This window comes from Sceloporus occidentalis, unplaced genomic scaffold (genome assembly GCF_023333645.1).
Source record: "Sceloporus occidentalis isolate IW3139 unplaced genomic scaffold, rSceOcc1.0.p SCAF_302, whole genome shotgun sequence".
Taxonomy (NCBI): Eukaryota; Metazoa; Chordata; class Lepidosauria; order Squamata; family Phrynosomatidae; genus Sceloporus; species Sceloporus occidentalis.
This window is the reverse complement of record NW_028317282.1, coordinates 207,266-276,839: the sequence shown is the minus strand read 5'-3', so window position 1 is coordinate 276,839 and position 69,574 is coordinate 207,266. Positions and strand designations below refer to the sequence as shown.

At 47.1% G+C, this 69,574-nt stretch overlaps 5 protein-coding genes and 1 pseudogene across 7 annotated transcripts in view; 3 read left to right on the top strand and 3 right to left on the bottom strand.

Moving 5' to 3' along the window:
- Positions 1 to 14,332: 14,332 nt before the first annotated feature.
- On the top strand, positions 14,333 to 18,763 carry LOC149275017 (dual specificity tyrosine-phosphorylation-regulated kinase 1B-like). The gene is made up of 10 exons (XM_089504984.1): positions 14,333 to 14,407; positions 14,504 to 14,623; positions 15,055 to 15,243; positions 15,589 to 15,736; positions 15,823 to 16,109; positions 16,484 to 16,630; positions 16,867 to 17,007; positions 17,273 to 17,576; positions 17,829 to 17,932; positions 18,251 to 18,763. Exons 1-10 carry the CDS (start codon positions 14,345 to 14,347, stop codon positions 18,761 to 18,763), a joined length of 2,016 nt encoding a protein of 671 aa, XP_089361110.1. The 5' UTR covers positions 14,333 to 14,344.
- An 8,390-nt stretch (positions 18,764 to 27,153) lies between these two features.
- Positions 27,154 to 29,836, bottom strand: LOC149275016 (rRNA 2'-O-methyltransferase fibrillarin-like). Of its 3 annotated transcripts, none has more exons than XM_089504988.1 (9): positions 29,827 to 29,836; positions 28,793 to 28,991; positions 28,591 to 28,688; positions 28,393 to 28,487; positions 28,143 to 28,313; positions 27,879 to 28,011; positions 27,488 to 27,600; positions 27,262 to 27,407; positions 27,154 to 27,178 (listed from the first exon to the last, which is right to left on the bottom strand). In XM_089504988.1, the coding sequence occupies exons 1-9, from the start codon at positions 29,834 to 29,836 to the stop codon at positions 27,154 to 27,156; spliced, it is 990 nt and encodes a 329-aa protein (XP_089361114.1). The 3 variants fall into 3 exon arrangements, with proteins under 3 accessions (XP_089361114.1, XP_089361113.1, XP_089361115.1); XM_089504987.1 differs by having other exon boundaries at positions 28,591 to 28,698; positions 28,797 to 28,991; XM_089504989.1 differs by having other exon boundaries at positions 28,591 to 28,662; positions 28,806 to 28,991.
- A 1,777-nt stretch (positions 29,837 to 31,613) lies between these two features.
- LOC149275015 (cytochrome c oxidase subunit FA4-like) lies at positions 31,614 to 33,243 on the bottom strand. The gene is made up of 4 exons (XM_089504993.1): positions 33,202 to 33,243; positions 31,967 to 32,055; positions 31,826 to 31,886; positions 31,614 to 31,670 (listed from the first exon to the last, which is right to left on the bottom strand). Exons 1-4 carry the CDS (start codon positions 33,241 to 33,243, stop codon positions 31,614 to 31,616), a joined length of 249 nt encoding a protein of 82 aa, XP_089361119.1.
- Positions 33,244 to 37,326: 4,083 nt separating this feature from the next.
- On the bottom strand, positions 37,327 to 44,394 carry LOC149275014 (lipolysis-stimulated lipoprotein receptor-like; annotated as a pseudogene).
- Positions 44,395 to 45,711: 1,317 nt separating this feature from the next.
- LOC149275013 (protein FAM187B-like) lies at positions 45,712 to 58,798 on the top strand. The gene is made up of 3 exons (XM_089504969.1): positions 45,712 to 46,532; positions 46,689 to 47,008; positions 58,641 to 58,798. The coding sequence occupies exons 1-3, from the start codon at positions 45,712 to 45,714 to the stop codon at positions 58,796 to 58,798; spliced, it is 1,299 nt and encodes a 432-aa protein (XP_089361095.1).
- A 6,663-nt stretch (positions 58,799 to 65,461) lies between these two features.
- The window catches only part of LOC149275012 (myelin-associated glycoprotein-like), a 7,272-nt gene continuing 3,159 nt past the window's right edge, over positions 65,462 to 69,574 (top strand). Inside the window, exons 1-6 of the mRNA XM_089504985.1 lie at positions 65,462 to 65,810; positions 65,932 to 66,228; positions 66,737 to 66,994; positions 67,407 to 67,667; positions 68,063 to 68,350; positions 68,455 to 68,551. Of these exons, the coding sequence (XP_089361111.1) occupies positions 65,471 to 65,810; positions 65,932 to 66,228; positions 66,737 to 66,994; positions 67,407 to 67,667; positions 68,063 to 68,350; positions 68,455 to 68,551 (1,541 nt within the window). The 5' untranslated portion in view covers positions 65,462 to 65,470. The remainder of the gene's footprint in view (positions 65,811 to 65,931; positions 66,229 to 66,736; positions 66,995 to 67,406; positions 67,668 to 68,062; positions 68,351 to 68,454; positions 68,552 to 69,574) is intronic.

Genomic DNA, 69,574 nt, shown 5'->3' with positions numbered 1-69,574 from the left:
TGGTCTGAGTTCCTCCGTTTGTCTTTCACGCTTCCCTTGTGTGGTCTATAAAGAGGTGGGACATCTGCGTTAAAGCAATAAAACCTGAAACGTTCTAATAGTAACCATCGAGGAGCCTTCATATCTTCTCGAAACTTTCACCGAACCTTCTTAATCAGTTGTCTGTCTCGTCTTATATTCAGGAGCCATATGCCGATCCCATGGATGTTTAATACCCTCACTGTATTACCCTCTACCACTTCTGCTGGGAGGCTGTTCCACTTATCTACCACCCTCTCAGTAAAGTAAAACTTCCCTCCATTCCATCTCAGCCTCTGACCCTCTAGTGTTAGATCCTGGCCTCTTGTTGGGACATTTCTCCTCCTTTGTTACAGATGTGACCAGTTGTTCACTTATTCTCCTGTACCACTCTTATAACTACATGTATGTTGCTCTATGGCTGAAAGGGCCATTATCTGCCTTAAAGGACCCGAGAAATCACTTTATGGCTGCTGGGCTGTAATTAATAACTGATAACAGTGCTCAGCCCTGCTTTTCTCAGTGATGCTGCTTGCGGTGCGACAGCAGAAAACCTTCTCCAGAGATGATGGGCGTGGTTTCTCCTACAGTTTAGTGGGGCGGGGACGGAAGGGGGCGCTGACCAATGACGCAGGGCCGAGTCCCCGAGCAGAGGCGGGCACGCGCTGGCGGCTCAGCGGGGCTCTGCGCCTGCGCACTCACGTGATTTCTCTTCAGCGGCTGTTGCGTCGGTTTGTTTTCGCAGCCATTTTGTGTTGCATTACTGGGAAAAAAAAATCAGTGCCGGAGCCGTGGTGCGCGGCAGAGGAGCCGAGCTGGCATAGCACCGAACCCGCTGGCGCTGACAGCTGCCCTGGGCTGCCTTCCCCGGCCTGGCCGCAAGGTACGGGAACCCGGCAGAGCTGCCGGGAAGGGAAGCCTGTGTGCCGCCGGTTGGGGTCTGCACGACCTCGGCCTCCACTGCAGATCTTTGCATGATGTGTGTCCGCCCGAGGAGAAGTAGCCGCTGCGCCTAAGGTAAGGAGCGGGGCGAGGTGGCGGGGGGATGCCGGGGAGGGTGTGTGGTGCAGCGGCCGCGCTGTCAGGAGAGGCCGGGGATCCGGGCGCGGCCTGCGGGAGGATGCGGAGCTGCAGGAGGCTTCCTCTCTCCTTCCCGTCCTTCTCGCTGGAATGGACGCGGGTAGCATTGGCCTGACAGAGGCAGTGGATATCGGGACATGCCGGGTGAGGTGTGGATGGATGCTGAAGGAGTGAAAACCTTCTGATCCGCCATAAATAAGAGATAATGTATGAATATGTGTTTCTCCCAGCCCTGCCTGTGTGCGGAGCCCTGCGCAGACCCCGGGGACAGGGCACCCCATGTACGGGTTAATGTCACCTCTGTGCCTGCACGTGATGGACGCTGTCAGGGCAGATAATGTGCGGAGTGACACCAGGGGGGTAACTGCGGATCCACATGCCTCTCGCTCCTCTGATGCCCCCGTATGTGAAGCCCAACTGCCCTGCTTGGGGTGATTGTGTCACAGGGGTATTCGTCCGGCCCCTGGGCTGAGGAGGCGCTCTGGATGGGGGTAACGGTGCAGAACGAGCTGCAGCTTCCTAAATAGATTGTTTCCTACGGTGCTTCAGGTTGTCAAGGTGTATCCGAGCGGCCGGGCCCCCTGTACCCAATGTGTGGGGGGCGTCAGTCATGGTTTTGTCAGACACTTTGAATGTAGGGACTGCTAGATGTGCTGCGGGAGTTGTTGGGGCTTTGTGACAAGAAAAAGAGAATAATAGTAAAGATGAGGTTTGTTTGGTTTGTGCGCGTCTGTTTTCATTCATTAAACTTGGGAGCTGTCCGCATGTTCAGGGTGCTGGGGGACGGCCCCCCCCTGGGTGTGCAGAGCCTGCGCTGTTTAAAAAGCTTTTGCAGTATTTTTAATTTTAATTAAAATAAAAACTTTATTAACAAATAAACGGTCACCCGTGTGCGACGCTCTGCTTTGCCGTTTGACATGCTCTGTGTTTTCCGGCATGTTTTCTGTCACTGAAATTCCTGCTGAGGTGTGTTTATAAATCAAGGTGCAAATTCTGAGCGGTGATATCGCCACGGCAACCGGTGGCACGTTCCCGCAGATTGGACCATTCCGTACCGTTTCGGTGAAGGAAAATTACTAAGAGTTTCCGCGCTCCCTTCACGGGACGCTCCTCGCTGACTCTCACGCTCCGGAGATGTCTCTTTGGCTGTATGATCTTATTATTATTAATTTATTATTATACAGCGGGGGCTGTATACATTATTATTTATTATTCTTTTTTATTATTATACAGCGGGGGGGGGGGGTTGGATACATGTCTCCTTTAGTGAGTTCCATCTCCTAGGATCGCTTCTGAGCTGAGCACTCGGTGAGGTGAGGGCAGGTTACTGGGAGTTGTAGGGGGGGGGGTATTTAACTTGGAATGGAATGGGGTAGAAAGTTCTGGTGCTTGGGAATCGTCCGGCATGTTTCCGGTGGCTCCCTCGGGGACGAAGGCCGGCCGCCCATGTGTTGAGGTAACCTCGTGTCGTGTCATGCTGGGGGGGGGTGATTTGGAGCGTCAGCGTTTATACTTTGTTTATATGGAATACAGTCCTTGTCGGACTCCCGAGTGGTGACGGGGGTGGAATTGGGATGTTAAAGGACGCTCTGGATCTGGGAATTGGTTCCAGGCTTTTGGTTGAACGCAGAGTCCCGGCTTTGCGAGGCGGATGGGCCTCGTTTCTCGGCTGCTGGCCGACATGTAGCGAGCGGTTTGTAGGACGCGACCGGAGAGTGGATGCGGCCGCCGTTACTTTGTAACTTTTAGTTTTTTTTTTTCTGTGAATGATCAAAACAAATGAATCCGGGTTCTTGTTTTTATAAACTATGTAAAGTGCGGGAATTGAAGGGCGATCAGGCAGGCCGGGTACCGGGGACTCCATCAAACTTCCGTAACAGACCTCTTACCCTGAAAGGCCCAGCGTCGCCCCGGACCATCTGGTGTGCCGGTACTCAACAAACGTCTGGTTAGTCACGGCTCCCGGCGCACCAGCTTTCTGCCCCCTCTGCCCAGCTTTCTGCCCCCTCTGCCCAGCTTTCTGCCCCCTCTGCCCAGCTTTCTGCCCCCTCTGCCCAGCTTTCTGCCCCCTCTGCCCAGCTTTCTGCCCCCTCTGCCCAGCTTTCTGCCCAGTCTTGTACTCTCCGTGTAGTAAGTAGGTCAGCGGTTCCATCAGATCGCTTTCTCCAACATGTTCTTCTTGCTCCTCACACTGATCTCATGATCAAGACACCCAAAATATGTTTCATTCAGCAGAGGAGTCCTTATCTACAGACCGCTATGGCAAGTGGAGGGGCTTTGAAGCATAGGTTTGTTTGTTTTTTTTGTTATTTTTATTTATTTTATTGTGGTCTGATAATTTTAAGGATGACCCTTCTGTTACGGGTCTAAAGAAAGCCGTTTGGGGGTCTGTTCTTTCATGATTTTTTAAAAAATTAATTATTATTATTGTCGGCGGATGCTGGCGTGGCACTGACGGCTTAAGTGATTGGTTCTTGTATTTTTGACGCACCTGGCTGCAGTAAAGTGAGTTTAATGGTTATTAATACAGGGCCCGGGGCCTGTTCGGAGATGTTATCTCTGTAGAGGAACCGCAAATGATCTCTGCTGTTGTCCTCGGTTTTGGGAGTTTCCAGCAAACATGGAGACATGTCCTGGGGGGGTTTGTTCTGCGGGGATCATGCTGCTGACTTCAGGTGAAGCTGCAGCTCCCACAAGACCATCAACCAAAACCGGAAGGGATCTGGTTATGGCGAGATCTTCGTGGCCAGCGTCTTCACCGCCATCAGTGCTCACCCTGCATGCGTATTATTGAATGATGCGTTAATATACCGCCCCTCGCTTGCTTTCCCTGTAAAGTTTACTGCTGTCGCTGAGATGGATCACTGTAACCGTGTTGGGTTTTTTACGCATCGGTAGTTAGAGTTGGTCTTGGTGGACGTGTTTTGAAACGGGCAGAAAGTTGCAGGTATAAGTGCGCCGATTACTTTCTGTCCGGTTTCATTAAAGTCTCGAGGAGAGGAGCTCCCCGGTAATCCCAGTAAAAGCGCGGAGTCGGCAGGAACGGACCTGGCCCCCTCTTACAGCACCCACCTCGGGAGGTCGGGTCGTTAATAAAAAGAGAAGCGGGATGGGCTTCGCTAACTAATGATCTGGCCCTTTAACTCCTAGGGTAGTGCGGCTCGATGCAGTGCTGCACACCGGGGGTTAACCTGATCTGGTTGCAGCAGATCTTGCAGCGAGCTGCAGTGCACACGCTCAGAAGCAGAGGACGTCTGATGCGAACGCGCTTTGAACATGTGTGTTTCGGATGGCAGAGCGCTGGCGGAGCGTTTTGGCCGCCTGCTTGCGGGGTGCATGTGATCGGCGTGGATATTGGTTACAGATCGGGGTTGGTAACTGCACTGCGTTATTTATATCTGCATGTTCCTGGAAGGAGCATTGGCTTTGAAAAGAGGGGTATTTTTGGAGCGCCTCTACTGCTCCGGCTTCTCTCTTTGTTTGGGCATAATCATTCACTGCATCATATATAACCTAGCAACATGCATCACCGCTGAGGGGCTCCTGCGATTGGCTGGAAGTAGCATTTGTGCTAGCCAATAGGGAGCCTGTTGCCATAGCAGAGTAAATGTTAGAGGTTAGTCTGCAGAGGCATGCACGGGAACATTTCTGCCCTTCTGCTCGGTGCTGGGGGAATCTGTGGTTCTTACAAAAGGCTGATTGATAACACTTAAAGCAGCAGGGAGAAGAATGTAATAAGTGTGATGTGGCATACAGTGATAAGGAGTATCATCGTAGGAACCCCCCCCCCCCCGCGTAATCTAATTATAGACCAGAGCCCTGTATCTTCATGAGTGCTACCCTGCTGCATGCGCACACAGCGCCCGTGTCTTTCCTGATGCCCCCGTTAACGGCTATGATTGGGGGGCATTAGACATAAACGCAGGGGGCTGGGCCATAGGGAGAAGTTAAATGCTAAATGTGGAGCAGTCAGCAACAACAATCTGTTGGTTTCCATGGTGACTGCTCCACATTCAGAACTTTGCCCCTGAAATCCTATTAACTCCTTCAAGTGCTATATGGCCTCCAGCATTTCCTAGTAACGTATCAGACTTTTATAGAGGGTCCGGTGACATTTAGTTAATTGCGGCTTCTTATAATACTTGCAGTTCCGTGTAAGGGCATCTATGCTTTAATTACCACTAAGAAAGGGCCTCCGCTCATTATCCTCCTTTAGTGGGTAATATCGATCCTGGGATTAGAGGGCTGTTCCAGAGTTGTTGTTTTTTTTTTTTTTTTTTTTTTTTTAAACATTTTTCTTTTTATGCACTCGGGGTATTTAGCGACATTAGGCTGACATTCCCTGATCACGCTTTGGGTGTTTCCTAAAGTCACGGAGACAGCCAAAGCCTTGTGTAGTGAAAATCCAAGCTTTATTGAAATCGCAAAATAACGCCCCCCCCCCCCCCCCGGAAATTTGAGTGCTTATGGGGGGGGGGTATTGGTGACGGGTCCCCCTCACTTTTCAGTAGGCCTGGGCTCTGCTCCTTAACCCCGGTGTTGAGCCGGCAGCAGGCTTTCGGTGTGACTACCTGTGTGCCGCTCCATTGTTTCAATGATGTGCTTCGTCCTAGAGTCACAAAGCAGGAGACCTGCCAAAATAAATCAATTTGTCAATCAATACTCCTTATACTCACTCCCAGCCTCCCGATGATCCCGAGTGATGCTGCATGGGGCCCGGGGGATTTCCTGAAATGAAGAAGAAACCGGATCTCGGGAGGGCCCCCGATAAAAGTATTTATTATTTCTATGTGACGCCTCGTTTCGTGTTTCCGAGTGCAGCGAAAAGTACGTTTCTGCCGTTCTTGTTACTTTTGTCACGTTGTGGGTGTGGAAGGGAGCTACGCACAAATACTTTTCTCAATCTTCCCGCTTTTTTACTTTATTTGATGTTGATTTTACGTATTTTTAGGTCCAGGATAATGCGGCCTTTCGCCAAAATGTCACCGGCTTTGAATAGACATATAAATAATCGGATTGAGGGAAAGGAGCTCGGGGGTCATGTCTCGATGGGCTTAAGGGAAGCTCGTATAAACAGAAGCAGCGTAAGGCATGTTGCGGTCTCTCGCGATATTGATTATATGATCACAAGGGCAATGATCTAGTTTATGCCCCAGTCTGAGGGCTTTTGGAGACTCACTGAGTTTGGTATGTTTCTGCACAAGTGCTTCATAAGCGCTACTGCGATAAGCTTAAAAACTTGTGTTGTCACTATAGCAGCCAGTGCACTGGCGCAATCTCCATGAATATTATGTTGGTTGCTATGGTGATACGGCCATGCTTCAAACTTTGAACAAGAATCGTTTTATGCGTGACCGCACATAACGGGATACCGGAGTGGTGGAGAGTTTAACCTACATCATCTGCCAATAAGTTTCAGGGAAAGATACTGGGGCGAGTGAGTGACCCCCAGCGCCATGCCTATAGAGCACATAGCATCACCCTGTCCTAAAGCCACCCATGCCCTACATTCATCACCCTTCAGGGGGGAACTTTGCCAACCCTGCCACACCTTGCATGGCCGTCAGCAGCTGTTATGGGCACCGAAGGTGAACCTGCCGTTCTGTAGAAAGCTGCCATCATTCGCTAGGATTTTATGTTCCGTGTCGCAGGCCGCGCTCTCTTTACCACCCCATGGGTTGCATGTCAGACCCTTTAGGTAGATGGCACTAGTGGGGTTAGACTGGGTGCCCGTGGCCCTGTTCACTACCCACATTTCACTTACCCCGCTTTCTTGAGGTTATTTGTGTTTTGTTTTTCTTTTAGCTGTGCAGCTTTAGCTGTCAGTTGGGGGGGGGGGGGGTAGAAGAGACAAGAGGGTGTCAGAGCCTTTAAGAAGGTGACAGGGGATATGGCAGCTGCCATTAAAACTACACTGACAGGACTGAGCCGGGGCCGCAGTGCCATTGGCCGGCTTTGCCGTGTGGCCCCTGCTGGGGAAGGCGCTGCTTGTTGTGCCCGAGCCCCAGCCCGCTCCCGCCTCGCTCGCTGCTGCTTTATCAGCTGGTCCCTTTTTTTCTGCCTTCAGAGAGCACGGAGTCCCTGCCAAAACAGCCAATCAGAGCTTCGCCTACCACTCACCAGCCAATGAGAAGCGCACCCCTTTCGTTCCCGCTGTGCGAGCCAGCCAATCAGCGCAGTGTTGCTAAGGCGTTGGTGCAGCTTGGGGCAGTGCTGGCGCTTCCCTCCCCCACACTCCTTCCCGCCCGCAGTTGGACACGTCCGCTGAGTGCCTCAGAGACGGGCGGGTGACTCAGCAGAATCAAACATGTCTCTGTCAGTTAGAACAAAACCCTCCTCCTCCTCACCGCCCACACAGCCCGGCTCGGTTAGCAGAACGGCGAAGGAAGCTTCAGGCTGGCCAGGGTCTCAAACATACTGTTAGTATGGAAGCCGCCCTAGCCGCTGACAGGACGGGGCACCATTAAAAGGGGCGTCCCGTGCTAAATGAGGGCATTGAGAATGGCCATCTTGTGCCTCACAAACACCACGGGAGCCGTCTATGTGTACAAGCTCACCGATAGATAAAGCTGTAAGTGTCTACCATGTTTCAGCAGTGACAGGGGCTGAGGAGAGAGGAGAAAAACACCAACAATCCGTCATAGGGTGGTGGGGTTTTTTTCCCCGCCCGTTTTGAAACGGAAGCGGCGGCTGTGGCGGGAGCGCGCGCAGCGGAAGCGCGCCCCCTTCTGACAGATTGCTTACGTTACTATAAATGGTTTGGAGCTGTGGGAGGTGGCATCTCACAGGCGGCGCTGGGGGGGGAGGTAGAGGGAACGACGCTCGCGGGCCCCGCGTTTCTATAAAATAACCGGCTGCGCTGTCTCGGGGCACTTGCTGATGCGGGGGGTGGCAGTTACTGGGCGGGTCGTCGGAAGTTGCATTTTCTGTGTGTGACGTGCAGGTTGGGCCTTCCCGCCTCCCCCCTCCTTGTGGGCTGCAGTGGTACGTCCCAGGGTGTGGAGCCTCCGAGCTGGGAGAGCCCGGAGTTTGGAGCAGGGGGACTGTGCGAATAGGAGAGCGGATACCGAGGCCGACCCGGGACTGATACCCTGCTCACGGCGAGAGAACCGACAAGCGAGTTGGGTAGCCTCTGGCCCCTGAACGGCCCAGAGCCGACCGCCGCTAGAGACAAGTCCGGGATCTGCTCCGTAACTCCGGGCCTTGAGCGGCCGGCCCTGGTCTCGCACCTAGTCGCCTTCTCCCTGGCAGCCGTGTGCCTGCTCTGACACCGCTGTGACCTTCCATGACCCGCCTTCACCCTGTTCGCCCCGGGACACTGGAGGTGCGGGCCGGGCTGCGGCGCACACACTTGATTCGGTACCTGGTGTATGCGCTCCCGGCAGGTAGCATGCGGCCCCAGAGATAAGGCCGACCCGGACTCTTGCACGGACTGCAGTCGGGACAGATCGGACTGAGGATTTACCGTCTGTATAACGCGGTGCACGGGCCCCGGATTTGCTTTTATACTTTATTAGAAGGCGTGGACTTTTTTATTATTTTTTTCCTCGTACCTGCGGCCCACCGTCCGCCGCAGTGACCGGAGATCATGGATGTGTGAGGAGCTCTCGGCTCGTGACTATTTTACGTTATTTGGCCCTCCAGCTGCCCACCCGGACACTCGTGGATCAGTTGTTGGATATCGATGGTGATCACATCCAGTTCTGAAGAGGCTCCCCCTCAGAGAATGCTCTCGGCATTACAGACGGAATGGATCAATAAGGATCCCGTGTGTTACTTGCCTCCTTCCCACTGCAACAAGAAGCCTTCCAGAAGTTGGTATCCCTCCCTAATCTACCCATACCTGGCATCAGGTTCCCCTCCCACCCGATCAGCCGGTCGCTGGGGTCTCTTAAGACCAGACCGAGGACTGATAAAGGCAGACTAGGCGGGCCGAATGGGGCCGATCTGCCGGTGGGTTCTATGTTTTGTATGTTGAAAAAGGTGCCCGGCGCAGTAACAGTCGGCGCGCTCCAACGGTTTGTCGCGTTTCGGCTCATAACGGGCGAGCGCCTTCACATCAGATCCTAAAAGTTCATTGACTCCTTAAAAGTTCTGAGTCGTATCAAGACGTCTCCAGCTGTCACAACTCGACCGTTACAGGACTATAACCCAATTATCAGTCCTCCGGGGTACTTTTTCCTCCTCCCCGTCCTGTAACCCAGCGTTGTGACTCTGGAGTCGTTGCCGCAGGAGTGTCACCTGCTGCCGTCGGCTGTCAGAACTGACGGCAAGCAGAGCGTGTGTGTTGGTGTTATGCTAAACGTGGCGTCTGGTGAAGAAGTCTCACTTTTATCCCGCGTTTTCTTTATAAACCCATAATTACTGCGGTTGTGAATGAAGTCCCCGGGAAGTCCGGCTCGTGGCACTTCGCGGGACCTTTGGTTGAACGTCCTTGTGCGATTATTTAATGTCATTTTTATTGTGAAACAATAGTTTGACCCCGATTTGGTTCTTTAACCCGTACTGTATAGAGGCAGTCCCTGGTTATAAGCTGGCGACTTGTAGCCGATACTTCGGGTGATGTCTGTCGCGTTAATGTGACGCGTGGAGGCGGATGGTTTTTTGGCCATTGCTTGGACCGGTGACATCGCAAGGAGGTTGGGGTTATTAAATACCGTATTCACCCCCCTTGACTTTTTTACCCCTGTTATTGGCAAGCTTTCCGCACGTTGGGTAGTCGGGTAGTGACGGAGGGTAATACAGTGCGGGGATTAAACACGCATGGGATAGACATACGGCTCCTGAATCTAAGACGAGACCAACGACTCATTAAGGTTCGAGTCTTTACAGCAGGGGAAACGGGGGCCGGATAGGGCCGATCTGCCGGCCGGGTTCTTTGCACGTGTTGGTCGTGGGGAGCGTGCCTCCTGTGTGGCCCTGTATTAATGTCTTTCCCTAGGGCTTTATTTTATATATATTTTTTATTATATTTAGGACTCTTGGCTTTAATCTACTGTTATGAAAAAAAAAATTGAGCTGGACTAAAATAATTTTTTTAAGTTTCTCTTGGCGCCTGCGTTTAAACTTCTACTTCCTGCTCTCTCAGTAACGTACGTTGGATATACGTGAGAATATAATGTGCCGCGCGTCCCCCTGCGTAATTTGGGATACTCGGCAGAGCGGAGTCTCTGGTGTCGGATCAGAGCGCGGCGGAAGCGGCCGGCTTGTGTCTGCCTATTTTATTCGGCTATTCATAGTACGGGGTCTCTTATTTCGTGGAGACCTTAAACGACCCCGCGGTGTCGCCAGGCGGTTACGGGCCGCTTGGCAGGGAGCCTGCGATCCGTCACCAGGAGGGGCGCCGTTCCCTTACCTTACGCTCGCCAGTCGCGCTAAAACTTTTAGACTCTCTACTTTTGGCTCCTGTGGCTTTAACCGTCGCCTAAATTCCTGCGCTTGCGCAATGCTTCGTCTTCCACCCTTTAGGTGCCTGTAACGGGTTGTCGAGCTTCCTCTTTGACGTGTGTCAGCCGTGTACGATGACCTACACGTGCAACTTGCCGGTTAAGCCATTTCCAACCATTTAACCCCCCCCCCCCCCCGTGCCAAGCCTTTAACTTTGTGTTTGGTGGCTGGCCGATGATATTGCGTGAAACTTAAGAAGTTTCTCTGGTCTTCCGTGTAATAAGCGTGTTTTGTATACACTTTGTGGATTTTGTGCTTGTCGAACAACCGGGTTAAAAAAAAAAACAAACCCGGTTTCCTTGACTTTGTTAAACGTTCATGCGCGGGCGGCGAGCCTTGCGTGTTTTGTGCCTCTCTCAGTAAGTTTGACATATGGTACGGGGCGATTCAACGTCCCCTCCGGATCAGAAGCTACAAAACTTCATCATGGAGGTCTAAACATGTTCGGACCCCTGGAGTAATTGGGGTCTTCGCTGCCCCCTCTCCATGTCGTGGCGCCTGTTCATATGAGATGAATAGAATGTGTTTAGTGCTTCCCTCGTTGGTGTTTTGGAAGGTGGCGCCTTAGATATCTGTCAAGGGTCCTATAAAGTAAGAGCGCGGTGGGCCGGCGCGCTCTCTAGCCGTGTTTTTCTCTGTCGTACGTTGGGTTTAACGTCTGCGGAATAAACTCTGTGTAGTAGTGTGCTCGCGTGTTCTTTGCGTGTGCACTCTGCCTTGTACACCCGACACTTTACTTGAAGACGAGGGGGTATTTTTAGTTCAGTGGTCTATAAATACCCCGCGAGCCGCTGCTTGGATCCCATGCGCTCGCTCCTCGGCTGCCTTCTTTGGCATCGAATTCTCAGCAGTCGTACACCAATCATCTCTGTTCAATGGCCGCCGGCGTTACACGCGTGTGCGTGATGTATACATATCCTATATCTCAGAATCATTACGCCTATCAAAGCAAACAAAACCTTTTCTGAGGATTTAGTGTTGACTTTGCCGAAGTCGGGCTGAAGCTGTTCCTTGAAAGTCCGGATGCGTTTCCCGGAACGTGGATGCCGGCGGCGAGGTCTGTAGAACTTTTTTTTTTTTTTTTTTTAAGCTTTATCAGTAAATGACGTTGTGCGGCAGCCCAGGACAGGCTGCGATTCCCCCGACACGGTGTTTAATGATTCCGAGTCTCGTAGCAGCTATGAATATCTCTAGAGTTTGCTCGTTGAGGTTCCTGTCTACCGGGGGAGGATAGTCTGCCGGAGAGGGCACCGCTCTCTGGCTTACGTTCCATGAAAACACTACAACGGCCCACCCTGTCCTGTTTGGTGTCTGATCACGGACACTGTGACTGTTCAGGAGCCAGAGCTGCTCTCTATGTTAAGGTGCCTCATCAAGAGGGTGGTTGATAAGTGGAACAGCCTCCCAGCAGAAGTGGTAGGGGGTAATACATGGGATAGACATACGGCTCCTGAATCTAAGACGAGACCGACGACTGATTTAAGGTTTGAATCGTTACAATGGACAGACTGGGGGGGGCGATCTGCCGATAACTGCTAGGTTTCTAGAGAGACCTCATTAAATAAACCTGTAATGTAAATATATATTCCCTCCATTCTAAGCTTCCTTGACTTGCCAACAAGCATCTTAGGAGCAGCCATATTGATTTTAGGAAAGACCACAACTCCATATTATGTCTAATGGGACTCCGCTGTGGCCCTTTGTGGCTCTCTGTAGTGTTATGCTGTCCGTGACGCCCCTTCATCTGTTTTGGTCTACGGTAGAGGTAGGAGGCTTCAGCCATATTTACTTAGGGCGTTCTGCCAGTATGAGGCCTCCTCGTCACGGCTGCTGCCCGCGGTGTGTTGTTCGCGGCCCGTGTCGTGGATATGCGTCAGATTAATAGCTTTCTTTGCGCTCGGAAGACTTTTTAGCCGTTAAACCTTTTTCGGTAACGTTTTGCAGCCGTATCTATCTTTAACTCTTTGGTCTGCTCTCCGTATCCGTACCTCATCCCTAAACGGAGGAAGCGAATGTAACGGGAGCTCCGAGGAGCGCCGGGTGATGTCTGGTGGCTTCACACCTGTACGCGGAGAGGTGTGATGCGCTCCGACCGGGCCGCGCTTCCCTGTTTCGAGTTGGTTTGCCTGGGAGGAGTCGCCGGGTTTCCCTGCCAACCAGAAATCGGCTGCCGGCAGCTGTGTTTAGTCAGCTGTGTGCATGCTGGTATTCCGGGCTGCTGCTGAGGCAGCACAGCTGACTTCGTTATTTATAGACCCGGGCGGGAGGCTAACCCGGCCCATAGTTACTGGTCTGTGATTGGATACCTGTACATCAAGCTCGGCCAATTAGCTGAAGAAAACGGGAACTTAAGAATAGAGACCAGAATGAATTTGCCCCTCCAACCCCCCAAAGAAAGCTGTTATCCCCATGTCAGGATATCAAGGCCGTTTAAAGGGCATTAAAACCCCAAAACGCGTTCCCAGACACTAGTTTGTTTCTGGTTGAGATGTTTTTGTCTGCTTGTTGGACCCGCTGAAAGGGTTAATTTGAACGTGCTGAGTTCGGTATCATCCGACCAATTAAATCCCTTAAATCTCTCATCCTGAGCGTCCGGGTGGCCGTTGGCGCGTATGTTCTGTGGTTGGTTGCCCTCCCTGGTGTTCTGGATAACACAATGCCCAAAGCTACGTGTCTCTCTGCCTGTGCCCCCCAAACACCCCCCCCCCCGCGCGCGTCGTGACATCATCCTAGGGGTGCAAATGCCGACGTCCCCCTGGCCTTTAGTGAATAGGCCTCTGTATAGCGACGAGCTACCCCGGGCCTTTTGGGCCATCATGGCAGAACGGATCGCGTTTGGCCACTTGGCTCCTTTACTGCTTTCACCAACATTGCGGTTTGACGCTAGAGCGAAGCTGCGTTTGGCCGGTGCCTGCAGTGTACACGGCCCTTGTGGCCAGCCCTTGCCTGCACGGATGCTGCTGTTCCTGCCGCAGCACTCCTGCTCCGATTGGCCGGGCATCTGTCTAACGTCTCGCCGCTCCTTCTCCTATCGCAGAGTCTTCGGACTGCATGCGCTCGCTTGTTACCTTGGTAACCGGTAGAAGCTTTGCAGGCAGAGTATCGCTCGCAGCCTCTGCTGGCTCGTATCCGCCGAGCTTCCCCCAAACGCCGATCGCCAGATCCCCCCGAAAACAAGCGGGGTCGGCTCCCTGTAACCCCGGCCTTATAAAAGCTGGGCAGAAGCTGAAGCTGCCTGGGTGGCCGATCCTGTCACTAGCGGGCCAGTATGTGTGTATAATACTATGATCCATCCCTGTAGGTGATGCGGGGGCGCTGTGGGAGCGGGGGTCCGGTTTTGGTAATCATGGACGGTGCTCTTTATTTTCTTTTGTAAGTTTTCGTGGTCCCTGCAGACTGCTGGGCTCCGAGGCCGTCTATGATGAAAACATCACGGGCCGGGCTGCGTAAATCCCTGCCGTCGGGAGCAGCGAGTGCCGCGTTCTTCCATCACCCCATCTGCATTGGGATCTTTGTAAAACAAGCATTACTTGATGCTGATTTCTTGATTCAACATAAACTGATCTCTTAGGGGCCACTGTGGCCCCTCCTGGTTATAAATTGATGCCCCATCATATATATATTTGGGAGTTTTTGTGTATTGGGGGTGGGGGGATTATCGGCTTGAACCCGAAGTGATGAAGGGTCCCGCTAACGCGTTTGTTCTGTCGCAGGTGGCAGCAGCACAGGATGCAAGCCGCCCTCCTCCTCCTCTCTCTGTCTGGCTGCCCCCTTCGCCTTCGTCCCCACTGAGGCAAGCATGTCGAGCCAGCACAGCCACGCCCCCTTCTCCAGCCTCCAATCAATGGCGGACCATCAGCAGGTAAGTTACGTCGCGGTAAAACGCGGGGGGATGGGGGGGGGGGAACGAGGCTGCTGTTTACCTGCCGCTGATGGCACCCGATCCTTTTTCTCTCAGGTCCTGCCAGACATGACCATCTTACAGAGGCGGATCCCATTAACCTTCCGAGATCCGGCGGCCGCACCCCTACGGAAGCTGTCGGTGGATTTAATAAAGACTTACAAGCACATAAATGAGGTCAGTGACGCTGGAAGGGACCGCGGCGTGTGTTACTGATGGCAAATCCAGAGTTATGAGACTTTTATGAACGGATCCTTAATGTTCTTAAATAAAAGTTAGAAAAACTTCTGTTAAGATGCCAATAAAATGCCGTCTGCTCTCCCGCGTGCCTCGCGGATCTCCTCGTGGAGCATTCATGGCTCCGTGTGCATGGACTACGACCCGGGCTGCTGTCACCGCGCGGGACCAAGCGTCTCGTTCAGACTATTCCAAGGTCTCAAAGGGCTGTCGTCAGCGAGACTCGGGAATAGAGCGAGCGATGAAAGGATAATTGTTGGTTATGGTTGAAGTTAAGGCAATGTTACACCTTTTTGTGCCGTTTGGTAAATCTAAATGTCGTTGCAGAAAAAGTTCAGTTTTTTTATTTATTTGTTTCATGCGATCCTCAGGTGTATTACGCTAAGAAGAAGCGGCGAGCCCAACAAGTGCCCCCCGAGGATTCCAGCACAAAGAAAGAGAGGAAAGTGTTTAACGACGGATTCGACGACGATAACTACGATTACATCGTGAAGAACGGCGAGAAGTGGATGGACCGATACGAAATCGATTCTCTGATCGGGAAAGGCTCCTTCGGCCAGGTCGGTGTTTATACAAAGAAATAAGACGATTGGGGACGCAATTCTCCAGTATGGCAGCCATTGCTAGCTAGTCGTGGGGGAGGGGGTTATTGTTTGGGTTATTACTCGGTTGCTGGTTGGGGGGGCTCTGCAAGCATACACCGCACTCCGAACACAGTTTCCCGGGATCAGTCGCGTTTTGATGTCCGTGAGAAGATCTTGGGGCCAGACCGGGATCTTGGCTGTTCCCGCGTTGGCTTGTGGGTTAAAGCGGGGGTCACGCCTCGAAGCCGCGTCATTTGATGCCGTTTCCGGTCTGCTCTCTTAATCGCATGCGCGGTTTTCTCTTGTGTCTCGGCTCTTCAGGTGGTTAAGGCCTACGACCATCACGACCAGGAATGGGTAGCTATCAAAATCATCAAGAATAAGAAAGCCTTTCTGAACCAGGCCCAGATCGAGCTGCGCCTCCTCGAGCTTATGAACAAACATGACACGGAAATGAAGTATTACATAGGTACGCGCCGACAGCCTCGATCACTTATTGCCGGGAGAGATCTGCGTGATCGTCGGCTGAAAGTCTGTTTTCTTTTCTTGTTTCAGTTCATCTAAAACGGCATTTTATGTTCCGGAACCATCTGTGTCTGGTGTTTGAGCTTCTGTCCTACAACTTATACGACCTTCTGCGGAACACGAACTTCCGCGGCGTCTCCCTAAACCTGACGCGCAAGTTCGCCCAGCAGCTCTGTACGGCGTTGCTCTTCTTGGCGACTCCCGAGCTCAGCATCATTCACTGCGACCTGAAACCAGAGAATATCCTCCTTTGTAACCCCAAGCGAAGTGCCATCAAAATCGTGGACTTTGGTAGCTCCTGCCAGCTCGGGCAAAGGGTACGTCTCATCTCCGGAGCTCTTACCCTGATTGGGAGCGAACGCCGCCTCCCCGGATCTTCCTCCTACACATCGGTTTTGGGGTTTTCTCCCAAAATTAGCTGTAAAGCCTCCTAGCGTTTATAACTTTTCTAACCGTGTAACGTAAGGGTCTCCGCGGGGGGATACTCGCTAGATTTGGCGTGGAGGTTTGGTTCTTGCGTACAGCGTTAGGATGCGGGGAGCGACCGGCGGTCCGGCAGGTTCTGGGCCCCCAGGATCTTGCGGTTTGATTGCGTGCTTTTCTTGTGAGAATGCTAAAGTTTTTTTTTTCTTTTTTTTTTTTTTTTTGTTGTTTTCCGTTTAAGTAACCCAAAAATTGTATTATTTTAAAGATCTACCAGTATATTCAGAGCCGTTTTTATCGTTCGCCCGAAGTTTTGCTGGGGATGCCCTACGACTTGGCGATAGACATGTGGTCTTTAGGGTGTATTTTGGTGGAAATGCACACGGGAGAGCCTTTATTCAGTGGATCCAACGAGGTAAGCAGTTCAGACGTCGATGTATTTAATTGTTTGATGTTCCGTTCGTTTACCTGACTGGCCGAGCTAAACGTAGCCCAAAGAGACCTCTCGACCGGCCCTTCTCCCGGTGCGAGTTCTGTCGCCCCTTTCTGGTGACGCCTGCGCGGAATCGGCGGCCGTAGATTATTGCGCGTGGCCGCCGGCCTGAGGTGTGTGGTAACGCTGTGAGTGATGTCTCCTCGGGTTCGCTTCAGGTGGATCAAATGAACAAGATAGTGGAGGTCCTCGGGACGCCCCCCGGCCACATGCTGGACCAGGCCCCGAAAGCACGGAAATACTTCGACAAGCTTCCCGAAGGGACGTGGACTGTAAAGAAAAACAAGGATATCAAAAAGGTAACGGCGTCCCCCCAAACGTATCGCTCAGGGGAAGAGTATCCACAAGTTGGTGGTCTTCACTTTCATGTCCTCACCCGGGTACAGACGGCCAGGTTTGAAGCAGATTAGGACCCCGTATGGCTTGGAGGGTGTTGGCAGGCTCGCTCTGCCCGGGCGTGGAGGGGCCTTGGTTGTTTAGTAAATAGGTTCCCCTCGCAGCGAAATACCGGGATCCGTGACCAGTAACCAAAGTGCTTCTGCCTTTTTATTTCTCCGTCTTCAGGAATACAAGGTACCCGGGACTCGCAGACTTCACGAAGTCCTGGGCGTGGAAACGGGGGGCCCCGGAGGCCGCAGGGCCGGGGAGCAGGGCCACTCGCCATCCGATTATCTGAAGTTCAAGGATTTAATTCTGAGGATGTTGGATTATGACCCCAAAACTAGAATTACCCCTTTCTACGCTCTCCAGCACAACTTCTTCAAGAAAACAACAGACGAAGGGACTAATACTAGTAACAGTAACTCTACAAGCCCTGCGATGGACCACAGTCACTCGACCAGTACAACCAGTTCCGTGTCCAGCTCAGGTGGGTCTCCGTCTCGTCGCGTGGGACCCTGGGCCGTTTGGACGGTATAAATACGGCTTCTAGCGCTAGCCTTTTAGTCTTTAATGAATTGGAAATACTCTTGGGGTGCCCCCTAAATCTTACGGGGCTCGAGTGAAGGTTTGACATTGAATGTCGCGGCTGCAGTTTCCCCGGAGCGTCGCTGCGATGGGAAAGCCGTATTTTTATGTTAGGCGTCGTTTGCTGATTCTGTTTCCTTGCTTTTTACTGCAGGAGGATCAAGCGGCTCTTCTAACGACAACCGTAATTATCGGTACAGCAACAGATATTATAACAGCGCGGTCGCGCACACGGACTACGAGATGCAGAGTCCGCAGGTATGTATGACGGCGACTCGACTTCGTGCTCTGAGTTGGTAACTTGTCCCCCCAACTCAAAAAGCCCTGTTTGCAGCACTTGGGCAGTTACTCCCCACAAGTGATATAATGGGGGAGGGGGTTCTGTAGTATGCTTTATCGTCCCGTCTTGACCCGGTGCCCCCGTGTGGGGCAGAAAACATGGCCGTGTCGGTATAGACCTGGTCATCGCTTGATGTCATCGCTTGATGTCATCGCATCGATAGGCGGGTTTGGGATGCGGGCGAATCGTTTTCTGCTCGGGTCGGTGACTCTGTTGCGTTCTCCAATCCTTCGCAGGTTCCTTCTCAACAGCAGATAAGACTGTGGGCCGGTGGAGACGTTCCCATCACAAACAGCGATGCCTACCCTCAGATCTTACCTCACAAGCCTACTCCCAGTCAGCCGCAGCATTTCCACGGAAACGAGCCGCACCACCCTCACCCGCTGTATCATCACGTCAACCGGCCCCACTACCACCGGCAACACATCACCTCCTCCTCTCCGCAAATCCCCGAGTCCATGGAGCTCAGCTTGGGACACCGACACCCCCAGTCTTCCTCTTCATTGCACCCTCATCACTCTAGCTTAGACTGCACTCCGTTTGGCTCCTCAAACTTACACTTAGGGGTTTCCGCTTTTCGGACTAGAACAGTCAGTGGACACAACGACTCGGGTGGGCCGCTGAATTACCCCTACCCTAGCAACTCATCCAGCATGGTTGGACCACCTCACATCCGGAACAGGACGGAAACGGAGGAGAGTGCTATGTTAGGCGTTTGTGTCCCTCAGAGTACGGCAGCGAGCTCTTGATGATTCTTTCATGTAAGATTAAAGCCATACCAATAATAGAAATACTGAATTCGGAGAGGAGGGCTGGCAGGCGGCAGGGTGGGTTGTGGAAAAAAAAAAAAAAAAAAAAAAGGGGTGAGCTGGCTTTTATCACAACCATCAAAAAAAAAAAAATGTCAAGGTGTAGCTGTTAATGTGAAATGTTTATTTATTAAAAAAAAATCACTACGAGAGGAGTGTGAAGTGTGTGTTGACCATGAGAAGCAGTTTTAACAGACTTCAATCGGACTGCTTTTTTTTTTTTTAATTTTAATTTCTATTTTTTTTTCTTGTTTTTTTTTTTTTAAATTGCTTTTTTTTTTTTTGACACACTGGTAGAAGTTTAACCTGTGCAAAGACTTCAAGACATTTCCAATGCTTCCATTTCTATCATAAGCTCCTCTTCAGAAGAAGCGGGGATAATCCAGACTTACTTTGCACGTCGGTGAACTCGTTTACAGGCCAAACGTCACTCTGCAAACACTGTCTGTGCCAGTTGCCCTTTCGCTGCCATCTTACCATTCATACAGGTCCCTGGGTTGCCCCCGCGCCTCCCCCCACTTTATTACCAACCTTTTGCTAGGGTGCAAGTAACGCACTTCACTGGAATATCCTTGGCTGCTAACTCCACTCTCTCAACTGGAATTGCTGCTAAAACTCTAACAGTTTGCTTTATAAAACCTAAAGGTTTCCCGTGTATTTTATTTATGACTTCATACTCGGTCGGTTTTAGCTGTGTCAGGAAAGATTTTTAGGAGCCGTTTTCCTTTTTTTTTTTATTTTTTTATTTTACAGTCTAATGCTGCAGAAATTCAGTGTAATCTTTTTCCTCCTGCCCTGTTTTTAGTGAACCCCCAAATCCACTTTTTATTTTGTTCTCCCCCGTGTACTGATTTCTGGTTTCAACACTACAATTTTCCCTTTTTGTCTTTTTTTCTTTTCTCCCTTTGTCTTTTTTCTTTTCCCTTTGTCGTTTTTCTCTCTTCCCTTTGTCGTTTTTCTCTTCCCTTTGTCGTTTTTCTCTTTTCCCTTTGTCGTTTTTCTTTCCTTCCTTTGTCGTTTTTCTCTCTTCCCTTTGTCGTTTTTCTCTCTTCCCTTTGTCGTTTTTCTCTTTCCTTTTGTCGTTTTTCTCTTCTCCCTTTGTTGTTTTTCTCCTCGTTTTGTCGTTTTTCTTTTTCCCCCCTGTCATTTTTCTCTTTTCCCCTTTTTTTTTTTTTTTGTTTTTTTTCCCTTTTAAAATTTATTAACAGAATCCTCCCTGGCCTCTTAAGTTCAATGTGACCAGTAACGGCGCACCTCCATGACTTCATGTAAAATGCTAAGCCCTTGCTTCAGTATTAAAACCAGTCGCTTACAGCGCTAGGTGCTGTAGCGGTAGAGGTTTTTTTTTTTTTTTTTTTTTCTTTCCCCCAAGGCTTTAAAAAAAAAAAAAAAAAATGTAAAGACAAAACCTGTCCTTTTTTTCATATATCTGTGGATAGTAACGTACTGTTTTTATTTTTTTAATTTTTTTTTTTATTTATTGTACCAAAGATGGTATTGAGGCATCACTTTAAAAAAAAAAGAGAGAAAAAAAAAAAAGAAAAAAATATCAGACATGTACAATGATTGTCTTTTTAAATGTTTCCTTTTTTCTGTTCTTATGTGTTTAATTGGGCTTAAAATTCTGAATCATGTGTAGTTGCTGTTGGACTCCAAAGCCTTTCACATCCATGTTTGTTTCGAGTATTGTGGGTGTTTTGGAGGATCCTAAAAAAAAAAATAAAGTCATAGAACCGCTCCAGACGAGAAAAGAGGTCAGTCTGATTGTGTGTGGAAACTTCGGAAGCATCTTACACGGAGTAAAGCGTTACCCCCCCCACCCCCCCCACCCCACGTTATACGATGTTCTCGCAGCCCTCCAAAAAAACTAAACAAAAAAAAAAAAAGCAAATAGGTCGCTGTGATGAACGCATCTTTTTGGGTTTTTTTCCCCCATTTTTGGTGGGTGTAATTATGAAGAAATTCAGATCACGCATTGACATTTCCGAATCGATGTATGCCAAACCTCTAGGAATTGTGTACTGTCCGGCATGCTTGTTATCCATACATTTAGTATGCTGTTTATTTTATTTTGTGTTTTTTTTGTTTTTTTTCTGCTTTTGTATATCAGAGTTTTATTAATGTTTATGCACACTTACGCTAGTAAAGACGATTTTCTTAAAGCCTCTAATTTTAACATTTTTATAGCGGTGTGATATATTTATTATATATTACATTATATAATGTATAGGTTTTTGGGGGAGGAGGGGGGGACAGGCCTGGAATAAAATGGTGCAGCGTTAACAGGGTAAATGCTAATTTGTTTAGAGGTTTCTAAATCTAAAGACTTTTTTGTTTTGTTTTCTCACCTTTTTGTGTAACTTGCCGAAGCGATTAACCTCTTCCTTTTAGAACTATAAATACATTTTTTTTAATTTTTTTTATTTTTTTTTTTTTGCTGTTTCTATGAAATTTCCATGAAAAGTATGAGATCGTTATTTTATTTTTCTTCTTCTCGCCTATCTACTTCTGTGTCTTTCGAGTCCCTACTGTTTATAAAGTACAGAGCAGGTTTGTACGGCACAAGCGATCAATAAATGAAGGCGATAACTTTGGATCTTGTGCATTTGCAACTAAAATTTATTCCGGCTGTGTCGGGAAGGGGGTTATTTTATTTATTTATTTTTTAAATCATTTTTATTGGAAATTGTGCTTTATATGGGGGGGGGGTTGTATCTGGATTCTTAATGCTTGCTATTAACTCTTCGTTGCACTCGGGTGAATTAATGGCTTGTATGTTGTAAAGTCGGCTTCCGGCGAGATGGCAAAGCGGTCCCGGCAAATCTTTGTTGCAGCTGAAGGGTGTAAATTTATTAGAATTCAGGCTAAGGCTCTAAAGGAACGTAAACCTATGTCTGTAATTGTGGTTCACGCGGAATCCTCCTGGATCTGATTACTATTTTAGCAGATTTACCCCCCCCCCCCGTACGTGATTCGGATCCACCCAAGTGCTCCGGATCCCGTCTTTGATGGGGGGTCCACTAGGGTTAAATATACCAAAAGTTGCCAGTTTAACCGATTTGAAAAATAGTAAAATTTTCCATCTTTATTATTATTAGTTGCTGAAATCAATTGTTTTTCATACGTTTTGAATGTTTTACATGTGGGGGGCATTTTACTAAACGACTTCAAACATTTTGTTGTGTATTAAGAGCCGACCTCAGCGCTTTATCTCTGTAGACACTTAAATGCTTTTAGGTTTGAGCTCCACCAGTTTACTTTGGACATGTCTTCTGTACTTGTTGCTCTAGTTTGTCCGTCATAATACATTATCTGGTTGCTGATGTTTGATAGAAACCTAGAATCTTCCGGCTGATCAGACCCCGTCTGCCCATTTTCCCTGCTGTAAAGACTCATGAATGAGAGTAGCGCGATTGAATGAAGAGTAGTGGGGGTTGTGTAGTGCGTTACTTGCTACTTGGGGTTCTATTCAAAGGCCGAGGTGTAGAGTTGACAGTCGACCAGCTCCTTGCCTTGACATTGGACCGCAGTCTGCCGGCTCTCAGCGAGTCCAAGGTGAGCCTCAGCGGGGCGACCACCGGCTCCGCTGAGTCGATATTCGCCTCGGCAGCGGTCAAGTTGAATCTTCTACGCCAAGCTGGAGACTCGATACCCACCTCAAAGTTCTGGGACTGTCGGGTTCCTGTTGGATGTAGCTGACGGCGGTTTGGAGATGCTGACGGCGGTTCTATCTGTAACTCGAGTTACGGCTGTCTTCATGCAGAGACCCGTATGACTTAACACATCCGATGAGAGCGACTTCATCGATATCTGTGACAATAGCGGCTGTTGGAGCTACAAATCTATTGCGATCGAGCTTCTTGTCTGCTTTAGTTTTGTCTGAACGGGGGGACTGTCAAGAAGTTATCGAGGCTCTTGTGTCCGTTGGTCTAATTCCTAGCTGGCCATTAATTTTTTTTAGTCTGTAAATAAGAGCTTTTTTTACCTTGAAATATTGGGGGTATTTTTTTTACCTGAGCAGGGACCCTGCCTGCCGAGACCCGTTCAGAACCAATCGGCTTCGCTGGAAGTACAGGAGAACCTGAGAGTGCCGGTCTTCTGGTGCGTTGTAAAGATGGCGGCTCGTCGAGGTCCGTTGCCAGAATTGGAAGCCCCAAGGTAAGCGAAAGAGGCATCCAAGTAATGTTCTCCGCTGTGGACCGTGGTAACCGGGATCCATCCCAAGGGGGTCAGGTTTAAGTCTCTACTAACGAGAATAGGCAGAGGGGTGGTTGGCAACGTCAATCACTTCTGTATTTCTCTGGTGGTTCCTCACGTGTTCTTTGATCTCATACATGTACGCGTGTTAACCACCTCGTCACGGGAAGTGCTGAGATTAGAGACGCTCTGGGTTTTATTTACTAACGCAGCAGAGATGCGGTTCAACCTGTCTAACTACACCAGGAAGCGTGAAGAACCAATCACAGTGACCTCTTCCTGCCACTAGCGGCCCTGCATAATGCATGTGAAATATCAGTCCGTACTCATGCATTATACAGGGCCGGCTCTACCCTGCTGGAAGGAGACGCTCGCTGGGTTGGCCCTTCACGATACTTAATAAATGTGGGGAGTTGGAACCGCCATCTCCTGCTTAAGTAAATAAACCCAGTGGTGGAATTTCAAATAAATGTATAGATCAAAAGCAAAGGGTAGGCTTTGGAGTTCACATTTCTTATTGTTGTGTTTCTTGACCAATGTACTCCTGCAAAGAACTTTAACCGTTCATGCCGCCAGCCCCCACCGAACCCGGCCGTGGGCGTCTGAACACCGTTCCAACCTGGGGCTCCCATCCCACTCCTCATTTGCCCATAGGCATTGTGCAGGAATGTACCATTCACTGGAGCCATAAACATTAATTTAACCCCCAGTTATCGAAGCTGATATTTTTCCAATAAATGATTTCACCAAATATACTTTTTTTTTTTTCTTCTGATTGGCTATTTAGATTTTTTTTTTAAATATTTAGTTGTAAAAAGCCTTCTTTCCATGTCTCGGCCAGACGGTGCATTCAGGTTGTGCTCCGTGGATAATGTAGGGGATGTAGCGATTGAGAGGACCGTCCCAAGGCTGGTCCTCCAATCGCTGAGAAGACCGTTGGGTTTTTATGGATAAAGTGACTGGTGCAAACATTAAAAAGTGGTCTTCTTACCATAGAAACCAGTGAAATGGACCAATCGGCAGCCGCTCCCCTCAGGTTCCTACGGGAAGCCCAAACAATGTGCTTCAATCCCTTACCTGCGATGGTCTGCAGACACCGGGTTACGGAACGCTCTCCTATGGCGCCATCTACTGGTCATTGGGCGCTAAGCAGCCACAGTTATTCCTCAACCTACTGTCTACTCCCCACCCCATGAAAGCTAATTTACCCCCCTCATTTATTAACTGCCCCCGAACTGTTACTGCAATCGTGCAAGGTTTGACTCTACAAGGTGTGTGTGTGGCACGCGTGTGAGTGGGGGGTCCATTCCCTGGAAGTTGACTTGAAACCACATTTTAAACGAGCACTTGTGTTGTATGTTTATGGCGTGTTACTTGTGTAGAATAGACCTCGGAGAGATGTTAAGAAATGTATGTTGCGCTGGGAAACCCTGTTAAAGCGCTCGGTTGACCATTTCACAGAGAGAAATATAAGCGCAGTTTCCTACACTTTAAGGCAGGGGTGTCCAAGTTTTTTCTGCAGTGGGCCACTTCATCAGAATTGTATACGTGCGCGGGCCGCGCTCATTTTTCACTGTGAGAAAATATAGCCTTTAATAAAATATACAGATTAAAATAAAGTTAATGACACAAAACCTTTACTTTCACCCTCACTGATTTCTGGGCCTAGAAAGTTTTTTGACAAACTCAGGATTCTGGATAAATAAAAATGAAATAGAACTATTTATTCTAGGGATGCACCGAAATGAAAATTCAGGGTGCACTTAGCTGAAAATGACCCCCCCACACACCTTTAATAAAAAAAAAAATACCACACTTAATAAAAGTAGGTTACACACCAAAATTGTGCAAAAAATATAATGATATATATAAATAACAGCAATCGCAGGCATACCCAGATTCCAGCATGTACTGGTTGGCTAGGCATGATAGGAGTGTGATTACTGTCAACAATCATATATAAATTAATATTGTTATTGTATTTTTTTGTACAATTTTGGTGTTAACCACACTTATTAAAAGTAAGTAACGCACCAGACTTGGACAAAAAAATTAAACAATATGACTTGGCATGATAGGCTACCCAGGCAACCAGTAAACGCCGGAACCTGGGCATGATGGGACTGTGATTGCTGCTAGGAGTGTGATTGCTATCATGCCAAGTCAGCCAGTACACGCTGGTACAGGGTGGTTGTGATGTGCAGATCCCATACTGCTGGCAGCATCCATACGCAAGGGGGCAGCTAGCTAGGTTTCAGCATGTACTGGCTGACTTGGCATGATAGGAGTGTGATTGCTAACAGCAATCACAGTCCCATCATGCCTAGGTTCCAGCACTTATACATCCATGCTATCACACACATTCATTCATTCCCTCAATCACGCACACTCATTCAAACACCCTCCCCCACCCCCTTACCTGCACTGCAGCTCCTCGATGCCACTCAGACTTCAGCAGGGGCCACGGCCTCCCTCTGCGTTCTCTTGTACTGCACAAAGAAAGCAGGACTGGAGCAGAGTCATGTGATGTCACGTGAACTCTGCTGAGTTCCGCTTCCTCTGTGCAGTACAAAAGACACTCCCACAGGTAAGTAGCAGGACTCTTGTGATCCCGGTTGCCCTGACTGCCGATCTCACGTGGGCCGCACCTCGAGGTGCCGCATTTGCCCCGCGGGCCCCATGTTGAGTGCCCCTTCTTTAAGGTAACCACAGGTGAATCGTCCTACAAGAACGTGGAGCGTTTAGTCAACAAGGTGTGAAGTCACGTAAACTTTTAGGGCCTCGGGGGTCTGTTCCCTTAAAAGAGCTTAGTGTTTTCTACCATGGGTCTAGAAATTGTACAAACTATTTAAAGTTCATCACCATCCGTAACACTCGGCCCTCCACCCATCTAACAGAAGTGGTGACAGCAACAGTGCTTAAGTCAACCCAAGGAAGACAGTCCGCGTGTCCACCACGAGACTGAATGCACGTCCCGGCCCTCGGAAGAACATACTTAACGCTTGCGGTTCAGAAGGCACATGCAAACTTTTTTATTCCATTACCAGGTTCATTCCCCCATCAGAGAGCCCATTGAACACCACCATGGAATCTGTTAGCGCCATATAAACACCTTTCCTTCATTAGTGGTTTCCATTGCGGTCGTAACAGAGAAAAAAAAAACCCTCATCCATTTAGATCGTACCCCACAGAAAAACAGTCTGCATCAAGTGTACAAAAGAGAAATCAGGATAAAGAAACGAGGAACAAGGAGCCGAAGACAGAAGAAAAGGAGGCGTGAGAGGAAACGAAAAGGAGAGAACAGAGAACTGGGCGGCAGAGAAGAAAAAACTAAATGCGTTTAGGAAGCAGCCATCCCGTTGCACGCAGCCAGCCAGCGCGCGCGCGCGCACACACACACACCTGTACATAGATTGATTTGTACACCTTTAGTTGTATAAAGTTTTAATAAAAAAAAAAAAAAAATACATACAGGTCACACGTGGGGGCAGATAAATGATCACAGAAGTTAAATGTTTAAATCCGCAAAAAAAAAAAAAGTCCAAACCCCACACTATGTCCCCGTTCGGCGGCTCCCACCCAATCCTCATCATCAAAGAAAGAAAACAAATAGAATCCAAAATTCGTTACAGAACCGGGCTCTAGAACAGTCACTATGAACCCAAAAACCTTAAAATCAAGTCGAATTTAAGAACGCTTCTAAAAAAAGACAAACGGAGAGCTGTGACCCGAAACCTCGGGGGTTAGGGGACCGTTCAGCAGATGGACGTCCACCATTTTTTTTTTTTAGGTTAGGACGGGTTCCTTATACTTACTAAGCGTTCTAGAGTTCGCACAGGAATGAAGCCTGAGGATCGGGCCGAGAACCACATCAATAGAAAAATACGACTCATTTATCAATCTGCAGACATGCGCATCTCATCGCAAACGACTAAATTACTGATTTTAAGGGAGAAAGAAAAATGCGAAAAATAAGTCCCCGTACACCCCATTCTTGTCCAGAAATCCAGGCCCCCCCCCCCTCCGTTCCTTTCCTCCAGGCTTGGCGGGGTGCAAGAGGAAAAAAAACCTGACTTTTTTTGGTCTGTTGAAGTTCTGGATGTTTTGTTAAAGTCCTAGATTGTATCATCCGTTCATTTCTTCTGCTTCGGGGGCGGTCTGGAGGAGAAGACAGATCGGTTATAAGACGTTCCAGGAGAAGACACCTGAACTAAGTCATGATACTCGGCGCCCGCGCTCACCTGTAGGTCCCGACCACCACCGCGTGGTCTCTTTCGTAGGGTTCCAGCGTCAGCTGCTCTTGTGGTTTCATGTTCTCCTGTTGCATTTTCTTGATTTCTGCGGCAAAGACGGCCTCGGGAGCTGCCGTGGAGTCGATGCAGTTAGCCTGTAGAAAGACACGCGTGTAAATGGCATGAGACAATCCCAACCCCCGCGAACGAAGATACCCCCGAGCTCGACACCAACCTTTATAGAGATGACAAAGTGGCCGCCGTTCTTCAGGAAGTTGTGAGCGTTGAGGGCAACGATTCTGGTCTGATCCGGCTGCGCTACGTCAGCAAAGATGACATCTACCATGCCTGCAAACAGAAGCCACGAGTCCGTGTCATTGGCTGTTGCCATCACGTGATATAAAGGGGCCAACTAACTTAAACCGTTTACATGGCGCCATCTTACTGCGGGGGGGGGGCATATGGCTCCAGAATCAAAGACGAGACCAACGACTGATTAGGGTTTGAGTCTTTACAGCAGGAGAAACGGGCGACTAGCCGGGGGCAAACAGGCAACTTGATGGGGCAAAGGGGGTTATAGAGATTATAGCCCCTAGAGATGAACTCAGTACCCCGGGTACAATTACCTATTAACATGCGGTACTTGTGGGGGTGTCTGGCGTCTTCGATCACGGGAATGATATTCGTGCGTTTCTTTGCCACGTTGATGAGGTCACGGCCGGATCTGTGCGAGAACTCGACGGCGTAAACCAAGCCTTCCTGCGAGAGATAAAAACAAAACATACATCAGACGCTATCGGAGACGGCGGTGTTTACGCGTCAACCGTGGAAGCAGCGAGAGAAAAGCTCTAAGAGATTTGGGGCTAAACGGCAGGAATGTAAATACTCACCGGACCAACTAAATCTGAGACGTGCGACACAGTGGTGCCAGACGCGGCCCCCAGATATAGGACTTTAGCCCCGGGCTTGATGTGAATTTGATCCACTCCTCCTAGAATGGCGGCTGCGAGCTTCGACCTGAAGGGGTTCCACGCTCTGTACTCAGTTTTAATCTCTCCCTCCTACGAGACAAACAGGATAAACACGAGACCGCCGAGGCGCAAAGAGGCATCGAGATCGTGATCGAGGAAGAGTATTCACCTCAACAGACATCCTCTTCTCTCCGTACACAGACTCTCCGGGCACGAGGTTCTTCGTCACCAGGGCATCTTCTTTCCCCCGGCAGATAAAGACGCCTACAAAACACCAAGCATTGGAGCCCCGTCACATCCCGTCCTGTACCCCCCCACCAGGGGCCGGTGATCTCAGGACCCCCAACAGTCTCCTCCTTAGCATTACCTTCATGTCTGTGAGGTTCTACGATTACTTTTCGTCCTGCTCCAAAACCACCTCTGCCGCCTCGTGCGCCTCCTCTGCCCCCACCACGGGGACCACCTCTAAAGCCACCTGTGAATTAGAAATATATATTATTACCCTGAAGCCCCCATCACGCTTCCTTAATGCAGACCCGCTTCAGGATTTCGCTTTTCCGCGTGACAACTTACCCCTGGAACCTCCCCGGCCTCCAAAGCCTCCTCCACGGTCTCCAAAGCTACCTCTTCCACGGCCCCCGAATCCTCCTCGGCCTCCCCCTCCGAATCCTCTACCACCCCCTCCGAATCCCCCTCTTCCACCGCCTCGGTCACCGAATCCTCCTCTTCCCCCTCCTCGGTCGCCGAATCCTCCTCTAGGGCTGAATCCTGCAAGAACACAAAGAGTTAATAAAACGTGGCGTGCGGTCGGGGTAACGACAAATCAAATTCAAGAGACTGATGCCGGGGGGGGGCGCGCAACAACCATGGAGATCAAATAGTTTGAGAAGCGAGGCCACAGTTTAGAGGCAGCCGGTTACAGGATCCTTGGGGGGCACGAGAGGCACGGCTCCCGGGGGGAACTGAGGGAAAGAAAATATCTCCATTGTGGAAAAACTTGTAAAAAAAAAAAAACTGATTTAGTCACTAGGAATCAACTGTCTGTAACACAAGTGACTTTTGGGGTTAAATATGTGGTTTGGGGAGGTAAGAGGTCCAGTGATGGCCCCCGAGGGTCTCCTAGGAGCACACAGCATGCTTCATGCGCTATCTGCAGCCTGTGCCGGGGCTTCTGATTTTCTCACTGAATGATTAAAATAATTGCAAAATTAGCTTTTTTTTGTTATTCAGCACCATTGCCCCCCTGGTACAGCGGCTGCCACCACACGATGTGGGGGCAGATGAGGCAGGAAAGGCTCGGCTCCATGCCGCACGTGCCCCCTCCACATGTTCTGCCCTCCCCATCCCATATGGGCCAGAACGCAGCCCCCCGTTCCAAAGGCTCTATCTACCCACCTAGGGGCCCCGGAGACCAATTGGAAGCATGCCGGGGCCCCATGGACCAGCAGGCCTCGGATACGCTGGGCTCACGTGGGAGCCGCGCAGTACCCTTTACGGGGTATAAATACGGGTTTCTCGCACCCAAAGTACCCCTTGGGGAGGCAGTAGGCTCTTTAGCCCCAGTGGCTCTCCTAGCCCTAGGGGGGCCCTAGTTTATAGTCACCTGGCCTCATGGCGAAGTCTCTCCGTCCTCTCGCAGCGAGCGCTCAGTGCAGGAACTGCGAGCACGTGTCCAGGCGACGGGGAATAATCCCAGCAGGCTGTGCATGCAGAGGAGGAGGAGTCACGCAGGCGTGCCGAGGAGGTGGGGCATTTACGGCGCCGGAAACGGTACGGCGGCCATTTTTAGTTAGGGCAGGTTAGTGCCTCAGTCGTCATGCCCACTAGCCCTACTTCCGGAGCAATGCTTTAAGGCGGGTGCAATTACCACAGTAACGTGAACTACCCTAACACATATATATATATATATACATTATTCGTAATTATACATAAAGAGCAATTTATGAACATGATAAACATAGTGCAGTCACCACAGCAACCTATGGATTATTCCTGCTGATTTAACCATAGCAGCTTTTTATGTATTGGTGGTTTTAATGTTTGAAAAGAGACTTCAGCAACAGTTTTACAATCAGTCTGATCACTACGGCAACAGGACAGTTCCAAGCAGCAGGTACGTTCCACTGGTTGCTATGATAACACCACCATTGTTTTTAGACTTTGGCTGAAAGAGAATCCAAAACATCCACGTCTGATGGACCGACATTACGGATCGAGAACCTTCTGTCCGCCGTGACATCACACGCGGACTCGCCAGGGGCTGTGTTTCTAACCGGCCATCGTCATCTCGGTGGCGGCCTCATGCTCTGTCGCTTTAAATAAAGTTCATATCGCAAAAGAAGCGAGTGTAATGCACATGCTGATTGGTCCTTTCCCTCAGTTGCTATGGCGACATGCTCACTTCTTTCCAGCTTTGCACCAGTAATTCTTACATAAACAACCAAATTCTCGTGCTTCCAAGTGAACGTAAGAAATGAAGTTAAAAATGTAATACTTCCCAGATGACTGCCGCAGCCCAAAAACACTCTTCCTCAAAGTGTGGATAGACCAATATATAGATAGGTGGGGTGCAAGTACATACATGGGGGGGGGGGAAGAGAAATATATCATATGGTGTAAAATCCCTTTTTTTATAGATTTTTAAAGATCATTAAAAGGATTTTACACCAGTAATTCTTTCCTATCAGGTTTCAGATCCTTAAAGTATTAAAGCTCCCTTATTAACCCTTTCAGTTAATGCCACATTTTACACCTAAACGGCTGAAGCTACCCTGGCTGCAGGTGACGTTACCTGTCCTGGGGGGGGGGGGGGGGTATGAAGATCGGGTTCTTTCAAATGATTCTGATCAACCACCAAAAACTACGCGTTACCCAGAGGCCTCTTAGATATTTACACGACTCGGGTGCGACCCACTGACGCTCTCGCTACTTACCTGCACTCTCCAGTTTCTCGTAAGATCAGAGCAGCAGACGGCACTCTGGATTGTGTTACGTTTTTTTTTTTTTAATAAAGCTGGTTTAAACCAGAAGCGAACCAGTCACCAGGCCGTCCAACCTACGCATTAACCAGCAGCTGAAGATAACGAGCCGTCACATCATTCGCCGGCAGCCCCGGCGCGTTTCATGAGCTGCCAGGACGCGGCCAGGCGCAGCACAGACGCCGGATAAAAGACTCATTAGAAGCGGCCTCGGAATCAGACTCTCGTTTAATCGTATTAGAGACCCGACTAAATACATTAACAGCACAGCAGAGCCGGGTAACGCAATAAACACGTCTTATCTGATTAAATAGGCGGGAATCCAATCAGAATTCCAGGACTGAACGGCAATAATAAAAAAAAAAAACGACGCAGGCGGCTTCTCCAAATCACTGAACGCGACGAGACCTCCTTAGAAGTCGGGTCCCTCCTTCTTCAGGTTTTTGTAGTCAATGGTTTCATTGTAGAACTGCAGGAAAGAGTTAATGTACATTATGTGGTTGGCATAGCAACCGTCGACACGATGTACAGGACAGGATACAGCTATTAAGTGTGCAGGAGTTAAATTCCCCTCGCTGCATTAGCCTCTACCACTTCTGCTGGGCGGCTGTTGTGACTACTTACCTTGTACTGGTAGTTGGGGCTGTTCTTGTTCCAGGGATTTGGGTTATTCTTCCTGTCCCAGCTAAGGGGGGGGGGGAAACAAATTAAAATGAAAGCAGATTTAACAGCCCGTTTTCACGAATCACGCGGCCATTAACCCACCTCACTTCTGGACTGCGCGTCGCCACCCGCAGGGCGTAGAAGAGGGATCCGACGCCCCCGAGTCCCACAAACGCAAACAGAGGGATCAACTAAAAGAGAGAAGATCGCCAGATGTATAAACCAGCAAATCCACACACTTCCACCAAGAGCTAATGTCCGCAAAAAGGAGAGAAGCCGGTGGGATGAGACAGGTAACTACTACTCCTGCACGCAAAGCATGTCACATCCACACAAACAAGGAACTTTACCGCCGACGTAATAACTTCACGAAAAAGAAAAAAAGTGCGATAGTCTATTTTCTGCAATCAAGGCAGAGCATATTTAAAGGGCCACCAGGGGCCAGACGGGATCTGTAACCGTCTGCCGGTGAGCTGATCGGTCACTTCGCTGACCTTGACAAGGCGGATCACCCGTAATAAAAAGCAGTCACGTTAGAGGCCAGAAATGTCACCGGCCAAGGACTCGCGAGTGCTTCCTGCGGCACAGCTCTGCACAGAGCGGCTGCAAACAGCCTCCCCCAAGCTACGTGCAGCAGCCAGCGTGCCCAGGTGAGACCAAGGATACAGGAAGTTACAGGAGAGGGGCGGAAAAAAACCTGCGCCAGCCAATGGGGTGTCAGGAAGAAAAAAAAAATGAATACCGATCAACTACATGACTTCCTCAGACCGCAAAATGGCCAAATAACTTTGGGGCCAATCTTTAGCATTAACTATAGTGGCCCCCAAGGGTATATTTTAAATGTCACCCCCCCCCTTGCTGATAGACTACTCCGAAGGACCCCCCCCCCTTCACGTTAGGGTTATACCTGCCAGGTGCCTCAGTTATTCGCACTTTGTTAAAAAAAAAAAAAAAACACCCCCCAGGGCCAGAGCTGGACAGGCCACCCCGCAGGGGTCTGTGGCTACTAAAACCTCACACCTGGCTCCCAAAATAAATTAAGTCCTATGAGTATAACTGGCTTCTAAAGCTAAGCCCACCCTGCCACGGACCCCCTCTGGCCCCGCAGCATGAGTGGGGTATATGTGGGGGTTGCAGCCCCAGCAGGGACTGAACCCCCATTAGTAACAGAGGCTGAAAGAGCCCCCTACCCCCAATGGCTAAACTGCGCCACAGGCACCCAGGCCTAGTTACCCCTCCCCGGGGCGAGTTAAAAAGCAGGCGTCCCTTAGGGGGTGACCTGAGAGTGCGGGGCCCGGAGCTGAAGGCCCCCCGTGGGGCTGTCCCTAGACACTCACGCTGGGGTGCTTCCTGGCATGGGTGACCATAGTACGGAACATGATGGCGGCGGTCGGGCGGCTCACTGACTGCTCGGATTCCTTCACTGCGATACAATGTCACCAAGAACACGCACGAGGACCCTAATACGTCACTGGGGGCCTGAGCCGAGCCTGCCTTGACACTGCCTGAGAACGGGGTCCTGAGCCGGGGCTGCCCTGACACTGCCTGAGAACGGGGTCCTGAGCCGGGGCTGCCCTGACACTGGCTTAGAACGGGGTCCTGAGCCGGATGGGCAATGAGTGCTACATATTAACGACAATAGTGAGAATAAAATGAATATTAATAATGAGGCCCTGTAACGCTGCAGAGGTCACCCTGGGGCAGTATGGTCTGGGTGACATGTAGGGTGACCCCATCGGCCATGTTTTCCAGGACACACAGAATGTCCTCATGTAGCGTGCTGCCCCCTGCCGGGTGTGGGATGAAGGGACTCGGTTATTCCCCCCCACAGATCGCGGGGGGGCAGCACCGAACCCGTGAACTTTGCGTGTGATTTGGAAAGCATGGCTGATGCGGTCACCCCACTGTCATCGTGTCCCGTCTACTAGCGCATGCCTACCAACAGCCCCGGGGACACGTTTTGATTATCCTTCCGTGCTGCCTTTTACGTTTACCCCCCGAACATCTTGTCACAGGGGCTCGGGTCCATCGGAGTCTCATTCAGAACCGGCTTTTCCACACGGCAGGATCGGCCCGTGGCCATGGCGAGGTTATGGTCAGCGCTGGATGCGTCTCGATGGGAACTCGACTACTTTTGGCCCAAGGTCCACTTTCTGGCCACTCGCCGCCCGCGTTGCTTTTTATTAGTACATTCTTCGTTGGGGGGAGGTTTTATTAACCTTTACACACTGATTCACATATGCACACCATCACATACACAGAAACTGCAGATTTAATCATATATTTATAATACACACAGACATGAGCAGTTTCAGAGAGTTAACCCCAGGGGCGTACCTACAGTATTTGGCACCCGGGGCGGATCCTGTAAGTGGCACCCCCCCCCCCCACGCAAATGTAAAGACATCTACAAAATTATGTTAAGAATATTTATTGCACCAATTTGTAAACTGTATGTCAACTGTAAACAACAAGAAATCTGAAAAAATAAATTAATAACTTATAAGTAAAATAAATACGTTTAAATAACATTTACTGAACATATAATAGTGCTTTCTTTAATAACCCTCCAAAAAAAACAGCGTCCACATTGCCCACATAGAACCTGACCAGCACCCAAATGACACACACATAGGACGTGCCATCTTTGCCCCCAAACAGCCGAGTGTACGCCATCTTTGTCCCATGAACACGCTACCTGTGCCATCTTTGTCCCATAAACACCCTGCTTATACCATCTTTGCCTTTTTGACAAATCAAATATACACCTATGATTAACACAAACACTTTTACAGTCACTCACTAATTCACTTTCATTCACACAATTCATTCACACAATCATTTATTCTTTCACACAAATTATTTACACATATTCATTGATGCATTCTCACAAATTCTTTAATTCTCTCACTCATTCAAACAATTCATCCACACATTAATCCATTCATTTTCACTCTTTCATTCTGACTCTTTATTTCAATATTCTTGCTACCCTCCTTTCTCCCTATCTACCCATTATCACCCCCTTCTAACCTATCTACCCCTTCTCACTCCCTTCTCCCTATCTACCCCCTATCCCCCCGTCTTATTCCCTTCTCCCTATCTACCCTCTCCCCCCATTGAAGTTCACTTACCTTTCAGGAGTCCTGCGGTGGGGGTGCAAGGCCTCTGTCTCCCAGCTCTGCCACTGTATGGAACAGTATAGAGTGGTGGGAGTTATGATGTACTTTAGAGCATAATTATATAATGAAAAAGACAATGGAAATGGTACAGCATAACACCTATCACTCTCATACATTTACCAATCCACATTTACCAATCCACAGATTCCACATTTACCAATCCACACTTACCATTCCACACATACCAATCCACAGATTCCACACATACCAATCCACAGATTCCACACATACCAATCCACAGATTCCACACATACCAATCCACAGATTCCACGCATACCAATCCACAGATTCCACGCATACCAATCCACAGATTCCACACATTCCACGCATACCAATCCACAGATTCCACACATTCCACGTATACCAATCCACAGATTCCACACATACCAATCCACTCTCACTGAATGATTTCCTACCTTTCCTCTTTTCTTCTTACAGCAGTAAGCTCATTTTCTTCCTCTTCTTCTGTCTTCTTCGCTCCTCTTCTTCTCTCTTCTTCCGGGTCAGAGGGCACGGAGGGCGGTGGGCGCGGCTTCAGTGTTGTGCGCCGGGATCTGACAACAAACCCCGGCGCACAACAGCAGTTGCCGCATGGATCGCAAGGGAGCGGTATCGGAGGTCTTTAACAGACCTCCGGCTCCCTTGAGTGATTTTAAGCCGGTTCCCTTGAACCGGCTTAAAATCACTCAAGGGAGCCGGAGGTCTGTTAAAGACCTCCGATACCGCTCCCTTGCGAGCCTTCTCCTCCAGCGGCGGACATTGCTGTCCGTCTCTGGAGGGGTGCCGGCAAGTTGGCACCCCCCTGATGAGCGGCACCCGGTGCGGACCGCCCCCCCGCCAGGTACGCCACTGATTAACTCCTCTAGTAACAGACATGAGCAGTGTCAGAGAATTAACCCCTCTAGTAACAGACATGAGCAGTGTCAGAGAATTAACCCCTCTAGTAACAGACATGAGCAGTGTCAGAGAATTAACCCCTCTAGTAACAGACATGAGCAGTGTCAGAGAATTAACCCCTCTAGTAACAGACATGAGCAGTGTCAGAGAATTAACCCCTCTAGTAACAGACATGAGCAGTTTCAGAGAATTAACCCCTCTAGTAACAGACATGAGCAGTTTCAGAGAATTAACCCCTCTAGTAACAGACATGAGCAGTTTCAGAGAATTAACCCCTCTGTTACACACAGCGGGTTTCGTGGTTGGTGATGGATGCAGATTACGCCGAGCTCCATGAAAAGGAGGGACTCAGCCCAATTCGGGACGGTCCTGGACAATCTGGGTCAAGCACTCTTACAAGTAAATTATGTGCAAAACCCAGGGTCCTTACAGAGTCAAAGTATCAGCATGGTATAGAGGATAATGTTCATAGGCAATCAGCCAATCAATGTATCCGAAAGCTTCCGTATTCGCTTTCAGCGCAGCGCCACGTATAGCAGCAGCTGATTAATCAAAGTAAAAGTGGCTCCTCTGTGATCGGTTTAAATGCCCCATCAGATGACTAGGCCTACGAACCTCACGCCTCCCAACTAAACCGCTTTGCGAGGGACAGTCTGGATACTGCCCGTGTGTAACATTCTACCTCCCAAGATCCCCCCCCATCATGATTTGCAGGGTGTAGAGGTCGGCAGGTATGGAACCCTACAACTTATCTTTAAGCCCCAAATGTGGGGGTAGCACCTGATTTAGGGTGCGCTCCAGACACAAAACCAGACCCCCCCCCCAGGCTAAGTGATCGCCGAGAGAGAACCCCCCCCAAAAGATAACTCAGGAACGATCCAGAGCAAATCCTTTCAAATTTATTCAGTAGTAGAGACTGGACTCTGACAACTAAAAACATCTTTAAAAGAATTAAAAAAAAAAAACGCGCAGCACTAATAACCGATGAATTCACGGTTTCTGTTAAGGTCTGGGCGTACGCAAATGTAATTATGACATCATCATCACAGTCTTATAATCTAGGCACTGTTGAAGGATACAAACAATATGTACAAACACGAAACGGAAGCGATTAATGCGTATTTACAAAATAAATGCCCGGCTGGAGGCTGAATTTTGGAAACCAATTTTTTTTCTAAAACCGTTTTCTTTTATAAAATGCACTTTTTTTTTTTTTGGTCGCTAGGATAGAAAATTACAAAAAGTACAAATGCTTAAATAAAATAAAAAGTATTTCACTCTCTATTTACTGGTGATTAACCCTAGAAATGCTTATACAAAAGAGACAAATTCCTGCCATTTATCCAGGACGCGTAAAAAAAAATAAAAAAAATCCACATGAATTCAAACGACCAAACTGTCCCGACTCAAAGCTTCACTCTGTTTAGGAAAAAGAAAAATCAGGTAAGTCAAGGAACCGATTCTCAAAAATCTACCAATTTTTAGAGTTTTGGCTCTTTATTTTATTTTATTTGTTTTAAGATAAAACAGGTGGAATTCGGATGGTCATAGAAACACCGGCCCCATTCGGCCCGCCGGTTTTCCCTGCAGTGAACTCCCTGTTCTGGTCTTAGATTCAGGAGCCGTATGCCTATCCCGTGCATGTTTAAATCTCCTCACTGTATTACCCACTACCACTTCTGCCGGGAGGCTGTTCCACTTATCCACCGCCCTCTCAGTAAAGTTCCATCTAAGCCTCTCACCCTCTTGCTCTGTTAAATCACTAACCTTTTTCATTTTTTTGCCTCTGGAAGAGAGCGATTCCGTCTCTGTGTATGGAGGGGGAGGAGGCGGGAAGTCATCATCATCATCGCGTCTGTTCCGTCTCGCATCGGGCCGCGCAGAATTCCCGCTGCTCTCCAGACCATCTCTGCTTCCCGCTCGTTGCTGCTTCTTCTTCAAAACATCTTCTAAGAATCGATCGTCGTACTCCGGCTCGTGACGGGGGCGGCCATAATCCCGCAGGTCATCCCTGCTCCGGCTTCTTCTCCCTTGGTAGTAGTCGCTCCGTAGCTCAGGTGAACGGTCGCCGCGGCTTCTGCTATACCCTCTGCTGCTATGGTCATCGTCGGAGCTTCTCCTTTCTCTACCGCGGCTGTCGGGCGTCGGGTCACGGTATTGGTACCGATCGCGTCTATTAAAGTCATCCAAGTTGTCCATGGAGTGGGCACGAGCACGCCTATCCATGATTGGACCATCATGGAATCGATCGTCCCGGTAAGGATCCCTCCTCGGTGCTGGCGCACGCCTGAAGTCGCTCCCTAAAAGGCTCTCCTCCTCCTCCACGTCCCGTATCGGGGTCATGGCCTGATTCCGCAGGTGACTTAAACCGTTCCTCAGGTTATTTCTGGGATCCGTCTCGTGTAAGGAGCTGATCTCGCTCATTGCAGACGCTACAAAACAAAACGCGAAGCCACGTTAGTCTCACGGACGAGCGCCCGCTCTTTACACGCGTAGCATCGGGGGGGGGGGGGGGGTGATTACCTTGTTCGAATCTGGTATTCGGATCTCCAGGTCTCGTGGGGTCAAAGTTCGCCAGCTCCTTTTCCATGTAATAAAGAACCCTCATGGAATCGTCCTGCTGGTTGGCCTGAATCCGATAACCACTCCGGACTTCAAAAAAAAAAATAAAAAATTAAAAACATAACCCTACCAGCGTGTTTGGGTTAAATATGCTTTATTTGGGTAAATTGCTCTAGTATGTAAAGTAGAGAACTAATCTTTTTGCTTTTCTTCTGGGGACTAAAAATATCTAAAAGTCCTCCAAAAACAGAAACCATATAAGATAAAAAAAAAAAAATACACAATTAAAAAAAAATTTAAGGATTTTGGCTTACCTGAGTTGGCTACATCATTCTCTCGGAGAAGCGGAGCTTGGGAACTGTGCCCCCCCACTGCGCAAAAAAAATGAAAATAAAGAATTTGACCAAATAGTTACAATTTAGAAAAAAAAAAAAATATTTTTTAAAATGATGCTATTTATTTATTTTAGTTATTACACAATGTGCTGATAACGCAGATCGTAAGATACTTTTTCAAGAGCGACATTACTGGGATCTTCCATTGCCCCCCCCCCGCCCGGTAACATTAACCCCTTCAGCAACGCACAGAAAGGCTCCCTTTATTGCATAGTTACCCGAGCTGGCGGCATCATACTCCACCCCGTAGCCATTGTACATGGGGGGCACCGGACCCATCTGGATAACAGAGCCCGGCGGAGGGACCTTCATGTGGCTGGGGTGGGAGTAAACGGAGGGCGCGTACACGCTGGGGGCATAGACGCTCGGGACGCCCATCGTCGCTGCCTTTCCCGCTTCATACACTGTAAGGGAAGAGAAGAGATTACCCGATGGTATTACAGCCCCCCAAACCCAAATATCAGGATCACGGGTCTCCGAGTCCAATTCAGCCCCTATGGGGGTCCTCGGCCAGGAGGGGAGTGAGAAGCTTGGAAGGGGATTCATTTTCCATGCTACGGCACCAGGTTTGTTGTGACTGAGGAGGTGGAATTGCGATTATAGACCCTATAGCCGGTGCTCCATCGCGTATAACGCCGTCTATGATTGGGGGGGGGGGGGAAACTTACAGGCACGAGGGCAGCAGCATTTCTCCGGACAGCACGGGCATCGCACGTAGCAGCAGCAGGTGTGTGGGCAGCACTGGCACCAACAGATACCGATGAGGAGGAAAAAGAGGAATCCGCCAAGGACAACAAGAACCACAAACAGCCAGTCTGCAAAACAAAATCAAAACGCGTCAGCAAACACGATGCAACCCCCCCCCCACGCAGAACACAGAATTACGGGACATGCAGGGGGCGAGAGAAGCAGGCAGCCAATCAGAGCGGACCCCCAGCCCTGACCATAGACTTCTGTCCAAGGAGGTCTTATACATGACCATCACTTGGAGTTAATTCATGCGGCAACGCGTTTTGCTTATAATAAAAAAAAAAAATTAAAGAAAAAGTCCCCAAACAGAAAAGGCTTTTTTGTTTTATTTTAGACCTTTTGCCAAACAAAAACAAAAAAAACAGGGATTGCAGCTCCATTTGGGGGGGGACCATACATTTTGGACTTTACAGAAAAGCCTTAAGTTACAAAGCACCGTGAAATCCCAGGAAATAAGGAAACAAAATGCACGTTTAACCACTTCAATGCCAGCGGGAAGAGTCACACGTGTAGAGCACATCGCCGGGAGCTTCGTATGAGAAAACCCAACATAAACGAGACGGTCGCCTCATCATCTTACTCCGTAACCGAGGAACGCAATAAAACGCATCGAAGCCCAAAGGACTAAAGTATCGCACTAACACCGACTCGTGCAATGATCGAGCCATAAGATAAACCGAATATAACACACACACATCATGTTTCATCTCAATAGCCATTGTACAGCGCTGCGGAATATGACGGCGACATATAAAACACATACTATCCCTGCTTCTCTTCTAAAAGTATTTTAAAACTATAATTAAAAGGGAAATAGGGCAATAAGTAAAGTGTATGGGGTAGTGTGCATGATTATATATATATATATATATATATATATATATATATATATATATATATATATATATCTTCAGCTGTGGCAAGGTCACGACCTATAGAGAAGTGTCAGATCTGTAAGGGGCTGCTGGTCATGGAACCATTACCTTCCATGTCCCTTATATGAAAGTCTGGTAATAGCTCAGACACCACTGAAGTCTTACCTAGAGGATAAAAGAGAAAGAAATTACTAAATGAGTCTGAAGACATCAGACGTGAAGCTCACGGGCGACGGTAAATCCGAAGACGTGTAACAGCCTCCGACGCGAGCCATTTTCAGAATCCCGCAGCCACACACGCTTTACCGGCTCGGATTTACATACGAAAAGGGGAGCTCAAGAGGACACCGACAGCTGACCAAGAACCGGCCAAGAGTTCAGAACAACCGTCTACTCTGTTCCTTCACCCGTCTCCTGGAAGCCCCGAACTTTAATACCCCATGGAGCCGGACGGTCTAACAATGTCTGTTCCAGACTCAAACACAAGTATCTAACAGCAGAAAAGTATCCTCAGTAACGTTCTGGGACTTCTTTAGATTCACCCATTAGGGGTATATAGGAGCCCCGGGACTGCGGACGATATCTTTAGGTAGATGGAACGGAGTCCCGCAGGGCAGATCCAATCATTCACCCAGAATAATCTTAACAGACGTGCCTACGGCCCCACAGGACGGGGTCCACAATTACTGCTCAGCTAACGCCATGACCCCCGCTGGCCACTAGATGTCCCTCCACGCTCGGAGATGATTGGCTCGTAATGCGATCAGTAAGCGCGTGTACATCCAACGGATAGTTAATTCCAGCGTCGCTGCGCGCGTCTTGCCGACATGTAAACACAAAGTCATTCCGACTAATGTTAAGCTTCGATAGATATTACTATATGCCGGTGTTTGCTCTTCCCGGTAACACGCCGCTCTCACAGACTTCTACTTGAGTTAAGAGGCGCTGGCTTAAAAAAATAAAACATGGAGTCACCCCTCCCCCATAATCCAATTAGCAGCGGGAAGCTAGAAATCCAATTAATAATAAGAAATAATAAATATATACATCAAGAAAACACAGGCATGATATTCTTACCCAGCACCAAAAGCTCCGCGTAACCCTCGTTGTTCCCGCTAAGGTCCTGAGACGATTGGACGGAGCAGTAATAGACCCCGCCGTCGCCCCACGCCGTCTGCTCGATGGTGAGGTCGGCCACTGGGACAGAGAGAGGAGAACGCGAATTACAGGACTGCGAGTGGGACAACAAATTCACGGAAAACGCAAACCTGGCCCAAACCCGCTACATGCGTTTGTGTATAGAAAAGCGGCTGGCCGGCACGGCGAAGGGTCCACCCAACACAGCGTTGGGGTCAAAATTCTGCTTTCCACTTAGACCAAGCTCAGCCGTGTGATCCAAACACAACGTGAACGTATCGTCTTCAGACGGGAACGAGGTCCTCCAGAACTAGACATCTAGCAGCCTACATGGATGTGAATGGTCGTTCTACCATTCTGGAGAGCTCAGAAGACCTCTTTGGACGGGTTGGCTTCTTTTGAAGACCAACAATTCTGAAGCTAGATGAGAGAGCGCTAACTAGCCTAAAAAAAAATACTTTTAGGGTTCATACAGCTGGGAGAATTCATAAAACCCAACTAATTATGGTGGGACCGGGGATTCATGGCGGCTGGAGAGGTCTATCTGGAGCTCATCTAGTGTGCAGTAAGCCACGGAAGGAGGTTTTGGCCTCTTTGTACACGTACAGTTGGAGATGGTGATCCGCCGGCCCTGGTAGAAGTCTCCCAGCGTGACGGTGTTGCCCTGTTTTGTGGCCACGATCCTGACGGTGCGGACGCTGTCCTGGCACTCCACGTACGGGTTGTAGCCGGGGTTGGCCTGCTGCAGCTGGGAATTGATCTGAGCGTCTTGGCTGTTGGAGCTGAAGGCGTCGGCGATGCGATCCCGGCAGAACGACTTGTACTTCCACACGACGATAGGCGGCTGCAGCGACGTCGTCTGATAGCTGCACTTCAACGTGATCGGCTGGAACAAGATGACGACGTTTGAACGGGTTCTGAACAGTCACTTGGATCCCGGAGCAGAACCCTGAGGGTCAGTAACAGAAATTAAATCAAAAAGGGGGAAAAAAAATACACAAAACAACAAATAACAATCAAAACCAGGGATAACTCTCCTACACGCTGCTGCCTGACCTCTAGGACTAGAGACACACGACAAGGATCGGTCCAACCAAGTCAATAAACAAAAGCCAAGGAACGCAGGGAGCCTAAAGCCTCAGACCCCCCCCCCCGGGAAGCTCAGAAATGTCGGATTCGCCCCAAAAACATGGGGGGCGCATTATAGCAGATAGATCACTTCTGTAACTAAATCTAATGTGAGAAACGTCATTCCCGGTCCTGGCGAATAACCAAACTCCACAAAAGAAGATCTTGTGCACGTTTTTTTTAGATGGGAACATAACGGTCACGTGGCACAAACACAGACACTGATAGGCTGTTGCCATAGAGTTGTTTTGATGTCAGTATTTAGAGCAGGGGTGTCACAGCCATGGCTGCCCCTCTAAGAGTCGCACGAGAGCGTACAGATCCTCAGATTTGTTTATCCCTCTCTCCCTGCACAGGCAGGCTGTATTGGGGGATCTAAAACGGCACAGGCAGGCGGTTTGGGGGGGGGGGGCTAAAACGGCACAGGCAGGCTGTTTGGGGGGGGGCTTAAAATGGCACAGGCAGGCTGTTTGGGGGGGGGCTAAAATGGCACAGGCAGGCTGTTTGGGGGGGCTAAAAGGGCACAGGCAGGCTGTTTGGGGGGGCTAAAAGGGCACAGGCAGGCTGTTTGGGGGGGCTAAAACGGCACAGGCAGGCTGTTTGGGGGGGCTAAAACGGCACAGGCAGGCTGCTTTGGGGGCAAAGTTGGCACTGTGGGACATATTGCTTGGTTAAAGGGGAGGGGGTCACTGTTCGCACTCGCCACTAAATATACTTTATTTTACAGCATAAAATTGCTTCTTCTGGTCAATATTGGCTCCGTTCCCAGGTTTTATAGCAGAGTTTTGTTTGTTTGTTTAATTTGTTACAATAAAGTATTTGATTACTTTCCTCCTACTTGTATTTGCTGACAGTAAAGGAGCGCGTGTCCGATTATCAGACGCCTCGGCGAGGGACAGACGCAAAACGGTACGAACTGCGCTGATTTGGGGCAAAAAAAAAAAAAGGACCACCCCGGGTGCAGCTCCTGTGCCGAGACCAGGCCACGGAGAAGCCGGCAGCTCTGAGTTAGTAGATAGGGCACATTTTTCACGATCATCTAGATTGTAAGCTCATGTGTCGAGCCCTCTGTACCCAGCGGTAACGGTCCTTCTGTAACGAATAGCAGGGGGCAGTGGGGGCATCACCCAGACTGCTCCTTCCCCCTCCATATTGGGGTAGTTTCCAGTTCACTCCAGTCATCCCATTCACCTGCCAATGAGTAAGCTTCCTGCCCCTCCTCCCAGCACAACCAATTGCTCCTCCCCCACAACCGATACGGGGGGGGGGGGGTCGATGGCATTTTGGGGGCAATAATTCCCTTTCCCGCCCCCCAATCACTGCTATGTACCACCCTAGGGCCGGTGACCCCACTCACCACAGTGTTACCAGGTCATTCCTATTAATGACGCAGGGGCCCCTGACAGTTGGGAAGAGGCGCCCTGCACCTACCGCTCACCCCTAAAACTCTGTGAAGTGTTCTCCCGGCTCCCCCGCTCCCATTTCCCCGGTCAGTGCGCTGTTTGAGGCCCCGGGTACTCTCCCAGCCTCCACCTGTTGCCCCGGGACTTACCTGAGAAGAGCAGGAGGCCGAGCAGGACGCGGAGGCTGCTGGCGGCGGCCATGACAGTGTCCCAGGTACAGCGGCCGGTACCACCTGGCCTGCTGCGGAGGGGTCCCGGGATAAACCGGCCAAAGTTCGAGGGGGAGCGGGTCCTCTGCGAGTGTGCGCTGGGTGTGTCTGCGCGCTCGCTAACAGGAGAGGGGGCGTGACCCCTGCGGGCTGGGGGAGGCGTCTGATCCAGGTAAAGCTCCGCCTACCTATAGCTTTCGCAACAAAAGCTACAGAGTAAGGGGGGGGACTGCTCTGATCCTACTGCCCCGATCTACTGCCCCTATCTACTGCCCCTATCTACTGCCCCTATCTACTGCCCCTATCTACTGCCCCTATCTACTGCCCCTCTACCCCCTGCACTGCCCTGATCTACTGCCCCTCTAACCCCTGCACTGCCCTGATCTACTGCCCCTCTAACCCCTGCACTGCCCTGATCTACTGCCCCTCTACCCCCTGCACTGCCCTGATCTACTGCCCCTCTACCCCCTGCACTGCCCTGATCTACTGCCCCTCTAACCCCTGCACTGCCCTGATCTACTGCCCCTCTACCCCCTGCACTGCCCTGATCTACTGCCCCTCTAACCCCTGCACTGCCCTGATCTACTGCCCCTCTACCCCCTGCACTGCCCTGATCTACTGCCCCTCTACCCCCTGCACTGCCCTGATCTACTGCCCCTCTACCACCTGCACTGCTCTGTACCCTGACTCATCTGCACCATGTGGCCTAAACCCATGATCAAGTGTCACCCTCACTACCACCTATTCTGCATACACCCTCCAGTGCCTCTCCCTGTTCCCCCCACCCTATCCCTACCCTCTCTCTATTCCCTCACCCAACCCCTTCCGTCCTGTGTGGCCCCTGTACACTGACCTCTGCCAGCCCCCAGTTTCTGAACATCTATTAAAGCATTTCTATTTGTTCATTTTCCAAAATAACATGTTTATTAAACAAAAACATCGTATTCTTCTCTGACTGAATGATATCTGATCCTCCAGACTGGTGCTTCTCTCCCTGCGATATCACAGGTGGAATTCCTGCCTACGGGTGATGTCATAGATGGGAACATTAAGATTGTCCTAATGTGTATTTTTTACATCTTCATAGATGGTAACATTGTAGAGTGACGTGTATTGTTTATGACATCATCAAGGGTAACATTCTAGAATGTTTGTGTTGTTTATGACATCATTGGCTATGTCTATAACTACCCAGGTAACTGACAAACCGGCTAACAGACAAGCGAGAGGAGTCTAGGAGTTGGTCTGATTTTTTTCTGCGGTTCTTCTTTCGAGAAAGAAACAAGAAAACGAACTATCGGGTGACGCCATGATTCGGGTGTCACTCATCACGTTTGTGATGGGCTTGGTGCTTCTAGCACAAGCCACTATCTCACTTGGTGAGGAAGGGATCACTGCGGCCTGCGCTGCTTACAATCCCTGTAAAATAGCCGTTGCCTCCCGTAATCCCATCACCCTAACCTGTGTGAACAGGCCCACGGACGCGTCAATTTCTTGGCAGTATCGGGATATTTCCAATCCCAGCGCTAAACCCGTTACCCTCGTCCAAAGTCAAGGTTCCATCTCCACCATCCCGACAAAGCTTCTGGAGCTGATGCAACGCCCGACGCTGATATCCGGCGATCTGAAGATTCTCTCCCCGGAAGTGAAAAACACCGGAATCTACACCTGCAGAGATCGAGGGGCGCTTCTAGCTCATTACACGCTAGATGTCCAGAACGCAGAAGACATTTACATTTCTCATGCAAGTCTGGGGCAGATGGTGCAACCTAATACCACTTTTGACCTTGGAGATAAGGGTTCGGGGGAAATGTTCACGGTTTGGGAGGAATGGCAGCCCTGTGACCGGTGCGGCGTTCAAGGAGAGAGGAAGAAGCTTGGCTTTTGTTACGCCAGGATTAACAGCAGCTTGGATCTGGAAGAGAAGGTTTGGCCGTGCGGCCTCCTGAGAGCCGTCTTCAAAGAACTTCCGTCCGCTCACAAACCTGAGCTCAGGATAGAGATGTGTGAAGACAGCTGCAAGGAACCAACATCTTCCGAAAATGAGGTTGAGCTTCTTCTCGTAGACAACTACTACACCAACCTCCACGCCGACGCATTACTCAAATGCCCCACGGCCTCCATTTACAGGTAAGAATCTACATCTCATCATGAAGTCCCCCAATGCTGTATAGAGTAATAACCCCCCAGAGCTGTAAACAGTAATAACCCCCCAGCATTGTATTGACTAGGAACTAAAATGAAATGAAGGATATTTGATTTCTCTTTCTTTGTATTGCTTTGCAGACCTGTTTACTGGGAACGTGGAAATGTTATTATATCGCGTCTACAACAGCTCCGCGGCAGCATCCCGTATATTCTGGATAACACCACCGGCGGCGGATCCTTGTTTATTCCAATTCTCAACCAATCAGATACCGGAATTTACAAATGTTACGTGGACCACCGCCTGGCCGGGAGGTTTAATGTGATCTTCAATGAGATGCAGTACAAGCCAGAGGCCTTGTTTGATAACCCTATGGACAAAATGATGATTGGGGTCGTCTTAGGCTTAGTCTTCCTGATTGTTCTAAGCATTGCCATAGCTTGCAGGAAAACTTTTAAAGGTACCATTCACTAAGTTACCGGAGTGAATGTGTTCAGCCTCATGTCTATCTGTCATCACCTTTACGATTGTTACCAACCGGAAATAAAAGACATGATTTTGGAGGCAAATGTAATGTGTCATGTAATTATTTTATGGGGATTGATGAAGGTGCTTTGATGTCCCTCAAAAGAATTGTCTACTCAGCATAAACATTGTAACAGTCCTTTCCTTCTAAATCAGCAACAAGACTGTCCCAGAGCTCTGTGTGTCTTCTGAATGATGCTCATCCTAGAGAAGAAAGGCTGGAAGTCTGAGTTTCAGTCCGATTACAGACCCCACACAATAACATTTGATTCATTCCAATTGCAAGTCCAGGTTGACTGTTCATCAGAAGTTGAGTTGTATTTCAAGATGAGCCTCGACCTGTTTAGTCTAAAAACCTCGTGTTTCCCGTCGTGTTGAGCTGACTTCCACTTCGTAGACGTCACAATGCCGTTGAGAAGTGATGAGGCGTTCTCTACGGGAATTGAGTTGACTTGAATCTGGCAGCAGGGTTTGTCAGTTTGATTTCTCGAGGAGTTTGACCACTGGTGGGTCAACTTGTTTTCCTCATTGGAAGTCAAGTAGAATGTTTTTGCCCTCATGTTCATTACATTGCAACTTGACAACATTTGACAACAATAAAGTTGACTTGGATCTTGCCAGCCCAGTCAACGTCGGTTAAATGATGAATTTGCCCCATGTGAGCCAACTTTTCATCAGTGGCTTCATCAACTGAGCTGCCATCTTGAGTCAACTCAATATTTTGGTGAACAGACCCATTAGTCCTGTGTGACCTATAGATATGGAAACGTTTCATGAAACTGTACACTATTAACATTATTATGCATCGCATAGTCATTTAGGTTGAGAAAAGGCATAAGTCCATCAAGCTCAACCTTGACCAGAGGTCATAACAGCCCCGATTTCCTTTATAATACGAATGAATTGACGTATACACCCGTAAAGTAGGAAATTAGACATATGTACGCAATTCCCTCAAATTTTTTAGCTCTTCTTCCGCGTGTCTTGTTGGGGGTTTGGTTCGTTAGTGATGGCTCTGTGTGTCACTGCAGAGTCTAGAGCAAAGATTAGTATTTCACGAACAATGGACCAACTTATTACCCTCCATGAGTCACAGATAAACCCCGGTGGCATTACTCATTGTGAGGCAAACGCTTATAGGAACATAATCGGTAGACTATATCATCCCTGCTGGTGCCCACAAGGCTGCATTGTCCTTTCATCAATCAAGCAATATACTGATGTACTGAAGGTCTATGTGAGCATCATGGCCAGTGCAAACACTCCAAAGCTCGCAGTTTAGTTAATCTCTCCATTTAAGTTTTGTGGACGTAATTTTACTGTTCTACGATGAGTTATACCCAAGGAACCCTTCCGACCCCAAAATGGCATGAGACTGGTCTGCGGTTGGGGACGGTCGGGAAGTTTTATGGAAATTGTGGTGGATCTACACCATGTTCTCAAGGCTGGGAAGATGAAGATGAATTTTCGCAAGCAGGCAGCATTTAGCTGTCTAGGCAAGCGCAGCCCAAAAAATCCCTTGTAATATACCACCACCCCACTTGAAAAAAGTTGGAACCCAGATTTTGTTCAAAGATCAGTACGCATAAATATGGAACAACCACCGTAGGAACATTCTGTTGATTTGATTTCCATGGTGATTGCTCCAAGCCTAGAGCTCTACTTCATACTGTTCTTTATACGTGACCCACGATGCCCTAATACATAATTCTTCGAAGAAAAAGAATATTGTTTCACAGTTCTAGAATTCTACAAATTCCTATGGTTTTTTTTTACACTAAATTTATGTTTATTTAACCCCCGTTTGCGGGGGTAAGCGGTCTCCAGTGTGTCCTTGGACATGCTCGGAAGCCAAAGGGTTAGAAGGTCCATGACAGCTTCAACAAAGCTCTACTTGTGAGTGACACTTGGCCAATTCTTTGGCCGTCTGTCCTTTGTCCCACACCGGGGGTGGCATTAGATGGTACTGTTGGTGTGTGCGAACCGAACACAAACAGTCACATCTCTCCGGATGAAGAGGGTAGGACGAGCGGATCTCCGAGGCTCTCGGTATGTATTTCTCATACAAATTAAACCCTAAATAAATGTTATCAATAAGAATTTGCTAAAATATTTGCATTTAGCAGAATTAGTTATGCCTGGTAACTTGTGATGATGTCGCAATGTCAAACTTGCTTATTTTGCCGTTACAATCTTAATGTTTTTATTATATTTATTATAATTATTATTATTATTATTATTTTATTGTTGTTATTTATTTGTTAACCCTTTGGGTGCTGGAGGATGAGCGGACCCCCCCCCCCCGTGAGGGGATCGGCTCAACAGTAAATTAAACGATGAACACAATGTGTTCTGGGCTGCAAATCAAAAGCCGATCGTACGAGTTATGGGAATGGGATTTTATTTTATTTTTCTTATTTTTTTTTTCTATATAATTTACTGGAAAGAGTTTTTGTAAAAGTAAAAAAAAAAATAAACAAAAATAAATAAATATTGGGTGCAAAGGTTTAGAAATGGGCCATAATGTGTACATTATTACAATTACTATTTCTGCTCCCTTTTACCCAGTATTTATTACTCTGGCTCATGGATTGTTTTGGAGTTTTTTTATTATAATTCATTTATATTTTTTTATTAATTTTTTTTGTTTTACAAAAATTCTTTCCAGTAAATGATATTAAATAATATTAGGAAAAAATTGAAAAAAAGGGGCAGGGATAATTAAAGATGCTGTTCCACTTAGACCAAATATTTATTGCACACCCCTACCTTGTTAAGCACATGTATATTAGAGATCTGTCATTTTATTATTGCTCCTGACACTTTCAAGAAGCTTTTTAAGTTTCTATGGCAACTACCTATCAGTGTCAGCTTTTGTGTCACGTGACAATTAAGTGTTCCCGGCAAAAATTGTGAATGAGGGACATTTTTACACAATTAAGTCATTATTTCTCAGAAGGGTTTCTAATGCTGCATTATTTAAGAAAAAATGTGTTTAATGACGTTTCGATTTTGCTATAAACTAAACTTTTAATGAAATCTTGACCGAGAAGCAACGCCGGCTGTATATTATTTGTTGCTTATCACTGCCCTTGTGGGGATAAATTGTATATAATATTATTTATAATTAAACACATTCTTATGTAATGTACCATAGAATTACAAAATAATGGAAAATCCTGTATTTTTTAGTGTTTTGTTATTGGAATGTGGTTCTCTGCATGGATGTGTTAGAATGATCAGGAATAACAATCTATTTCTGTCCATCTAATTATTTATTCTTAAATATTCAGATTTATTATCATTATTATTATTTCTATTATTATTCTATTTATTGTAAAATAATAAATTATATTTTTTTACATTTACATAAATAATACATATAATAAATTATATTTTTTTTACTTTTACATAATTGATTTTAAATTAACATAAATTATATTATTTAAAATGCAAATTATATTATTTTAAATCAAAATTAATTATATTCATTTAAATTGACATACATTATATTATTTTAAAATATAAAAAATATATATAAAAAAAATATATATATATAAATATATTATTTTATACTTAGGTTATAATTTAGGTTTTAATCAGTTTTTACCCCAATCCGCATCAAGGATTTTCTACTACAATCAGAAAAACATTTTACAGAATGTCGCCAGCGAGATTTCTGCTCTTTCCAGCTAATCTCGAGTCCGTGGAATGTTACCAATTACTCATCGGGCTGACGTTTTTTGTTTTTCTACTTAAATTGTTACATTTATTTTTCCGTTACCAGAAATCGTGGATTTTGATTAATTATCTTTTTTTTTTATAACCGTCGTCACAGCTAGCCGGAGAATTCTCTCTCCCTGATGATTGGGTTTGATAGATGCCATTTAATGTTTCTAAAAACTTCGCCGTTGGAAAGATTTCAAGGTGGCGGCTTTAAAGAGCTCGGAGTTTCCTTGAAATCTCCCAGACCAGCGAGTAACTTGTTTTCCTACGCAGTGTCAAGTTACACACACATCAAAGGCATTGTGGGTAACGGCTTGCGAATAATCCCCTTGCTCCTCTCTATAGATTCATTGAAAGAAGCATAGAATCTGCCGGCAGATCGGCCCCATTTGGCCCATCTGGTCTGCCCGTTTTCCCTACTGTAAAACCTTAATCAGTCGTCGGTCTCGTCTTAGATTCAGGAGCCGTATGCCTACCCCATGCATGTTTAATACCCTCACTGTATTACCCTTTACCACTTCTGCTGGGAGGCTGGTCCACTTATCTACCACCCTCTTGATAAAGGAAATCTTCCTTCTGTTCCATCTAAGCCTCTGACCCTCTAGATATCAGCTATCTGATGGCTGGCATGTCCTTTTAAGAGGATGAATAGCCCGTTGTTATACGTGTAGAGCAGCGATGCAGGTGTCTTGAAGCAGAGAGCCACGAGAAAGGTTAACATACATGTTCCGGGCTGTCGTGACTCAGAGGTGATGATGTGTTTGTGAGGCCAGCCTGGGTGTTCTCAGGTGAAACTCGTTCATCAGAAAGTGAAACCGACGCATCGCGCTCGTTGTGGCTGAAACAAAACAAACAGATTCACTAAATGGTGGAAACCAAAGGGGCTCCGCTCCAGAGAGCATTTCCACCATCATGAGTAAAGCGTCAGGACCTCGGAAGTGTGGAGGGCTATTTGTACCGAGTTAGATCTGTAGGATCTGGCAGGTTCACTTGACTCTCGACTTGTTGGCGAGCTTATTTGCATTGTCGAACTGCTCAAGGAACCTCTCAATAATCCCCCTTGTCCTTGGCGATGGACCCAAATTAAAACTTCCCCCTCTAGGGTCATATAAATCATGAGGCCCATGAAACGTCACGTTATGGAATCCCCCAATTAGAAAGTCTCGGGATACAGTTAAATATCTGTTCGCCAATCTAATCGTAGGGCAGACACAAGACCATCATGATCATCAGCCAAGAAAAAGGTCCAAGTCAAGTTGGAGGTCTTAGAGAAGGAAGACTAACGAGCAGACCAGATGATTCTTATCTCTTGTGTTCCTTTCCAAAAGGCATAAGCGTAAGGACTTCAGATCGTGGCCGCTCGCTATAAAACGAAGAGGTGGAATTTGGTTGGAAAGATCCATTTTGGACGATGTGTTCTGAAACCAATCTAGCCTTAATTCTGAATGAAGACCATCACAAACTCTGATACTTTGTGTCAAGCCCCATGGCTCCCGTAACGTTACAGGAACCTCTAATACCTGCGACTGCTTTGTATACTGTGAAGGTAACCATAGCTTCTCCACCCATGGGAGGGGAAAAAAAATAAACGTTGACGTATCATATTACCAAATTACTATTGAAGCGCGCTCTAGAACTCCATGGTACGTTGACTTAGAATAGTCTTTGTTTACAGGAGCCGCGGATCCGATGTATCTTCTTCTTAAAATACTTTGTATCACTTCAGGCCCTTCTCCTGGCCAAGCTCCAAAGCTGAGGGGTTTCCTGCCTAACCAGTCCTTAACCAGCCAGGGCCCTGCTTTTGGTACCAACCCAATGCATTCGGGGATCCCAAGACCCATCCCTCCATGTTTTACCGGCTTGTATCTTGACGGTTGTTGTCGTCTGCTGTTTGTAAAGCCACGGGCTGTTGGTCCTTGTTCGTGGTGGACCTCTCCGTAGATCACAACCTCATCACTCTCTGTGCACCTTTGAAAAAGTCACTACGTGAAGTCATGATTTTAGTAAAACATTAAAATAAGTCGATACTTTCTGGCGGCTACGAGGTCTTTGTTTTCCGTAGCAGGTATCGGCAGGAAGGAACGTTCCCCGCATTCCTGAGGTCACCAGACAAGTTCTGAGATGTTTTCACAGAATAAAGTTGGGCTTCCGCTCTTCCCCGTCATGTCTTTTGGAAATCGATGTAATTACGGCGAGTGATTAGCGCCAGGCCAGACACATGATAACGGCGGCCGGTCCTGGCGTGCAGGCAGCTGCGGTCGAGGAGGCAGGAGAGGGAGACGTCTCGGCTGGGTAGCCTCTGCGGATCTGGGGTGGGTTTTGGTTGTGTCAGAGGGAAGAGGTTTCTACGAGGAGGTTTAGGAACCAGACCTGCCTGAAATCCAAATTCAATGTCATAAGTAATTCTAGGATGCAAAAATACTACCTACAACATGCTTACCAACAGTCCCAGTTTTTATAGGGCAGTCCTGCTTTTCGGGCAATGGGTAGTTGCTCCTCTGTTCCGACAAATGGGGATCATGGAGTGGTTGAGGAGATCCTCTGACCAGCTCAGGTAGCCGTAACATCAACAGACCTCCTTCGCAGCTCCCAAGTTGCCCCCTCATATGTCATGCAGCTAAGCGCTCCAAGGTGGCTCTTTGGGTAAAGTGGGTGGCTACTCCCAGCACTAGCCACACCCACTTATGGAGCTGGCCCCACCCCTCGCCACCTCTTGCCACACTCCCCGACACAGGTGTCCCAACTGTAACCGAAACACTTGAATACCTTGCCTGATTTTATCACTTTGTATGATAAGTATCCCCACAATTTTTCCTCTACCACCTCTGCTGGAACATTAGTCCACATAGTGAAATGTTTAAAAATATTTAGTGTGAAAAAGATACAAAATATTTATTTTCTACCCAGAGTTAACATTTTGGGTCATAAACAGGTTCTTGAACGTCTTCCAAGGCAGACGAGCCTCTGTTGGGAATGTCGGGAATGCACGGCTTTCTTCTGCGCGCCTCGCTGTGCATTTTAATAACACATTTTTTTATTTGGGCCACAAAAGTTTGTTATTGGAACGCAGCGGGAGTCCCCGGGAGGCTGTGATGTTCCCACATTCTACTATATTAACCTTTTAGCGGTTTGCCTTGAAATCTAAAATCAGGTGGTCAGAGGCTTAGATGTCATGGAAGGAAGGTTTACTTTACTGAGAGGGTGGTAGATAAGTGGAGCAGCCTCCCAGCCAAGGTGGTAGAAGGTAGTACAGTGAGGGGATAGACATACGTGCATGGGATAGACATACGGCTCCTGAATCTAAGACGAGACCAACGACTGATTAAGGTTTGAGTCTTTACAGCAGGAGAAACGGGGGGACTAGACGGGGGCCGAATAGGGCCGATCTGCCGGCAAATTCAGCGTTTCTATGGTGAAACCAATCCAAGTATAAAACAATAAAAAGTAAAGTTTAGGATTTGTTTGTAGAATTTTTGTTGCTATTTTACTATGTAAAAAAAAATAAAAAAATCCTTTTTTTGTGACTGTCCCTTTAAGAGGCGGGGTCTATGTCTCAGTGTCCTTTTAATTGGCTGCCTGAATTTAGCTCTCTGATTCCATGTTTAAATAATAGAAAGTGACCTCTGATCAGGACCGGGATCCGAAGCCGTATCTCTGACTTAGTAAATATATCCATTACTAATGATTAACCGGGAAGGGCCACGGCGGCGTCACTCGCGTCTCATCCACGGGGAGTGTTGGAAACATTCTCCTCCTATTAAAATCGATGCCACGCTGGGGGCCGGCTCTATGATAATCACCACCGGGTCGACAAATTAAAATTCACTATTTTCAGCGCCGTGTGACCTAAAAATATTTTAATTTTTATGACGGTTTAGCCTCCAAAGAGTGCTTTAATAATCATTCTTCAGAAAGAAAAAAAACATGATGTAGAAACTGCAGCCCTGGAGCTGCAGCTGCCTCCCCCTTCATGACCTTTAATCTGAAAATCATTAAAATCAATAGGATTGCTTTCTGAGCATACGAAGGGGGGGTGGGGGGTCCTGATTGGCGCTAAGTATGTCACATGCGAGGACTTGTATCCGGCCAATCACATCGCCTGCCTGGGAGGGATGGCAAAAGGGGCAAGTGCAAATAGGGGCATGCATTTGCAATGGGGGTACCATGACTATTTAAAGGGACCCCGCAGCTCTCCCTTTAAGAATATACAATATTTTACTCTTGTACTAAAACACACAAATATTTCATTAAATTGAATCCAGAAAAAAAATAATTTAAAAAAATGAAATAAATTTAAAAAAAAAAAAAAATTACAAATAAAAATAATTTAATGATTCTTTTTTTTTTTTTTTTTTTTTTTTTTTTTTTTTTATTGGATCAATGGTAAGATTGAACTTGATGAGTCTTTTTCCCACCTAAATTGTGTTTGTTATGTGAATGGAGGTGTATGGATTTCCGGAGGGTTCCAGAATAAATAATTCATCGTTGGGGTGGGGGGGGGATACAAAGAAAAACACATTTTGTGATGATTTGGAGGTTTTTTGCTAGACTGGAAGCATGCTGTTACGTCTGTTTATTTCCATAATCCAGATGGCTCGTTCTTCTCTCCCTAATATCCGCTGAAAATGTATGTAGAAAAAAATAAAAAAAATAACAAAATTGCAAGCGTTTCCAAAATAAAGGGTATTTGAAACTTTTTAAAGAAAGACGCGCGCCCCCAGGCCTTGGTCCGGCTGCGTCGGCTCTGAGCCCCTAATGGGGTCCTGGGCTTCAAGAATAATTTCGGGGTCTTCAAGATAATAAAAATCTAAATAAAAATAAAAAAATAAACAAAAATAAATAAATCAGCATTTTTTTTTTCAGTTGGAGATGAAATTCCTGAAATTTCCAAAGTGCTAAAAAATCTATCATTTTGTAAATAAACCAAAACTTTTGAAATAATACTGAAGCAAAAATTATATAAAAAATAATAATAAAAAAATATAATAGGTTGGCAATTTTAGCTGATTTACCCCGATTCGGTGACCGTTATAGTCATGTGGATTTTAACTCCCAGGACTAAAATCCGGAATCACACCATTAATAAGATCAATGGAAAACCTCTCATCAATGTTAACACTGGTTTTTGCCACAACGGAAGCTCATTATAGGTATGTATGTATATATATGCATATCTATAATGAGCTTCTGTTGTGGCAAAAACCAGTGTTAACATTGATGACAATATATATATAATTTATTGTTGGATAAGAGGACCTCCCTATGGGCTGTGGATGTGTTTTTTATTTTTTTTTATAAATAAATATGTTTAACTCCTAATTCTCCGGCATTATTTTAGGGATGGAGCAGTCACTTTTTCTATGCTGCAATTCTGGTGTTGGCATTCAAGGAGTTAAATTGTCGCCGGTATGCCATGTTTCTTTGCCCCTGCGCATGAGCAGGATGCTTCCATTGAATTATTTAAGGCACTTGTTTTCTGCTTGGGGTTTCCTCCTGGGGTTGAATAGGCACATCATGCCTGTTTAACCTGTTTAACCCCCTAAATGCCAACTAAGGTTGAGACGGTTGGTCAAAGTGACTTTTTTTTTTAGGTTTTGCAGAAATCATTTACACGCTGCCACCTGCTGGATGTTCTGTGAAGTGACATCGTTACAATGCGGTGAGAATCACCGTGGAGCGGAGTCGCTGGAGTTTTACGTTACCCGTTTACATGTTTTAGTTTTAACTCTACGTCGTCCAGTCTGTGGGTCTTGATGCGGTTGTTGTTCGTTATTTCAAAGGAGGAGAAAAGTTAGAACCAGAGGGTCAGAGGCTGAGATGGAATGTATGGAATGTTTACTTTACTGAGAGGGTAGTGGATAAGTGGAACAGCCTCCCAGTAGAAGTGGTAGAGGGTAAGACAGCGAGGGTATTAAACATGCATGGGATAGACATACGGCTCCTGAATCTAAGACGAGACCAACGACTGATTACGGTTTGAGTCTTTGTGGCAGGCAACTAGAGGGGCCGATGGGGGCCGATCCATGTTTTTATGTCTTTATGTTTCTAATAGAAACCATCTTCCTTCCAACCTAATTAACCTTCTTCTTCCAGAAGGAAGGAATGGAGTTCACTACGAACGCCGATCATTAACTTCCATCCATCTGTCGCTTTATTCACTGAAGTCCTTTCTAGATTCATCTCCAGGTTTTATGCTCCGAGCGGCTCTCATATTATTGCATTTAACCACATTTACTATAACTGATCATTTTTAAACATTTAGTATTAAAAAAAAAAGTCGTCGTTTCTCCCCAGCCTTTATTTTACAAAGAACCATAGAACCTGCTTTCAGATCGGCCCCCATCCGGCCCCCGTCTCGTCGCCCGTTTCTCCTGCTGTAAAGACTCAAACCTTAATCAGTCGTTGGTCTCGTCTTAGATTCAGGAGCCGTATGTCTACCCCATGCATGTTTAATACCCTCACTGTATTACCCTCTACCACCTCTGCTGGGAGGCTGTTCCACTTACCTACCACCTTCCCAGTAAATTAAAACTTCTGAGTGTTGGGGCGGGATAAACGACACGCTCTTTCACCTGTATGAACAACACACATTGTCAATAGCCTTCTGTTGGCGAGATTCCATCAAAAATATAATTAAGCGAGCGTAAAATAGATCTCCGTGTTTTGGAGAATAAAAGATCACAAACGATGAGTCTGATTATTATCGTCTTTCCGTAACCTTCTCGGATTTATGAGTCATGTTATTCCCAGATGGCGCACGCTTTGGCTGAATTAAAATCCCCCCCCCCGAGTTTTTTTTACCCCAGTCCCAGAATCTCGGGATTCTATTTAAATTAAAAAAAAAAAAATCCTCAAATTTTTCCGTCTATAAAATGCAGATTTCTGCCCTTCGCTCCGAGAGCCGGCTTTGTGTCTTTTTAAACCGAAGCGTCTGGACGTTAATATGAAGAGGCAGATCCGCTCACCCACAACACACTAAGCTTTTGTGCGCCACGTAATTTTTTCCTCCCCAGTGTAGGTGTGACGTGTGCGGGAGAATGTTTTAAAGGCATGACAAGTATTTGGAGCGAGTGCAAGGATCCATTGAGTATGAATGATACGCCGGCCCCTCCCGTGTATAAATATATACGCTCATTGTATCGGGGGCCCTACGTTGGCTCATTATTCGCGGCCCACGAGGGCCGATTACATTTCCTTCGCACAATAAGACACAAGGAGATGACACGATGTCAAAGACCCTCCGTTATAAAGCCCCTCCGCCTTTAAAGCTGCAGTTCCACTCATTCATGAATTGGTTTAAACGCATAAAAAAACCCTAAGAGGCTTTTGTTTCCAGTTCCTATGGCAACAACCAATCAGGGTCTGAGTTGAAGGAGGCCTCGCCTGGCGGCGGTCGACCTTGTCAGCGGGTGTAAGCGTGTGTGTGGGGGGTGGCTATGTTTCCCTGAGTGGTAGACAAATGCCGACACTTCCTGGACTGATCCCTCCCGCTTCTTGCCACGCCCCCTAACTCGGGCATGATGTGGGTGTGCCAGAACCCGGGGCAAGAGCAACTTTACAGAAGGGGAGGGGTTTGTTTATGGGGGAAGACATTTTTATACGGACACCCAAAAAAGGAATTCAAGATGACCCCCTTCGAGAAGTTTTTAACCCGCGGACATTTCACATTATTGAGTACAAAAAAACCCAAAACATCAGTAATTTCAAATATCCCTCTGATAGATTTCGTGCTGTAATCCCGGATCAGACTCTTAAATGGGCGCCGTTTTTATTAACGGCCACTCGTGTTTCCCGTAGCAACATTTGGTGTTTGACCAGACGGCGTTCTCCCTGATGAACAGGCGGCCATATTGCTCGTCCCACCCGCTTCCATCCGCCGGACCGACGACGGCGCGAGATGCTAAAAGACATCACGGGAAGCAACGACTGGAACATTAACAGCAGAGACATACGTGACGAGCGTAGAAATACACAGCAGGCGGACGCGATGACATCATAGACACGATGATGTCATATTGTAACGGCTCTGCGTGCTGAATATGTATATTTCCTTGTATGAAAATGTATTAAAATAGGACAAGTTTTGGATTTTACTATTTCTATAATCCCAGTATCAACGGGGAGGAATAATCATGAGAATCCCGAGAACAGGAAATGGATATTTTAAAATATAATTAGTTTTAGGTTTATTGAGCGCCGATCTATTAAAAAAACGCGAAACGCGTCAGACGGGCGCCAAATAAACGAACCCTGCGACAAAAGTCAGCGTCGTTTACGCCTAAAAGGCTACGGCCAAGCTGGACGGGTCTTTGGATTAACCCCTTGAGTGCCGTTAAAAGGTTCCAGCGCCCCGGGGGGGGGGTTAATCAGGGAATATGACGGAAGGCGCCGGAACGCCTGCCTCGCTGACAGCCCCGGGAGATGGTGGTCACCGATACGTACGCGGAATGAGTGATGCTCCCCGACGCTGCCAGCATCGGCACAGATTGCACACCCACCGCGACACCTACACAGAGCACTGAGACAGCGGCGCAGCGCCGAGTAACACGTTCCCTGCCGTCGCTCTGCAGCTGGGAGAGAGAGAGGGGGGGGGCTCCACCGCGCACGCACGGGAATTTCTGTGTGGGCTCACAAAGTGCATTTCAGAAAACTCCGAGCGGAGTCCTCGCTTCTTCCTGAAACAAGAACCCCGCTCCGAACCACGGAGACCGAGAAACGCGGGCAGCAGAAGACCCCCCGAGCTGGCTTTTTATATTGGGGAGGAAAACCATAAGGGGCTCCGGGAGAGAATTAGTCCAGGTAACTGCAACTTTGGTGAGCTAAGTGAGTGTGAGCTCTGTGGTCCGGTTGATTGCACGGCTCGGTGTGATGGGTATCGCTGGAGATATGCCGGGCGTATATATATATATGTATATATATATTTATTTATATATATATATATATATATATATATATAGGCTATGGAAATACTTTTTTTTTTCCCTCCCCGTATTCTCTATCTGATCTTATAATATTCTGTTCCTTAGATCCGGCAGATAAGCGTTTTTGATTGGCCACAAGACGAGAAAGTAAAGGTAAGGCTCTATTTCATGTAAAGCATGCCTTAACGTGGTAAACTGAGACCCCCCTGGATTATTAACCCTTTCATAGCCCAGCGTGAGGATTCCATGTAGCGAGCCGTCAATTGTGTTACACGGTCGTCGTGGAAACCTTCACTCTTCATTATTTAAAGATACGCTTCATGGAGTCACCTGCATTCAAGCAGGGACATCAGCCATAACATACAGCGGGGTAGTCACCGCCAGACCCTTAAAAAAAAAACTGCCCCTTCAAACCCCGAGAGTTCCCAATAACCATGATTTATATATGTGATGCCCGATTTATTATATTTATTGATCGATTTGATTGATTTGTATATAAAATATATAAATAATTTAAGAATTCATGTCATTTCCAGTAAAAAAAAAAATCCTCGTTTCAGAGAATATTGTATATTTGGCTAATTTGACTCAATATCATTTTTTATGCAAATTTAAACACCAATTCCGTAACCTTTTTCTTACTTCTAATACATAAATATATCTATTTTGTCTCTGAAAGAGCCGCCCTCCGTCCCCATCAGGTTAAAAAAAAAAATTATAATAATCAAATTGCTTTGTCCCCCCCCCAAAAAATCAATGCATTTACATAAATAATTACCAGGGAGGAAATGATCATAAAGAATAACAAATATTATTTCTATAAGAAATATTGCATTTTTTACCACGTGACTTAATGCTGCATTTCGACACAAAAAAGAAAAAAAGATATATTTTTGGAAACATTGTTTTTTTTTTTTTTTGTACAAAAAAAAGTTCTAAATATACGCGATCGTCTTTAAAGCCATTAAAGTGTCTGCTGTGCTGCCGAGGACAGTAATTAAATTCACCAAACTGACTCGCACGTTATAAATACCCCCCAGCGGGGTAATTAACTCCAGTAATCACTGCGTTTTGCGGAGACGCGTTTCGCTGGTATTTGTCCGTCTTTTGTTTGAAGACTTGAATGCGTGTAATAAAGACTATTTCTGTCCGCGGGCGTTTTCTGGTTGCCGCTGATCGGTATGAAGGGCGCGCGTTAATGTCCCGGGGGCGAAGGCCGTCGCTAAAGGCTAAAAAGGTTTAACCCCTTAAGGACGATGGGCGGTCCCTAAACCCATTGCAAACAATGCATTTTGAGCCCGGACATGTATGGGCTTTGTCATTAAGGGGTTAAAGGGACAGTCCGCTGGAAAGAAATTCGGGACTCGTCGCTGTAATATATCCAATGAGCAATGTGGATGTTTGGCTGGGGGGGGGGCACCGGTTTGGACCTATGGCAAGATATAAGACCTTATGAATATGAGGTCTGGTGGAAGAGGTGGACAACCTGGTGGGTGGCATAGAAGGAGCCAAGCTGGGGTCAGACGGGGTGTGATTTCACCATGAAAACCAAGCCATTGAGAAATGTACCACATTTGTGGCAAATAATTGTTTCCAGCGTTCCTTTAATTCCAAAGCTCATAGGAAGCAAACGATACGATGTTCCTGGCTATGGAAAACGATGATGATGATGAAGGCCAAGATGGCGCCTGATGATGCCGCCGGTATAGAAATGAAGTGGCCAACCCTTGTTGAGCCCCTTGCCCCAGCCTGTTCCTTGGCACCATTCTCCCTTCCCCTGATCAGTCATGTCAGCCAACTCTTAAAGTAGAAGATGAAGCAGCCATATGACATCATATCTCGTCATCATCATTAACTGATTTCATGGACTGTGATTTGCAGAAAATAGAAGGGTCAGCTCTCTGTACCGTGTCCCATTAGAAGGGATAACTCTTTGAAACGACACCTCCAGTGATCCCAAAGCCGCCGGTTATAATATTTATAAAAAGTACATCAGTGAAGCTGCTCTCCGGTAGAGGTGGTCTCCAATGTACCCGGAGGTTGTGACCCCGTCACAGAGCCGGTGACAAGCGGCACAATCCGCTTCCTTCTGAACCCGGTGTCAGTCACTGGGAGGCAATCTGTTTATTTTGTCTTCCCGTTCCTCTATCTGCATAAATGGTTGGGATACGGCGCGGCACGCTGCCGGCAGCGGATAATTAGCAGCTTCTTGGCCAAGAGAAAAAGCCAGTTCATTAGCGGAGACGGATCCAGACACGACAAGGAACAAGTGTCACGGAACGGAGCCGGAGATTTGTCTGAATTCACAGACCCGGCATTCCCAGAAGCACAACAACAAAACCTATTATTAGAGCATACAATTAGACTGTAAGCTCTAACGCTCATAGAGGATGGAACGGGCCCCATTCCACCTTAATCGGTCGTTGGTCTCGTCTTAGATTCAGGAGCCGTATGTCTATCCAATGCATGTTTAATACCCTCGCTGTATTACCCTCTACCACCTCTGCTGGGAGGCTGTTCCACGTAACTACTACCCTCTCAGTAAAGTAAACCTTCTTTACATGATATCTAAGCCTAAAAACTCTGGTGGGGCGAGCGGCCGTGGAAAACGCGACGAGAAACCCCAACTTTTTACCCCTTGACGTTTATTTCGCTTCGCTTCTCGCAGCTGAGCGTCACGGCACGGAAGGGGTTAAACCGTAAGAAAAATAACAAAGACGAGATCCAGAGTGAACAGATGACGCCGTTCTTCCCACTTTGGCTCCAACCCCAAATCCTCCCGCGTGTGGAAGTGAATCAGCCATTGGCTCGGCGCAGCGCCCCGCGTCCAGCCGTGGGATCGCAGCGGCCATCGCCGCCAGTTCAATGGCCGCAGGGCACAACGGGCTTCATTGTGTACTCAACAATCTGGCCTCTGTCCAAGAGGTGGAGTGACATGTGGGGGTAACGCGGCGGCCCCTCCGTCCCTTTTGTGCAACCAGCACAGGGTGGCACAGGACGCAGGGGACGTCAATTAACTCTTCGAGCTCCAGACCGAGATCGCAATATTGAATACGTAAAGCACAGGAGGGACGTTTATCTCAAAGGAGAAGAGATGTTAAAATCTAAAACTAGAGGATCAGAGGCCGAGATGGGATGGGAGGATGTTTTACTTCACCGAGAGGGTGGTGGATAAGTGGGACGGGCTCCCAGCAGAGGTGGTAGAGGGAATTTGAACACACGTAGGGTAGGCGTACGTCTCCTGAATCTAAGATGAGACCAACAACTGATTAAGGTTTGAGTCATTACAGCAGGAGAAACAGGGAGACTAGCCGGGGGCCGGATGGGGGCCGATCTGCCGGCAGATTTTGTTTTCTTATATCAGCACCTTAAAGGAAAACATATTATTAAAAATATAATAAACTGGTGCTGGTGCTGGGTTGGCAGCTCTTTCTCTCTTTGTTCGATTTACTGCCTCTTTATGGTGTTGCTGTCATAAAGTGTTTTTATTTCTGCTGCTTTTAGCTTGTAAAGGTTCCACCATAAAAACCAACAATGTGCAAAACATTCTTAGCGCCCGCTCAATGTATCTGTATGGATAATAATGATACAAAGTCTATCATATGCCACACCGTGTACCGCAGCTCAGTGTACATAGACACAGGAAATTTAATGGCAGATCGGCCCCATTCGGCCCCCATCTAGTCTGTCCGTTTCTACTGCTGTAAAGACTCAAACCTTAATCAATCGTTGGTCTCGTCACAGTCAACATGTGATTATTTGTATATTATATAAACAGTTAACTTGTGGACTAGTAAGTTTATTATTTTTTATTTATTATTATTATTATTATTATTATTATTAAGCTTCCCAGTGCATTATTTGCTGAAGCGGAATCTTTGAAGGTAGCGCCACCTAGTGGTAATCTGGAAATTTGCACACAATCTGTCTATGCGATCAGAAAGCTCAATTTCCTCCTTCAATTTTATGTTTGGCACAGTAGGACCGCGACAATTCAGTATTGCCTATGTTTTAGGACTTTCTGTTGGTTTTTGCCATCAGAATACCAGGTGGGATTTCTGAAAATCCTATGGAATCAAACATCTCTAACAGAGCAACTTGGACAGGGTTATTTGCCTCCAAGGTGAGCCTGAAGAGTTATAGGTATACTGATATCTAGTGATGGAAAGTGAAATCTATTCAATAAATGTAACTTTATGGAATAATAAAAGGTGTTGCTAGAAATCCTGAAGTCTTCCTCCCCTCATCAATGTTGGAACTTTCAATGTTATCATGCCTCTGCTTGGTGGCGGCGACTAAATAAGTGCAATACCTTTATTATCTTTAACTCCTTAAGGACAATCGGCGGTCCCTAAAACCATTGAAAACAATACATTTTGAGCCCGTACATGTACAGGCTTTGTCATTAAGGGGTTAAATGACGCATTCATAGCCTGGATATTAACAATGTAGCGTGGAAACAATAGGATGCGATTAACAACTCTTGTAGAACCTCAAGTAACCACTAGGTGGTGCTCAAGTATCAAAATGGCTGCACTAGCAGATACATGGCTTTGTAGACATTAAACTATTACCCCCGGGGGCATATTTTTTTAACCTAAACACAGTAAAGTAGATAGTGTACATTTTTCTCTATTATACTGCCTTGAAAACTTTGGAAAGAAGCCAAAATATGAAGCCCCAACTTAAATTTTTTTTTTAGCCGGTTTGTACTCTAGACAAATTACTTGGGGATGTCACTCAGCACGTTCATTCTTTCACATTTTTCACAGTAATAATATCCTCCGATGGTTGTGTATTTTATTTTTTGACATGACACGGTTTCCAGATCCTGAGATACCTGAACCTCAAAGGAGCTGCTCTTCGGAATTCCCTCGCTCTTTCCATTTTTTTAGAGATCTTTAGTCTACGTCTGGCTGATGGTCACCAAACACAGAGACTTTCCATCTTCCCCCAATGCATCCTGAACCGGTATATAGTTGAGCAAACAGGGGCAAATGTTTGCCCCAAGCTCATTTCTTTTAGGTAATTACTCAAAGTTGGACAAAGGAGGCATGTAGGAACGACCACTTGCAGAAGCTCAACAAAAAAGTAGAAGAAGCTTTATGATCTCTCTTTCAGACGATGAGTTCATTCCTCATTTACAAGAGAACCCAGAGAGGAAATGAGCTTTTGAAGTCAAAGAATTGCCAAGTCCACCATCTGGCTGCAGGGAGGATCATGGGAATTGTAGTCGTCCAATTGTACTATTACTAATTGTACTACATTGCACTGTAGTTAACCAGGCACTAAGACCAAATCTATTAATATACAACAATGTTAATATTAGCTATTAATTTAAGTTCCGATAACCGTCCATTTCACTTTCTGCAAACAAACAAAAACAAAAAATCATAAAAATGAAAATGTTCGCATTATTTTGCAGTTATCAAGAAATCAACCCAATACGATGGCGTGGAGGTGGGATGCTCTTCCTATACTCTGGATCCTTATCGAAGGTAAAAAAAAAAAATCCATTCCGGCTGGAGAAGTCAGTAGGGGTTTAAAATTTTTAGAACACTGATTGAAGTCTCTCAATTCACAAAAAAAAGGAGAGATTTAAAAATATATATTATTTTTTTTAAATTGTGTTTGTTAAATGAGGGTTGAAATGCAGATCCCTTCTTTCCCTATTAAATGTAAATACAAAAAATCCCTGACAAATATTTTTGCTTCTTCCAGGGGCTTTTAGTAGACATTGGGCAGCCTGGATGCCACAGACAGTTTCAGCCTTCCGGGAGACCTGCGTGGCCATTCCGTGTACTTTCGACTTCCCCGAAGACATACGACCTTCGACGGTTCACGGAATTTGGTACTTCAACAGCCCGTATCCTAAAAACTTCCCTCCCGTGGTGTTAAAGACGAAGACAAACACCGCTCACGAGATTTACACGGGTCGCACGAAGATGCTGGGGGAACTACAGGAGAAGAACTGTACCATACAGATCGACAGTCTCAACCCGGACCTCCAAGGAAAATATTACTTCAGGGCCGATCTTGGTGGATACAATCAGTACACCTTCTCGGAACACGCCAACCTATACGTATTAGGTAAATTTTACGTTGCGTTCCATTGGAGAACCACGTTGACCAATGAAGACCACGTTTGACCCAATGACCTCTAATGCTTTGGTTTGGTTAACATGTCCCCTCGTCTTTTTTTTTCTTATAGATGAGCCCTTTGTTGTCTCCCCTCAAGAAATCGTATCGGGCTCGGAAACCGAGCTGACGTGTCTGGTTCCGGACAACTGTCCAGACATGAAGCCTAGCGTCACCTGGTTAGATATTGAGGGTTTGGAGCACCATACGGTGTATGCCCGGCTTGAGGAGAGCAGTTCTGCTTGGACACACATCTCATCTCTCAAGTTTCTTCCTTCTCATAAAAATAACGGTCAGCGGCTCGGCTGCAAAGTCACCTTTCCCGACACCGAACTGGAATACAAAGGATACGTGACAATGGATGTGAAGTGTAAGCGGTTTCAGAATCTAATGTTACTTGAAAATGAGATTCAAACGTAGCTTTCCTCTGATTGGCTGATAAATGCATTACACATCCAATCATCTTTCATTTAAAAAAAATATATATTTTTTGTGGTTTCTGGAGGTTTTAATACCGGCTTTTCCTTAAAACGTAGGTTATTATCTTAGAATTTTCCATCTCTGTGGTTTCATTAGAAATAATTTATACAGAAAATAAAAGAGTAATTATTTGGAACAGGGATATATTTTTAACCATACCTTGAAAATTTTCAGAGGAACTTGAATATTTAAGAATATTTTTGTTTTGGGGGGGGGGATCCTTTTGTTCAGCAGAAAAAGGGCAGAAAAAATATAAAAAAAATATATTAAACAAATAACAAAACTAAAGATTTGATGGTAATAATATTTTAAAAAATACTTTTTACATTTTATTCTATTTTTTTTAGAAATGGTTTAATGTCGAAGGATTGTCATAACACGTTCTCCGTCTATTTCAGATGCCCCGAGAATCGTGGATATTAATTCATCCACGGAGACCACGGAGGGCACGCAGGTGGCCATCGTGTGCGTGGTGGACAGTAACCCTGTATCGCGCATCATGTGGTTCAAAGAGGACACTCTCTTAAAGGAAGATTATGCGGGGAACCTAACTCTGGAACTGGAGTATGTGACATTCAATCATGACGGGATTTACGTCTGCGCCGCCGAAAACGAACATGGCGCAACCAACAAGTCCATGGGGCTTGCAGTGATGTGTAAGCTAAAAAATCTAAATCATATAGCTGACTTCATAAAGAAGAACAATAACAATGGGCAAAATTCCGATGGAATCAATATCTAGTTGGTCACGTTCCATAATTAAATAATTGTATGGCGTTTCTCTTGATAGTCGTTGGGTCCTTCCAATACATCGGTTCAGTTTGAAGGACACTGTTTAAAAGGCATTGGCCATCATGATCGCTCACTCACACTCTTAGTTTTGGCCTGATGACCACCTGGAAGTGTCCTTGAGATTACTGTTGGTAGAACTTAGTAAGATGTACAGGAAAAGCGATATAGTTTTATGCAGATACTCATCTGTTTATCACACAAGTCACCAACTTTGATTATTAGGACTCGTTTTGTTCTCCGTGATGTTTTTAACGCCATACACTTCCCGTCTTGTAGATGCTCCATGGAAGCCATCGGTGAATGCTTCGGTGGTTGCGATGGAGGGTGAATCCGTTACCATTTTGTGCAACACGCAGGGAAACCCGGCCCCCATCATCTCCATCATCAAAGACAAACAGGTTCTGAATTCAGTGATATTTGAAAATGAACTTGTACTGGAAATTCCATCCGTCTCCCATGAACACGATGGTGAATACTGGTGTACAGCTGAAAACCAATATGGCCAAAGCAACAGTTCATTTAACCTCACCGTTGTTTGTAAGTATCTTCTCAGGAGCTTACGCTAGACTCCTTCTGAGCCTTTTAAGATACCAACGTCATGTTCTTATGGGGGAGTCAAAATGTAGCATCTAAGAATGCTTCACGTGGACTTCTTTAAGAAGAGTCCACTTTATCCAATCCTGGCCATCACACAACCTTTAAGCCCATAGAAGAGCCATGGCTCAAATATATACAGGAACAGAATTTGAAGGCAGATCGACCCATTGGGCTCATCTAATCTGTCAGTTTTCCGTAAAGATCGGGGGCCGTTACCATATGGACAGTCCATCCCGTAGTTCATTAATCTGCCATTGTTTGGGGTATTTGATTCCTTGCCAGCTATCTGTAGTGTTCATCACTCATAAGGTGGCACCATTTTGCTTTTCTTCCAGTCTCCCCGTTCGTTTTACCGGAATCAAAGTGCACGGTGAGTAAGGACACCGTTCAGTGCATCTGTACGGTAAAGTCCAACCCCGACTCGGTGATAACATTTGAAATTCCGGAGAAGAACTTGACCATCGGCGAGATGAACCCTGAGTTTGTACTCTCTCAGAGGAACGGGTACATGGTGAGCACTATTATGACCCTACAGAAAGAACGAGAGATACCCAAAGAGGTCCTCTGCACGGCAAGCAACTTGTACGGCAGAAAAGTTGAGGAGCTGCCGTTCCAGGAAACCAGTAAGTAGGGACCTACGGACCGATATCCATTCCATATGACCCATACAGCCTTCTGGTTCTTCTTTCCCCACCAAGTTTATGTTTTTTTTTTCCTGTCTTTATAGACAAGCTGGTGTGGGCCAAGATCGGACCGGTTGGAGCCGTTGTCGTTTTTGTAATTCTTGTTGCCGTTGGTGGCTACTTCATCAAAACCAGAGAGAAGTAAGTGGACGCCTGATGCTGAAGCCAAAGGCCCGAGTACGTAAATGATTAAATATTACGCAGCTTCACGGTCGCAGCCAGAATAAATAGTCGGATAACCTGATAACGTGAAGCAACTGTCCTCGGCTGCCTCCTCCAAGTGTCAATGACCCGGCTCTGAACTTGCGTGGGAAGGACTCTCCTCGGAATGTTCAGAAACGTTTTCAAAACAAAACTGTCCAATAGATTCCAAAAGAAACGCACATCTGCCCAGGGTAGAGCTTAATTGGGGGAAAAAATGCAGACAAAATAGAATATAAAAAAACAAAACAGGTTTGACTTTTTTCACCGTTTTTGTTGTTTGGCCAAAATTCTTCTGTGTCTGATGAAGCGGCCCCAGAATATGAAATTGTAAATAACAATGTACGGTGCACCCTTTTTATTTTTTTTATATTTTTTTTTCCATTTTTGACCGTTTTTAATACATATATATATATATGTATGGACTTTTTCCCTTTTCAATGTGACAGACGTTTATTTGGTGACATTTCTGATTGTTTCCTGTGAGTTTAAACCACACAAGGCGGCACGAAGCTGCTAGACAAGGTCGCTATTTTTAAAGTTCCTTTGTGGTTGTTTAACCACAAATCTTTGGTTTATGTGTAAAAACCTAATTCTCAGTGAAAAAATATCCTTTTTTTTTTTTCTAAAGGAGGAGAAAAGAGAGAACAAGAGGCCAGAATCTAACGCTAGAGGGTCGGAGGCTGAGATGGAATGGAAGGAAGTTTTATTTTACTTAGAAGGTGGTAGATAAATGAAACAGCCTCCCAGTAGAAGTGGAAGAGGGTGATACAGTGAGGGAATATAAACATGCATGAGATAGACATACGGCTCCTAAATCTACTAATCTTTCCATCGTTCTCGGGGGGTTCCATGTCCTGGTTTTTTTTAACCTCATTTTTTATTTTTCAGGGAATGCTTATATGTCATGTGACACAAAAAACAGAATCTGATTGGTTGTTGCCATAGAAACAGGAAACACTT

Bases quoted from the DNA above. Each gene is read 5' to 3' on its own strand.
- LOC149275017 (XM_089504984.1), top strand. From the start codon at position 14,345: ATGTCGAGCCAGCACAGCCACGCCCCCTTCTCCAGCCTCCAATCAATG. The intron at 16,110-16,483 runs GTACGTCTCATC...ATTATTTTAAAG, and splicing joins CCTGCCAGCTCGGGCAAAGG to ATCTACCAGTATATTCAGAG. The intron at 16,631-16,866 runs GTAAGCAGTTCA...GGTTCGCTTCAG, and splicing joins TATTCAGTGGATCCAACGAG to GTGGATCAAATGAACAAGAT.
- LOC149275016 (XM_089504987.1), bottom strand. The intron at 28,699-28,796 runs GTAAGTTGTCAC...TCTAATTCACAG, and splicing joins AGGCCGGGGAGGTTCCAGGG to GTGGCTTTAGAGGTGGTCCC. The intron at 28,012-28,142 runs GTGAGTATTTAC...TATCTCTCGCAG, and splicing joins TCTCAGATTTAGTTGGTCCG to GAAGGCTTGGTTTACGCCGT.
- LOC149275015 (XM_089504993.1), bottom strand. From the start codon at position 33,243: ATGTTCCGTACTATGGTCACCCATGCCAGGAAGCACCCCAGC. The intron at 32,056-33,201 runs GTGAGTGTCTAG...TCTCTCTTTTAG, and splicing joins ATGCCAGGAAGCACCCCAGC to TTGATCCCTCTGTTTGCGTT. The intron at 31,887-31,966 runs GTGGGTTAATGG...CCCCCCCCTTAG, and splicing joins ACGCGCAGTCCAGAAGTGAG to CTGGGACAGGAAGAATAACC.
- LOC149275013 (XM_089504969.1), top strand. From the start codon at position 45,712: ATGATTCGGGTGTCACTCATCACGTTTGTGATGGGCTTGGTGCTTCTA. The intron at 46,533-46,688 runs GTAAGAATCTAC...ATTGCTTTGCAG, and splicing joins CCCACGGCCTCCATTTACAG to ACCTGTTTACTGGGAACGTG. The intron at 47,009-58,640 runs GTACCATTCACT...CCTGATGAACAG, and splicing joins TTGCAGGAAAACTTTTAAAG to GCGGCCATATTGCTCGTCCC.